At 45.9% G+C, this 61734-nt stretch overlaps 2 protein-coding genes and 1 pseudogene across 3 annotated transcripts in view; all 3 read left to right on the top strand.

The window, feature by feature from the left end:
- LOC308164351 (structural maintenance of chromosomes protein 1B-like) overlaps positions 1–17154 on the top strand; it is a 34924-nt pseudogene extending 17770 nt beyond the window's left edge. The window contains exons 12-25 of the transcript in view: positions 1062–1196; positions 1747–1863; positions 3514–3620; positions 3943–4084; positions 5199–5338; positions 7180–7333; positions 8068–8223; positions 8572–8631; positions 10450–10603; positions 11241–11395; positions 12448–12599; positions 15315–15384; positions 16561–16671; positions 17059–17154. The product of the transcript in view is annotated as a structural maintenance of chromosomes protein 1B-like (transcript). The remainder of the gene's footprint in view (positions 1–1061; positions 1197–1746; positions 1864–3513; positions 3621–3942; positions 4085–5198; positions 5339–7179; positions 7334–8067; positions 8224–8571; positions 8632–10449; positions 10604–11240; positions 11396–12447; positions 12600–15314; positions 15385–16560; positions 16672–17058) is intronic.
- Positions 17155–24407: 7253 nt separating this feature from the next.
- LOC308164352 (tudor domain-containing protein 7B-like) lies at positions 24408–38032 on the top strand (the record flags this gene model as incomplete). The annotated part of the gene is made up of 14 exons (XM_080538462.1): positions 24408–24612; positions 25723–25909; positions 27430–27610; positions 29198–29562; positions 29924–30116; positions 30797–30908; positions 31028–31227; positions 31726–31860; positions 31951–32034; positions 32225–32362; positions 32600–32707; positions 34606–35135; positions 36447–36607; positions 37815–38032. 14 exons carry the CDS (start codon positions 24408–24410, stop codon positions 38030–38032), a joined length of 2817 nt encoding a protein of 938 aa, XP_080394588.1.
- A 4370-nt stretch (positions 38033–42402) lies between these two features.
- Positions 42403–53621, top strand: LOC308164538 (tropomodulin-1-like; the record flags this gene model as incomplete). Its single annotated transcript, XM_080538607.1, has 9 exons — positions 42403–42513; positions 43959–44115; positions 47175–47291; positions 50002–50091; positions 50725–50855; positions 51167–51274; positions 51504–51647; positions 52471–52615; positions 53518–53621. 9 exons carry the CDS (start codon positions 42403–42405, stop codon positions 53619–53621), a joined length of 1107 nt encoding a protein of 368 aa, XP_080394733.1.
- Between the last annotated feature and the right edge of the window lie 8113 nt (positions 53622–61734).

The following is a 61734-nucleotide window of genomic DNA, read 5'->3' on the forward strand; positions in this document are numbered from 1 at the left end:
TGCACCACCTGCACACACAAACGCTGCTGCACCACCTACACACACACGCTGCACCACCACCTACACACACACACGCTGCACCACCACCACCTACACACACACACACGCTGCACCACCACCTACACACACACACACGCTGCACCACCACCACCTACACACACACACACGCTGCACCACCTACACACACACACGCTGCACCACCACCTACACACACACACACGCTGCACCACCACCACCTACACACACACACACGCTGCACCACCTACACACACACGCTGCACCACCACCACCTACACACACACACACCACCACCACCTACACACACACGCTGCACCACCACCACCTACACACACACGCTGCACCACCACCTACACACACACGCTGCACCACCACCACCTACACACACACGCTGCACCACCACCTACACACACACGCTGCACCACCACCACCTACACACACACGCTGCACCACCACCACCTACACACACACGCTGCACCACCACCTACACACACACGCTGCACCACCTACACACACACGCTGCACCACCACCTACACACACACGCTGCACCACCTACACACACACGCTGCACCACCACCACCTACACACACACACACTGCACCACCACCTACACACACACGCTGCACCACCACCTACACACACACACGCTGCTCCACCACCTACACACACACACGCTGCACCACCACCACCTACACACACACACGCTGCACCACCACCTACACACACACACGCTGCACCACCACCTACACACACACACTGCACCACCACCTACACACACACGCGCACACACACACACACACACACACACACACACACATATTAACACTAGAACGGCTGTGAGTAAATGTTTTTAAATATCTTTGCACTCGATCAAATTTCAGGACCCCTCCTTTCATGACTTGTCCTAGATATGTGCGTTCTACCACCCAGTATCCTTACCTTTTCTAAATCACATCAGGATAAGCTAGTATGAAGCTATTTTGCAGTTTTTCGGTGTAGGAGGCAGGCTGATTTATGAGGTATGACCCTGGTCATGTGACAGGGTCTGATGAAGCTGAGGCGTAAGGAGGCGGAGCTTAAGCAGGTGCAGGTGCAGGCCCTGGGGGTCCAGACCAGGCTGAAGTACTCCCTGTCAGACCTGGACCGGCTCTGCAAGAAGGACGTCTTCTGCCAACCGGTAACCCCTGACCCCTGTGATGTCATACTGACCCCCTGTGATGTCATACTGACCCCCTGTGATGTCATACTGACCCCCTGTGATGTCATACCGATCCCCTGTGATGTCATACCGACCCCTGTGATGTCATACTGACCCCCTGTGATGTCATACCGACCCCTGTGATGTCATACTGACCCCCTGTGATGTCATACCGACCTCCTGTGATGTCATACTGACCCCTGTGATGTCATACTGTATATAGAGAGAGGAAGGGGGTGGGAGGGAGGGAGAGAGAGAGAGAGAGACAGAGAGACAGAGAGAGAGAGACAGAGAGAGAGAGAGAGAGAGAGAGAGACAGAGAGAGAGAGAGAGAGAGAGAGAGAGACAGAGAGAGAGAGACAGAGAGAGAGAGAGAGAGAGAGAGAGAGAGAGAGAGAGAGAGAGAGAAAAGACAGAGAAAGAGAGAGAGTTACAGACCAAGAGCAGGTGACAGCGTTGTAAGACTCTGTTTGGTCCCTGATACAGGAGGTCTCCAGACTGCAGTAACAGTGTTTGGTCCCTGATACAGGAGGTCTCCAGACTGCAGAGTGAGCTGGCCAACCTGGCGTCTGACGTCCAGATGCAGAAGGACAACGTGGAGCTGAAGGACGTCGACATACGGACCGTCAAAGCCAAGCTGGACCAGGTCAGTGCTGTTATCACAGCTTAGGTTTAGTTAGGGGGGTTAGGGGTAGTTAGGGGTAGTTAGGGGTAGTTAGGGGTAGTAAGGGGTAGTTAGGCGAGTTAGGGGTAGTTAGGGGAGTTAGGGGTAGTTAGGGGAGTTAGGGGAGTTAGGGGTAGTTAGGGGTAGTTAGGGGTAATTAGGGGAGTTAGGGGAGTTAGGGGGAGTTAGGGGAGTTAGGGGGAGTTAGGGGTAGTTAGGGGAGTTAGGGGAGTTAGGGGTAGTTAGGGGAGTTAGGGGTAGTTAGGGGAGTTAGGGGTAGTTAGGGGAGTTGGGGGAGTTAGGGGTAGTTAGGGGGAGTTAGGGGGAGTTAGGGGGAGTTAGGGGAGTTAGGGGTAGTTAGGGGGAGTTAGGGGGAGTTAGGGGTAGTTAGGGGGAGTTAGGGGAGTTAGGGGAGTTAGGGGAATTAGGGGGAGTTAGGGGTAGTTAGGGGAGTTAGGGGAGTTAGGGGAGTTAGGGGTAGTTAGGGGAGTTAGGGGTAGTTAGGGGAGTTAGGGGGAGTTAGGGGTAGTTAGGGGAGTTAGGGGTAGTTAGGGGTAGTTAGGGGAGTTAGGGGTAGTTAGGGGAGTTAGGGGAGTTAGGGGGAGTTAGGGGTAGTTAGGGGAGTTAGGGGTAGTTAGGGGTAGTTAGGGGAGTTAGGGGGAGTTAGGGGTAGTTAGGGGAGTTAGGGGTAGTTAGGGGTAGCCTGGCTGGACCAGGTCAGTGCTGTTATCACAGCTTAGGTTTAGTTAGGGGAGTTAGGGGTAGTTAGGGGTAGTAGGTATGGGTAGTTAGGGGTAGTTAGGAGTAGATCGGCTCTAAAATGAGTAAACAGAAATCAATCTAGTATCATTTGGGTATAATAGATGCGAGAGGTTTCGTGCTTCGTACGTTTAACAGTTTTAACCGTTGTGGGGTATGGTCTCTCATATCGTTAGCCTCATAGCATAGTTGTCATATTTTGGCCAAATGGAGATATCTGAGTAACTCTACTCTCCTAACACTGCTGATTCACTGTGCATTATTGCCTCTATGACATCAGCCTATCAGAATGCTTGTTACATTCCAAAATCACTATCTGCCCAAGTCATCTCTTTGACACAGGCATGTTTGACACTACATACAAAGATGGCTCGGCTGACCACAAGTGAAGCATGACTTAGGCTATTATGCTACGAGGCTAACGCTATGTGTGTGTGCAGTTGGAGGACTTGGTGTTCTCAGACTGGTGTGCTGCTGGTCTCTCTAACGTGTCTCTCTCAGCTGGAGGACTTGGTGTTCTCAGACTGGTGTGCTGCTGGTCTCTCTAACGTGTCTCTCTCTCAGCTGGAGGACCTGGTGTTCTCAGACTGGTGTGCTGTTGGTCTCTCTAACGTGTCTTTCTCAGCTGGAGGACCTGGTGTTCTCAGACTGGTGTGCTGCTGGTCTCTCTAACGTGTCTCTCTCTCAGCTGGAGGACTTGGTGTTCTCAGACTGGTGTGCTGCTGGTCTCTCTAACGTGTCTCTCTCAGCTGGAGGACCTGGTGTTCGCAGGCTGGTGTGCTGCTGGTCTCTCTAACGTGTCTCTCTCAGCTGGAGGACTTGGTGTTCTCAGACTGGTGTGCTGTTGGTCTCTCTAACGTGTCTCTCTCTCAGCTGGAGGACCTGGTGTTCGCAGGCTGGTGTGCAGAGGTGGGCGTGGCCAACGTCAGGCAGTACGAGCAGGAGCACCTGGGAGACCAGCAGGAGACGGACAGGAGGAGGTAATACCACTCTGTTACCATGACGACCACGCCACCCTGTTACCGCGACAACTACATCACTCTGTTACCTGTTACCGTGACAACTACACCACTCTGTTACCATGACGACTACACTACAGATGCTTTAGAAGAGTCTCAACTCAACTACACTACAGATGCTTTGCAGGGATGCAAACAACTCGCTTTTCTGCGCTTTTTTGCTTTTTTCACGTCAATTTGGGTGACTTTCCCTCAACTACACCACTCCCCTCTCTCTCTCCCCTCTCCCCTCTCTCTCTCCCCTCTCTCTCTCCCCTCTCCCCTCTCTCTTTCCCCCCCCCAGGCTGGAGTTTGAGAGCCAGTCCACGCGTCTGGGAGCCCAGCTGGAGTACGAGCAGGGTCAGCTGGAGCAGCTGAGGAAGAAGCAGAGGAAGCTGGAGGACACCTTCACCACGGAGGAGCAGAAGATGGAGGAGCAGAAGAAGGTGAAACCACACCCCTCCCTCCCTCCCTCCTTTCTTTCTTTCTCACTTTCCCTCCCCTCTGCTCTGTCTGCGGCTCGTCAGAAGGTTCCAGATATGTGACACGGTCTGGTCAATAACGCCAACAAACAAACAAACAGTTCTGTTCAGTGTCAACACCACAATAAAACATGCTAGCTAATGTTTGCTAGCTAGCGCGGCTAATCACAAACAACACAAACACTAAAACAATCAAACACCAGAAAACAATTAGCTAAAAACAGGGTATCCGCGGTGTCTTGAAAAGTATTAAAAGTTGATAAATCAATTTTGGGAAAATCAAGACCCTTAGTATTAAAAAGTCTTATCACGATTTTATGAGGTCTTGAATTGTTTTGGTATTTTTCTGAATTAGACTCTGTCCAAAGAGTTTGAGTCCTACAAACTTTTAGTGAACTTATTTGTTTTATTAAAAAACAAAGATGAACCGGAAATTCTGTTGTATGATCGTGGTCTAGTCTATTGCAAACTAAAACTGTTAAGTTAAAGGTGTCACTGATGTAAACGGTTACAGCTCCAAGTGGCGGTGAGGTCTGGAAAAATATTGACACGGTCTTTAAAAAGTCTTAGAAAGGTATTGAAATTAACCTCAAGATTCCTGTATATACCCTGTCCTGTGAATTGAATATGATGTCTGGGAAAACCAATTTTTATAGGCACTTGTTTTGTGCTTTGATTCATTACTGAACAAGTCAATCTTGTAATGTAATGTAAGCACAATACGTTACACCCCACCCATTGCGCCCCCGCCCCCCCAAAAAACCCAGTCTAAAGCCCAGTATGTCTGTTCTCTCTCTCTCTCTCTCTCTCTCTCTCTCTCTCTCTCTCTCTCTCTCTCTCTCTCTCTCTCTCTCTCTCTGTCTCTATCTCTCTCTTTCTCTCTCTGTCTCTCTCTCTCTCTCTTTCTCTCTCTCTCTCTCTCTCTCTCTCTCTCTCCCTCTCTTTCTCTCTCTCTGTCTCTCTGTCTCTCTCTCCCTCTCTTTCTCTCTCTGTCTCTCTCTCTCCCTCTCTTTCTCTCTCTGTCTCTCTCTGTCTCTCTCTCTCTCTCTCTCTGTGTCTCTCTGTCTCTCAGGAGGAGGAGAGGTTGCTGGTGGTGGTGGAGGAGAGCCAGTCCAAAGCCCTGGAGCTGAAGAACTGTCTGCTGGGTAAGAAGGTCCAGCTGGCCGACTCCAAGGCTGAGCTGGACCAGAAGACCAAGAGCCTCCAGGGCAGCTCCAGGTAACCAGTCTGTTTTTTATTTTTTTTACATGTGCTTAAGCTACAGATTGTAAGCTTTCAAATGATGTGTCATACATTGAAATCGGAGAAAAATGTAACAGGACAGGCGTATTTGAACGCTGCTAACAGCTAGCGGCTAACAGCTAGCGGCTAACAAAGCACATCGCTACGAAGGTCTAAACTGTATTGTCAATTCATATACTGTATATCGCTATTCCCCCTAACGCTTTTCTGTTTGGAATGTGGATCCCTCTCTCACCCCCCCTCCCCTGCCTCCCTCTCTCACCCCCCCTCCCTGCCTCCTTCTCTCATCCCCCCCCCCTCCCTGCCTCCCTCTCTCACCTCCCCCTCCCTGCCTCCCTCTCTCACCTCCCCCTCCCTGCCTCCCTCTCTCACCCCCCCCTCCCTGCCTCCCTCTCTCACCCCCCCCTCCCTGCCTCCCTCTCTCACCTCCCCCTCCCTGCCTCCCTCTCTCACCTCCCCCTCCCTGCCTCCCTCTCTCACCCCCCCCTCCCTGCCTCCTTCTCTCATCCCCCCCCTCCCTGCCTCCCTCTCTCACCTCCCCCTCCCTGCCTCCCTCTCTCACCCCCCCTCCCTGCCTCCCTCTCTCACCCCTCCCCTCCCTGCCTCCCTCTCTCACCTCCCCTCCCCTGCCTCCCTCTCTCACCCTCCCTCCCCTGCCTCCCTCTCTCATCCCCCCCCCCTCCCTGCCTCCCTCTCTCACCTCCCCCTCCCTGCCTCCCTCTCTCACCCCCCCCCCTCCCTGCCTCCCTCTCTCACCCCCCCTCCCTGCCTCCCTCTCTCATCCCCCCCCCCCTCCCTGCCTCCCTCTCTCATCCCCCCCCCCTCCCTGCCTTCCTCTCTCACCCCCCCCCTCCCTGCCTCCCTCTCTCACCCCCCCTCCCCTGCCTCCCTCTCTCACCCCCCCTCCCCTGCCTCCCTCTCTCATCCCCCCCCCCTCCCTGCCTCCCTCTCTCACACCCCCTCCCCTGCCTCCCTCTCTCACCCCCCCTCCCCTGCCTCCCTCTCTCATCCCCCCCCCCACCCTGCCTCCCTCTCTCATCCTCCCTGCCTCCCTCTCTCACCCCCCCCCCTCCCTGCCTCCCTCTCTCATCCCCCCCCCTCCCTGCCTCCCTCTCTCACCCCCCCTCCCCTGCCTCCCTCTCTCATCCCCCCCTCCCTGCCTCCCTCTCTCATCCCCCCCCCCTCCCTGCCTCCCTCTCTCACCCCCCCCTCCCCTGCCTCCCTCTCTCACCCCTCCTCCCCTGCCTCCCTCTCTCACCCCCCCTCCCTGCCTCCCTCTCTCATCCCCCCTCCCCTGCCTCCCTCTCTCATCCCCCCCTCCCTGCCTCCCTCTCTCATCCCCCCCCCCTCCCTGCCTTCCTCTCTCACCCCCCCCCTCCCTGCCTCCCTCTCTCACCCCCCCTCCCCTGCCTCCCTCTCTCACCCCCCCTCCCCTGCCTCCCTCTCTCATCCCCCCCCCTCCCTGCCTCCCTCTCTCACACCCCCTCCCCTGCCTCCCTCTCTCACCCCCCCTCCCCTGCCTCCCTCTCTCATCCCCCCCCCTCCCTGCCTCCCTCTCTCATCCTCCCTGCCTCCCTCTCTCACCCCCCCTCCCCTGCCTCCCTCTCTCACCCCCCCCCCTCCCTGCCTCCCTCTCTCATCCCCCCCCCTCCCTGCCTCCCTCTCTCACCCCCCCTCCCCTGCCTCCCTCTCTCATCCCCCCCTCCCTGCCTCCCTCTCTCATCCCCCCCCCCTCCCTGCCTCCCTCTCTCACCCCCCCCCTCCCCTGCCTCCCTCTCTCATCTCCCTGCCTCCCCCTCTCCCCCCCCCCCCCCCAGGGCGCTGGTGAAGCTGCAGAGGGAGGTGATCACCGTGGAGACGGCCTTGGAGCAGAAGCGCCTGGCCAAACACAACCTGCTGCTGGCCTGTAAGATCCAGGGCCTCAACATCACCCTGCTGTCTGGACACCTGGACGACATCAGCCAGGTGCAGGTAAGATCCAGGGCCTGGAGGTCACGCTGCTGGCAGGGAACAGGGACCAGATCTCTGAGATGCAGGTAGGACAGAGAGACCAGATCTCTGAGATGCAGGTAGGACAGAGAGACCAGATCTCTGAGATGCAGGTAGGACAGAGAGACCAGATCTCTGAGATGCAGGTAGGACAGAGAGACCAGATCTCTGAGATGCAGGTAGGACAGAGAGACCAGATCTCTGAGATGCAGGTAGGACAGAGAGACCAGATCTCTGAGATGCAGGTAGGACAGAGAGATAGAGAGACAGAGAGACAGAGAGACAGAGACGAGACCGGTGGCCCAGCTGTATAAACAGTTAAAAACAAAGTTAAGACTGGTCTTGGGGCGGCTGGGGTTCAGGAGGTAGAGCCACTGTCTAATGATCGCAAGGTTGGCAGATCGGTGGTTCGAGCCCCGGCTGGCCACATGTCGAAGTGTCCTTGGGCAAGACACTGAACCATAAATTGCTCCCAGTGAGCGGGCCGGCCGGCGCCTTGCATGGTAGCTTGCTGCCATTGGTGTGTGAATGTGTGTGTGAACGGGTGAATGAGAGGCCGTTGTAAAGCGCTTTGGAATAAGGCGCTATATAAGTCAGTCCATTAGATGTCTAGGTATTCCATACAGTGGGGGGAATAAGTATTTACCATTTAGCATTAACAACAAGCTGTCACCACCTGACCCCTGACCTCGATGATGCTGTGGTTGTGTCTGCAGCTGGACTCCACCATGGACGTGTACGAGAGAGAGGCACGCATGGTCATCGACTACTCTGGCCTGCCAGAGGAACTGAAGGTAGGGGGAGGTGGAGGTGGTGGGTTACTGTTAACACGCATGGTCATCGACTACTCTGGCCTGCCAGAGGAACTGAAGGTAGGGGGAGGGGAAGGTAGTGGGTTACTGTTAACACGCATGGTCATCGACTACTCTGGCCTGCCAGAGGAACTGAAGGTAGGGGGAGGTGAAGGTAGTGGGTTACTGTTAACACGCATGGTCATCGACTACTCTGGCCTGCCAGAGGAACTGAAGGTAGGGGGAGGTGGAGGTGGTGGGTTACTGTTAAGCAGGTAGAGAAGAAGGTAGGGGGAGGTGGCTAAGACACACCTCTTCTCCCTGGCCTTTGACCTGAGGTGAGCCTGCCTCCCGACAACTGCACTTTTCTGCACTTTTATTTCTGCACCTGTTGTTATTCTGTACTTGACTTGTGTCACGTGTGTTCAGGGTCTAGCAGGAGGGGAGGTGGAGGGCCAGCTGGAGAGGCTGGCAGCAGAGGCGTTCTGTGTGTTATAACAGTGTTGTGTAGTGTGTTATAACAGTGTTATAACAGTGTTGTAGTGTGTTATAACAGTGTTGTGTAGTGTGTTATAACAGTGTTGTGTGTGTTATAACAGTGTTGTAGTGTGTTATAACAGTGTTGTGTAGTGTGTTATAACAGTGTTGTGTGTGTTATAGTAGTGTGTTATAACAGTGTTATGTGTTCAGGGTCTAGCAGGAGGGGAGGTGGAGGGCCAGCTGGAGAGGCTGGCAGCAGAGGCGTCCTGTGTGTTATAACAGTGTTGTAGTGTGTTATAACAGTGTAGTAGTGTGTTATAACAGTGTTATGTGTGTTATAACAGTGTTGTGTGTCTTATAACAGTGTTGTGTAGTGAGTTATAACAGTGTTGTGTAGTGTGTTATAACAGTGTTGTGTAGTGTGTTATAACAGTGTTGTAGTGTGTTATAACAGTGTTATAACAGTGTTGTGTAGTGTGTTATAACAGTGTTGTAGTGTGTTATAACAGTGTTGTGTAGTGTGTTATAACAGTGTTCTAACAGTGTTGTGTGTGTTATAACAGTGTTGTGTAGTGTGTTATAACAGTGTTGTAGTGTGTTATAACAGTGTTGTGTAGTGTGTTATAACAGTGTTGTGTAGTGTGTTATAAGTGTTGTGTAGTGTGTTATAACAGTGTGTAGTGTGTTATAACAGTGTTGTAGTGTGTTATAAGTGTTGTGTAGTGTGTTATAACAGTGTTGTAGTGTGTTATAACAGTGTTATAACAGTGTTGTGTGTCATAACAGTGTTGTGTGTCTTATAACAGTGTTGTAGTGTGTTATAACAGTGTTGTAGTGTGTTATAAGTGTTGTGTAGTGTGTTATAACAGTGTTGTAGTGTGTTATAACAGTGTTATAACAGTGTTGTAGTGTGTTATAACAGTGTTATAACAGTGTTGTGTGTCATAACAGTGTTGTGTGTCTTATAACAGTGTTGTAGTGTGTTATAACAGTGTTGTGTAGTGTGTTATAACAGTGTTGTAGTGTGTTATAACAGTGTTGTGTAGTGTGTTATAACAGTGTTGTAGTGTGTTATAACAGTGTTGTGTAGTGTGTTATAACAGTGTTGTAGTGTGTTATAACAGTGTAGTAGTGTGTTATAACAGTGTTGTGTGTGTTATAACAGTGTTATAACAGTGTTGTAGTGTGTTATAACAGTGTAGTAGTGTGTTATAACAGTGGTGTGTGTGTTATAACAGTGTAGTAGTGTGTTATAACAGTGTTATGTGTTCAGGGTCTAGCAGGGGAGGAGGTGGAGGGCCAGTTGGAGAGGCTGGCAGCGGAGGCGTCCTGTGTGTTATAACAGTGTTGTGTAGTGTGTTATAACAGTGTTGTAGTGTGTTATAACATTGTTGTGTAGTGTGTTATAACAGTGTTGTGTAGTGTGTTATAACAGTTTTGTGTAGTGTGTTATAACAGTGTTGTAGTGTGTTATAACAGTGTTGTAGTGTGTTATAACAGTGTAGTAGTGTGTTATAACAGTGTTGTGGGTGTTATAACAGTGTTGTAGTGTGTTATAACAGTGTTATAACAGTGTTGTAGTGTGTTATAACGGTGTTATAACAGTGTAGTAGTGTGTTATAACAGTGTTGTGTGTGTTATAACAGTGTTGTAGTGTGTTATAACAGTGTTGTGTGTGTTATAACAGTGTTATAACAGTGTTGTAGTGTGTTATAACAGTGTTGTAGTGTGTTATAACAGTGTTGTAGTGTGTTATAACAGTGTTATAACAGTGTTGTAGTGTGTTATAACAGTGTTGTGTGTGTTATAACAGTGTTATGTGTTCAGGGTCTAGCAGGGGAGGAGGTGGAGGGCCAGCTGAAGAGTCTGGCAGCGGAGGCGTCCTGTGTGGACCTGGCTCTGCAGCGCTCCACGGTGCCCAACCTCAAAGCCCTGGACAGGATGAGGGAGGTCAGGGACCGCTTCCAGCTGGTGACGGACGGTACGGCTACTCTGGATGAAGCAGAGAGACGCCTGTTCACAAATTAAATGAGCATTTCTCTCCACGAGTATGCATACAGTGGAGAAAATAAGTATTTCACCCCCTGCTGATTTTGTGAGTTTAACCCCTTACAAAGAAATTAACAGTCTATCATTTACCAACTAACGTCTGACTGCTGTGCTTGCCGACAAGGGTTTCTCCACCAAGTACTGAGTCATGTTTTGCTAGGGGGTGAAATACTCATTTTACTCAATAAAACACTTTTTTTTCCCTTCAAAATTCATATTACGTGATTTTCTGGGAATTCTTTTGATATTCTGTCTCACTGTTGAAATAAACCTAACATTAAAATGATAGACTGTTCATTAACTTTGTAAGGGGGTAAACTCACAAAATCAGCAGGGGGTGAAATACTTATTTTCCCCACTGTATGTACTCGAACACTTCCTTCTGCACACGTCAAACCGGTGTGTTTTTTGTAGTGTTAAGCCCTATTTGGAGGACAGGATTAGTATTACCTAGGGACCTCTGGTAATTTCTAATAATTACGGAGACGGTCGTCTGTGGTCTAAATCCCGTGCCATGTCCGTAAAACTTCACAGTTTTGACCATGTCTCCCCTCTGTCCTGTGCTGCAGCGTTCGATGCCAGCACCAAGGCCACCCAGCAGCGCCACCAGGAGTTTGAGGAGGTCAAGGCCCAGCGCTTCCGCCTCTTCAGCCAGTGCTTCGAGCACGTGTCCACGGCCATCGACCAGATCTACAAGCAGCTGTGCAGGAACACCAGCGCCCAGGTGAATGAATGAATGAATGAATGGACTTTATTGTCATTGCTACAGTACAGGTACCCAACAACGAAATGAGACCAGGTACACCTCTCACACTACAAACAGCTGTGTAGAACACCAGCGCCCAGGTGAGACCAGGTACACCACTCACACCTCACACAGCCGGGGCGGCTGTGTCTCAGGAGGTAGAGGCTGTGTCTCAGGAGGTAGAGGCTGTGTCTCAGGAGGTAGAGGCTGTGTCTCAGGAGGTAGAGGCTGTGTCTCAGGAGGTAGAGGCTGTGTCTCAGGAGGTAGAGGCTGTGTCTCAGGAGGTAGAGGCTATGTCTCAGGAGGTAGAGGCTGTGTCTCAGGAGGTAGAGGCTGTGTCTCAGGAGGTAGAGGCTGTGTCTCAGGAGGTAGAGGCTGTGTCTCAGGAGGTAGAGGCTGTGCCTCAGGAGGTAGAGGCTGTGTCTCAGGAGGTAGAGGCTGTGTCTCAGGAGGTAGAGGTTGTGTCTCAGGAGGTAGAGGCTGTGTCTCAGGAGGTAGAGGCTGTGTCTCAGGAGGTAGAGGTGTCTGTGTCTCAGGAGGTAGAGGCTGTGTCGCAGGAGGTAGAGGCTGTGTCTCAGGAGGTAGAGGCTGTGTCTCAGGAGGTAGAGGCTGTGTCTCAGGAGGTAGAGGCTGTGTCTCAGGAGGTAGAGGCTGTGTCTCAGGAGGTAGAGGTGTCTGTGTCTCAGGAGGTAGAGGCTGTGTCTCAGGAGGTAGAGGCTGTGTCTCAGGAGGTAGAGCCGCCGTCTAATGATCGCAAGGTTGGCAGATCGGTGGTTCGAGCCCCGGCTGGCCACATGTCGAAGTGTCCTTGGGCAAGACACTGAACCCTAAATTGCTCCCAGTGAGCGGGGCCGGCGCCTTGCATGGCAGCTTGCCGCCATTGGTGTGTGAATGTGTGTGTGAATGGGTGAATGAGAGGCCGTTGTAAAGAGCTTTGGAATAAGGCGCTATATAAATCAGTCTGTAGAAGTCAGTCTATATAAGTCAGTCTGTTTACCATTCTTGGTCCTGGTTCTCTCTACTACCCTCAGGCCATCCTGAGTGCTGAGAACCAGGAGGAGCCTTACCTGGACGGCATCAACTACCACTGCGTGGCTCCGGGGAAGAGGTTCATGGCCATGGACAACCTGTCTGGAGGGGAGAAGGCCATCGCTGCCCTGGCTCTGGTCTTCGCCATCCACAGGTTTGTTTGTTTGTTAGTTTGTTTATTAGGATCCCCGTTAGCTAACGCCACGACATTAGCTAGTCTTCCTGGGGTCTGACACAACAATCACATTTGGACAATTGTCAACATTCTATACATACAGACAATTGTCAACATTCTATACATACAGACAATTGTCAACATTCTATACATACAGACAATTGTCAACATTCTATACATACAGACATCATAATAACAAAAGAAAGGAATAAAATAACAGGTAACATCAGGAAGGCAGACATTCACAGGTAACATGGGAGGCAGACACAACACCCATATGTATGTGTTGTGTATGTTGATGGCTTGTCTGTCAGGTGTGTCATGTGGAAAAGGACCACAGCGGAAATAAGTCTCTGACTCTGTGTTTTATCGTCATTAGTTATGGGTTAGGGTTAGGGTTACGCTGTGATTTGATGTTTGTGTCTCTTTTTAACTTAAATAAATCTAATCAAATCAAACCCAAGACAAAATTGTCATTGTTGTATATATGTTACAGTACATGTGGGAAAACGGTTTATGCCGGCATTTTCCGGCACATGCTAGCATAAACCGTCGACATGGTACATGCTAGCATGTCCCGGGAAATGCCACCATAAACCGTTTTCCCACATGTACCGTAACATATATATGTGACAAGTTGACAACTGACAATGAAAAGGGCTACCTGTAGGCGAAATCATTTTTCTGTTTTTTACATGTGCTTAAACTACAGACTGTAAGCTTTCAAATGATGCATCATACATTGAAATCGGAAACAAATTGAAGACGACATGAGTATTTGAAAGTTGCTACACCTGAAATCACTAAGCACAGAAAATGCCATTCAAAGATAATGTTTTTTCTCACCTTCACAGCCAGGTAATAATAATAATAATACATTTTATTTATATGGCGCCTTTCACGGCACTCAAGGTCGCCGTACAACAAATCTAAAAACAGCCACAAAATTCAAAACACAAAAAACATAGAAATATACAGTATAAAACATAGCCAGCAGCAGAGCAGCACGGGAAAAGCAAATCAACAGGGATACGCCTGCGTAAACAGGTGGGTTTTGAGGTGAGTTTTAAATGAGATGATAGAGTCAATGTTCCTGATGTCGGGGGGGAGGGAGTTCCAGAGGCGAGGGGCGGAGCGGCTGAAGGCTCTAAACCCCAAGGTAATGGGCGGTAACAATGTCTGGTTAACCCCACCCCCAACCACTCAGCTGTCAATATCTGTCAGTGTTACTCACTGGGTCAGACAGCTATAGCTAACATTATTACCTAGCAAGGTATTACCTAAGCTAATTAGCCAGCTTATCATTATGGAGGCTTTATGGTTGTTGTAACTATTATTCTTTTAATGAAAAGTCTTGAATCAGAATCAGAATTTATTTTACAGTACACAATAATACAAATCTTTGGCTGTGGTTCTTCAACATTAGCTTTGCAGCAAGGTACATAATCACAACAATACCATCACAATAATCACAAGTAAATAAGTAAAGTAAGTAATGGTAAGTAATAAAGTGATAAGTGATGGTAGTCGCACTACAGCAGAATTAAAGTGCAATCAATAGTGTAACATGCTGTGCAAAGTTCAACAAGATGAAAATGAAAGTGTTCAGGTATTTCTCAAGTAGTCAGGTAGTGTGCAATTCCTGTGTCCTAATGTTTTCAACATTAGCATTGCAGCAAGGTACATAATCACAATAATAAGTAAATGAGTAAAGTAAGTAATGATAAGTAATACAGTTTTCTGAGGTGCTGTGGCGTCTGGTGGGCATGTGGTGTCTTTTGCCTCATCTGAACAGAATTCTCTGATCAAAAAGATACTTCTGTCTTCTGAAACAGACAAACATAAACACAGTTAGCTAGCTGTACACGGTATCAACAACACAACTTATAAGAACAGCATAATGCTATGCGATTGTTTTAGAAAGTCTTACGCAATACCACACAACTTACTAGCTAATGCTAGCTAGCTAACACGGCTAGCCCAACCCAAGTAACAAAAGAAAACAGTTAACTAACTGTACACAGTAGCAACAACACAACTTATAAGAACAGCATAATGTGCTACTATGCGATTGTTTTAGAAAGTCTTTAAAAGGCAATACGACGACACATAACGTACTAGCTAATGTTCGCTAGCTAACGCGGCTAGCCCAACAAACAAACAAAGGACTGTAGGCTACTTACTTGTGGTATGTTGATCCCGTGAAATCCGTATGTTGTCCTAGTAAAGTTTCATTTATTGGGGACTTTCTTTGTGCCGTCAGTCATTACTGAATAATTGATGAGCTAAGCAGTGTTCATCTATGAACAAACTCAGAACACATTCTCATTGTAAACATTAAAACACGGCTTCCTTTGTCCCTCCCCCTTGAGCTCAACAGCCAATCACACCCAAGTGAAAGCGTATGTTATTTCATGACAAACAAGCCTATTTTGTTGCTAGATTACACTTATTTAATGAACGTAAAACTGTTCGGAAAAATAACGAGTGGGTACTTCACATCTTCAAGTTGAATGTTAGCTGAAAAAACGAAAATCTGAGTTTTAGGTCAGAAATACTTTGAAGACGAATTTGACGTATTTCTGTTTTCCGAGAGGTGTCTGTTTACATCGTCAGTCGACACATATTTTGTCTGTCTGCCTTCAAGTTTGTTGTTGTTGTTGCTAATGACTTCTCTAATGACTTTCCTCTCAGCTTCCGTCCTGCTCCTTTCTTTGTTCTGGACGAGATTGATGCTTCTCTGGACAACACCAACATCGGCAAGGCAAGACATGTTGATTATAACTAGGGTTAAGGCTTAGTGTTAGGGGTTAGGGTTAAGGCTTAGTGTTAGGGGTTAGGGTTAGGGTTAAGGCTTAGTGTTAGGGGTTAGGGTTAAGGCTTAGTGTTAGGGGTTAGGGGTTAGGGGTTAAGGCTTAGTGTTAGGGGTTAGGGGTTAGTGTTAGGGGTTAGGGTTAGGGTTAAGGCTTAGTGTTATGGGTTAGGGGTTAAGGCTTAGTGTTAGTGGTTAGTGGTTAGGGTTAAAGCTTAGTGTTAGGGGTTAGTGTTAGGGGTTAGGGTTAGGGTTAAGGCTTAGTGTTAGGGGTTAGGGTTAAAGCTTAATGTTAGGGGTTAGGGGTTAGGGTTAGGGGCTAGGGTTAAGGCTTAGTGTTAGGGTTAGGGTTAGGGGTTAGGGTTAAGGCTTAGTGTTAGGGGTTAGTGTTAGGGGTTAGGGTTAAGGCTTAGTGTTAGGGGTTAGGGTTAAGGCTTAGTGTTAGGGTTAGGGTTAAGGCTTAGTGTTAGGGGTTAGGGTTTAGGGTTAAGGCTTAGTGTTAGGGTTAGGGTTAAGGCTTAGTGTTAGGGTTAGGGTTAAGGCTTAGTGTTAGGGGTTAGGGTTAAGGCTTAGTGTTAGGGGTTAGGGTTAAGGCTTCGTGTTAGGGGTTAGGGTTAGGGTTTAGGGTTAAGGGTTAGGGTTTAGGGTTAGGGGTTAGGGGTTAGGGGTTAGAGGTTAGGGTTAAGGCTTAGTGTTAGAGGTTAGGGGTTAGGGTTAGGGTTAGGGATGCACCGAAATGAAAGTTCTTGGCCGAAGCCCAAAACATAAATTAAGGAAACACTTGGCTGAATACTGACTACTGAATGCGTATCGGCAGTTTTTAATTTCTTTAGGCAATTTTTTTTAATGCTTGTATGAGGTTGTTCGATCATGTCCATGCTGTTAAAAAAAATAATCATTGGGTCATCTGGCATTCAGTGTTTTATTCTCATAATCTATAATGTCATGCGTGGAACAGTGGTGATTGATTCATGATGATGAGGAGGATGGTAGTGTAGTGATGATGAGGAGGGTAGTGTAGTGATGATGAGGAGGGTAGTGTAGTGATGATGAGGAGGGTAGTGTAGTGATGATGAGGATGGTAGTACAGTGTTCATAACGTCCCTGGGGCTTCCCCCGTCTCTGCAGGTGATGTCCTTCTTCAGGGATCTGTCCAGGGAGAACCTCCAGATCATCGTCATCTCCCTGAAGAAGGAGTTCTACTCCAGGTCCGACGCTCTGCTGGGGGTTTACTCTGAGGTACCGGTCCACTACGCCCATCCAGTGGGTCACTCTCTCTATAAGCCTTCTCTTTACACTTCCTTATGTTAGTGGCTCTTGTGGTGCTGGGAGTTTAGACAGCTGTTTGTTTCCAAAGTGAAGACATCATAAAGTGTATGATGATAACTTCATCTGTTAATCTACCTATCCCTTCAATAAGTCATGTATGTTGTTGTTGTTTGTCACATGTCTGTCTGTATTTTGTCATAATTATACTCTTTATTATTTTGACACTCTGTTGTTATGATTGTGATATTATGTTGGGACGCTGTCTAAAACAAGATGACACATCTCAAGGGGTTTATCCTAATAAAGACATTTAAATGTAAATGTTTTATCTCTATTCTCCCTCTCTTTCTCGCTCAGTTTAACCACTGCATGTCCAGCCGCATGCTGACCTTTGACCTGACTCCCTACCCTCTGAATGAAGACAACGAACAGGAGGGAGAGAAGGCCATGTGACAGAGGGAGGAAGAGAAAGAGAGAAGAGGGAGGAAGAGAAGGAGAGGAGGCCATGTGACAGAGGGAGGAAGAGAAAGAGAGAAGAGAGATCCGAGTTGAGTTGTTGATGTTCCATGTTCATATCCGCTGTGGCCTGGGGAGGTCAGTGGGTCATTATACAACGGATAGATCCCGTCCAGTGTCTCTATTGGTCAGTTAATTTTAATGTTAATTAAAGTTTTATTAAAATGTTGTCTTGTCTTTCTTTTGTGAAATATTGATAGATAAATACCTTCTTTTATCTATTTTGTGGTTTCTTTTTATTTTACTACTTGATCTTTTGTAAAGTGTCTTTGAGTGTCTATTGGCTGCCCTTCCAATGGTCTAAACATGACCATGTGCCCCATAGTTGAAAACATCACGCTAACGTGATCTACTGGGATGTTCTCACACAACCATCTCTAGTATTTACAGAGAATGGTCAGAAAAAGACAAACATATCCAGTTACGTCAGTTCTCTGGGCGGACATGGTGGTGGTGGTGTAATGGTGTGGTGGTGTAATGGTGGTGGTGGTGTAATGGTGTGGGGAATATTTTCTTGGCACAAATCTGCAGCAATTGTGTGATGCTAGAATGTCAATATGGACCAAAATCTCAGAGGAATGTTTCCAGCACCTTGTTGAATCTATGCCACGAAGAATGAAGGCAAACGAGGGGGTCCAACCCGGTAATAGCAAGGTGTACCGGTGCAAGTGGCTGGTGAGTGTATGTTAGTGCAAATAACTAATTTGACTACTATTGATTTGATAATGATGTATCATTTATATAAAAAGCCTTAATGTTGAGCCCTGGTATAAGTGTTCTCCAGTGACTTTTGTCCGCTATAAGGTGGTGGTAAGTTCAGGTTTGTGGTGTCGCAGCAAAAAAAGTGCCAGATTTTCCAGCGCGCCGTGCACGCATTTCATTACCCGTCTGGGCTAAGCCCCGGAACTCCTACAATCCTAAATCCGCCCCTGGTCTACACACCAACATTTAAGACCGCATATATGGCCACATACACATCGACACAGTTTTCACAGCGCCTTTATTGAAGATATCACAGATGACGGTGGGCTTATTGTATTTTGCCCCAAATTCCTGACTTGTGAATCAGTACAGCCTCCATACCACGACCTGACCAGCAGATGTCATTATGGAGCTGCTGTATCGAATGCATCGATTGATCGACACTTTTTCCGACACAATTGTGTTGAATGTGTCAATGCGTCGAAAGCTTCGTTTCCCCCACCACTACTTGATGCTGTTCCCCCAGCGTACCACCGCGTACAGCTGACTGGTAGAACATGCTCAGCATGAGTCCTGCATATGCCTGCAACCTTCCTGGTACAGAGTTTCCTCAGCTCTCTCTTCACCTGAGCCACACTGATGAAAACACTGGAGCGGGGGACGGTTGGGAGGTCGTTGGCTGTGGCAGGGGGGGGCAGAAGGATGGGGGTGCTGAAGAGTTGTGAAGTGAGGAAATGGTGGGGCTGGAGGAGGAGGGGAATGGAGGGAAGGTGTGAATGGAGTCAGTGGGGCTGGAGAGGGAGAGGGTACTGGATTGGACAAATGTGGTAGGTGAGAGGTCCAGAATGGGTCCAGACAGGGCAGGGGGAGGGGGCTGGTCCAGTAGCCGAGCAGGGCTGGAGGAGCTCGGGGGAGGAGAAGGAGAAGGATGATGGAGTGGAGAGTAGTTGGTGGAGCTGGGGGGGAACAAGAAGCTTTAGAGTCAAAACAGAAGTTTGGATTGTTTCAGTGAATGTGAAAACCCTTCTGTGGGGAACATGGCGCGTTCTGGCCTGCAGAGGGAGCCAGACTGCCGTTGGAGGGGAATAATGGGCTGATTACGGACAGGTGTCAGTGATCAGACTCGTTGTCCCACTGGTCTATTTAACCTGTGTGTGTTTGTTCCCTCGGGAGATGAGTAGGGCAGGAAGTACCTGCCGCGGGGAGACACTGTGAGACAGAGAGAGAGAGAGAGAGAGCCGCGGCGAGGACGCACGAGATCCCGAAAGGGGGTGAGGTGCGGGGAGCCGGGCGGACGGAGCGGGTCCCGAAAGGGAGGAGCAGCGGGGCGAGAGCGAGGGCTCTGCCAGGAGCGGGCGGACGGAGCGGGTCCCGAAAGGGAGGAGCAGCGGGGCGAGAGCGTGGGCTCTGCCGGGAGCGAACGAGTCCTGAGAGGGGGCGGGTCGCGGAGCGGGTCCCGAAAGGGAGAGACAGCGGGAGCGGGTCCCAAAAGGGAGAACAGCGGGTGCGGGTCCCGGAAGGGAGAAGCAGCGGGGGGGAAAAGACTCGCTCAGCACGTCAGTGACGGTGCTGAGCTGTGCTGAACTAAATAAAAGCATATTCTGCAACTGTTCCTCTGTGTCGACCTCCCTCTGTGCCTAGAGACTGCTACACCTTCATAAAACAAGGTCCCATACATCCTCCTTCGCCTGAACGAGGCCACACTTTTAGGCCTTTGTCACTAGAGGAAGTGACGCGCTGCGCCTTCCTGTTTGCATCTTGTCTGCTGGTCGGAGGAGGAGGAGGCTGACTGGAAAATGGCTGACGGTGTGGATCACATCGACATCTACGCCGATGTAGAAGAGGAGTTTAACCAGGTACGCACACTAATAGCGTCGCCTATCCCGCCCTTATAAATGTCATATTTGTGTTTAGTTGCTTTCCATCAACATTTTAAATGCATATTGCAGAGCAACATTTTGCCATCTCTGCCGCCTCTGCCTTGTGTTCGGGGACGCAGCCTTTTCACTGCGGGGAATTTACAATGGCGCAAAGGCGGGTTAGGTCGATATTTGGAGCAACATCAGCCAATGTTTGTTTGTGTACGTGTTGTTCCATACGAGAGATGGTTCTTTATCAGGACTATGAGAACATGGTGACTTGTGGAATTAGGGAAAGTGCTTTTCCCTGCACGCCAATGTTTAGTTAGCTGCCATGGGCCCTGCCATGGGCCCTGTCCTTAATGTTGAGGACGTGGTACCTGTTCCCACATTTCTCTACCAGCTGCTGGAGGTCCTGACTCCCTGCTTGGACAAACTCCTCTATGCTCTGCTCTTTCAGACCGCCAGCATGGGTGAATAGAATGACAGTGTGTCCCCAACAACCCTCCCCAAACATGTCCTCCATTCTCTCCAGCGCCCCTCTCTCCTCCCCCTTAGAGGGCTCCACTGGTAGGACCAGGAGGAAGGCGTGGGGTCCCGGGGCAGGCAGACGGAGACAGAGCCGATTGAGGTCTCTCCTCTCTCTACAACAAGACACAGCAACCATTTCACTGTTAGAATGTTTAGAACACTACGGAACTGTTGGGAGCATGGCGCGTTCTGGCCTGCAGGTAGAGCCAGACTGTGTTTGTTCCCTTGAGACACACACACACACACACACACACACACACACACACTCACACACACACACACACACACACACACACACACACACACACTACTAACTAACTAAAGTACATTTACTTAAATGAGTACTAACCCCTAGAACAACATTGGGCTCACCTGGTACATTGTAATACATTTCTATAGATGATATTGATCTCATATAATCCACAAACTCTCGACTGTCGTCATGACCAGCCAGTTCCCTCCCCCCACCTCTCTCTCTCTCTCTCTCTCTCTCTCTCTCTCTCTCTCTCTCTCTCTCTCTCTCTCTCTCTCTCTCTCTCTCTCTCTCTCTCTCTCTCTCTCATACAGGTCACCGAAATTCAAACTCACTGAGTTTGAATAACAATGACATTGGCTTCACATGTATTCTAGAGAAGCTATTTTGCATCTGTATGCTGTAGTCGTTGCACCCTATGGTTGCACCCCCCCCCCCCACACACACCGTTTTGTAAGCCCACACACATGATAAATAAATTAGACTTGGATGAATTTAGTGGTATTTTAACAAAGGTAAACAGTTGACTGATGTATGTTGAAAATGGAGAGAGATTTTAGTTGTATGGGAGTATGTTATTACAATTTAACTTATACAATTGGTGGGCTGAATTTTGTCTCCCTTCTATTGAGACATATTTAGATTGTGTCAAAGGTTATGTGAAAAAAAAGCAATCATAATTGTTTTCTTTTGCCTAAATAAAGTTGTCCATTTACTTCCGGCGCCCTGAGGGGCAAAAAATCATATCCGCCATCCGTTGGCCATACATTGACACACATTTAGAATTTAAAATGTTGCTCAATATTACAATAGAGCAGGCCAGGCCGAATATGGCTGACCCCTTGCCTAGAGCAAGAACAAGAATTCTAACAATTGACTGTGAAGTTGATTGCATGGCAGAAAAATAAATTATTATTAATTATTATTATCTGGGTTGATCATGTTCAACCCAGATTTGACTCAACAATTAAGGGAATGAACTCGTTCTCATGCTATTCAACAAACATGTGGAATGCCCTACCCAAAGGAGTAAAGGAGTGTAAAACTCTACTCACTTTCAAAACTTCGAAAATGGCCCCCTGTCAAAGTCTTAACTTAACCCCCCCCCCTTCCAAACCATGCCAGTGAGCCCACATGTAGCCCACGTGGGAACCACATGGGCTGGCCCACTTCCAACCCATGACAGTTAGCCCACATGTAGACCACGTGGGAACCACATGGGCTTGCCCACTTCCATCCCATGCCCAGTTAGCCCATATGCAGACCATGTGGGACCCTCATAATTTGCCCAGTTCCAGCCCATGCCCACTTGGTACCCAAGTAGCCCGCATTGAACCCATATGGGTCCCACGTGGGCGTGCTGGCTGGGATAGAGCTTTAGGCTCAAACCCATCTGATCCATATTCTAGAGGTGTTGCCGGGTAGAGTGGGTACCAGAGATGAATTGAAATTAAAATATGTGAACAAAATATTTCTTTACAGTCCAGTTTATACAAATATAATAGGCATGTGTAAAATGAAATGTAATTGCACCAATCGGCATTTCAAAAGATTACAAGCAATACAAAGATCATTTACTTTTTCAAAAGTGTGGCTAAAAAGGAGAAGCTAGATAGAAATAGGCAAGGCAAGGCAAGTGTATTTGTATAGCGCATTTCATACAACAGGGCCAATTCAAAGTGCTTTACATACATTATTAAAAATACAGCAAGAGGAGGATAGTAAGAAAATAAAAATAACAAATGAAGATCATTAATCGGCAACGACACTATATAATTGTTTGCCTGACTTGCCATCGGATTTGGGCTCCTAATAGCTAAAAAGCAATACTGTTTTCTTATTTTATCGTATTAAAGTAGCAAAGATCACACATTTGCATTGACCGCCAGTCAAACTGCGAACTCGTCTACCACCCAGGAAGACATGACGGGAGTACCAGGACGCGTTGCTCTGATTAATCTGTTATAAGGAAAATAAAAGCGAAAGTAGCCGCTCCTTAATGACAGTGAACTGACGGTGAGCGGACATCAAGGTGTCGACCACTCTGTGTGTGGTGAGATGGATCCATCTGAGGTGAGAATGTCGTTTGTAAAATAAATACAAATACCGCTACTTGTTGTCAGTGGCAGAAATCACCTGTTTATTTAAAGAAAGCAGAGATGTTTTGTTTGAAAGTAGCCGACTGAGCAACACGGAAGTCCAAGCGGGATATGTTTAGAAATGGATCATTCTTTCAATAAGTTTAATATGAGACAAGCACATCTGTTTTGACCTGTATTTTATGTTTGTGAAGGTGCACGTCTGTGAATAGAATCATTTGGTCAGCAATAGAAAAAGAAAAGCATCCGTAAATAGTTAGATGTTAATAATGGTTCGATATTCATTAATGTAAGTGATTAACTGGGGAAGTTTCATAGTGATAGCTATTAGTTAATTTCTTTACCCTATTCACCTGCCTTAATTTCTTTACCCTATTCACCGGCCTCTGGCAAAAAAAAACGGGATTTTTGGGAGGGACCTGGAGGCTAAATTTTTCATAAAAGGTCCCTAGAAGTCAAATAAATCATCAAAACATGTTAGCGAGAGAGTGGTCACGGAATTTTGGTTTTGGACCCTACTACTAAGTGCGGTTAGACGCATACAGTCTGTGCCTTGTTGTGACCCCGAAATCCCATTAAACTTTCTGGACACGTTTTTGTATCCCCGATAACGAATAGCATGTTGATGATAACGTAGGCTGGAGTAAAATCACAAATACATTTTAGGCTGTCTTGAGGAAAATGTTTATTGTTGTTTTGATACTTTCTGTTAGTCAGGGTATATACAGGAACCTTGAGGTTAATTTCAATACCTTCCTAAGACTTTTTAAAGACCTAGAAATTCACGAACTTTTACTAAAAGTTTTTAGGACTCAAACTATAATTCAGAAAATTACCTACAAAATTCAAGACCTCATAAAATCCTGATAAGACTTTTTAATACTTATTAAGGGTCTTGATTTTCCCAAAATGTATTTATCAACTTGTAATACTTTTCAAGACACCGCGGATACCCTGACATTGAGAGGTGTGGTGTCTCGCGCATCAACGTCGCGATTGAGGTGACGTCGTGTCGACCACATGTCCAACGAACTTCAGTCGACGAGGCCTCAGAGTCATTTTGATTAAAAGAAAACTCCTTTTCCAAACAGTGCCAGCAGTCTTGGAGTCAGGTAATCACCTAAAGTAGACGACTATTTATCCATTTTTAGTACTAGACTCTGAAATGGACGATGCCTCGTCGTGATTGAGAAGCATTTTTTCCAAACAGTGGCTTCCACCATTGATTGCCAATTAGCAAGACGGCTTGGTGTCAGGTGATTCACGTTGTACTTTTATGATAAATTACTGTTCATCACTCGATATACATTTAACCAAAGTAGTTTGCGTTATATCAACCGAAAAAAGTATAATCCTGGATCGAAATATTAGGCTAAAAGAGCAAGCTAGCTAGGCTCTATCATTGAGTTATCCTCAGCTGTGAAGTTAGCTAGCTATCAAGCATGTGGAACAACATTGATGTTTTGAGCAAGTTATCAACTGTGGGCTAATAACCGTAGCTAGCTACAGGCTTTGAGTCTAGGACAAAATAGAAATCTTGGTTCCCAGACTAGTACAGGTATGGCAAGGTTGGACAGCACTGGCGTCCTATGGCGATCTGGAGACTGGAGTCGCCAACGTTGAGGCCTTTACTTGAGATCACGTTTTGTAACGGAATAGTCAATGGTGAAGGTAAAGAACAATGTGTTATGATTCCAACATGATGTTTTGTTGTTGTTGTTGTTGTTGTTGTTGTTGTTCAGCAGGATGGCTGATACTGATGTGATGAAGTTGATCCGGGCTGTCCTCCAGTCGGATAAAGATGGGGTGTCCATCGCACGCCTGCAGACGGACTACAGGTCTCTGACGGGAGAGTTCATCCCCCTCAACCGGCTGGGCTACCCCTCCACGGAGGCCTATCTCAGGAGCATCCCCACGGTGGTGCGGGTGGAGATTCGCAATGGAAGGGTGGGTACAGTAGCTAGCCACGACCACTTCATCTGTACATTACATTTATATTGACCTTTGGATGTTGTGTACAACATATAGGCTACTACACGTATAAAGATATAATCCTATTCACAGATAGTTCAGAAGTTCCATAGCCGCTGCTCATTAATTTGCTACTCAGTCACTTAACGCAGAATTGTATTATTATTGGTAACTTGATTAAATCTTTGGCCTCTGTAAAATCATCGCATGCAATACTGACATGCAATAATAGTTTTACGGTGTGGGTTTTTTTCTTCATGCCTTTTGTGATCTTCATACTACCGTAACTTGTTCTAGCTCATGTGTTTTGCGGGCGTCCTGGAAGAGACTTCACACATTGCTCAACTGGTAGCCCGACAGAGGACCTCCAAGAGGCCCGGCCGGTCACAGATTGTGAACTGCCCGATCAGGGTTAAACCCTCCTCATTCCTGTTTAACGGTAGGTAAAAAAATAAATAAAAATGGACTGACATATATAGCGTCTTATTCCAAAGCGCTTTACAATGGCCTCTCATTCACACACCAATGGCGGCAAGCTACCATGTAAGGCGCCGGCCCGCTCATTGGGAGCAATTTGGGGTTCAATGTCTTGCTCAAGGACACTTCGACATGTGGCCAGCTGGGGCTCAAACCGCCGATCTGCCAACCTTGTGATCATTAGACGGCAGCTCTACCTCCTGCGCCACAGCCTCCCCTATTCTTGTCACCGCCGTCCAATGAGAGATGGAGAAATGCCTCATTTGAGGACAATAGTTAACAATATGTTTCTGGCAGACATTTTGCTACTGCTGAACTATGGACATGGATGGTTGGAACAGAACTTAGTAACTGGGCTCTTGCAGGTCAGACAGTGAACTAGAAAACAAGACGGGCTGGCCTAGTTCAGCCAGTATTCCTCTGAGAACATCGGCTTTCTACAGGAAGCTAAGAATACAACTCCTTAAAAAGCCCTCTCTCCCTCTCGCTCGCTTGCTCTCTGTACAATATTTTGGTGTGTGAACAAAACCTGACGGGGGGAGGGGGGGGGGTAGTATGAAGCTTCTCAAACCCTGAAGGCTGTTGTCTCTCCTCCTTCCCACTTGTCTTCCAGAAAAGCCCCGGACATCGTCGTTCCGTCAACCAACGCACTGTGGGCTGTCTGGCAGGCTCATGACCCAGACATCTATGGGGAGACGCCCGCACATGAATAGAGGCTACGGAGGTCTTGGGTTCAACCCTGATGCCCAGCACAGAGGACCCATCATTCAGATGAAGAAACCACCTGTGCAGTGTGAGAGGTGAGGCGACTCAAGGACACACACAGACACACACACACACACACAGGCTCCCAGATTCTGGATTCAGTATTCACATTTTATTAGGATGTGAGGCTTTTGTCACTAAAATTGGAAGCAGCAAAGATGTGTCTGTGTGTGTGAGAGCCGAGAGGAGAGCAGCGGAGAGAGGAGAAAAAGGTTAATATTCCCCACTTTCTCTCAGTCATCGTTGCTTAAGTAACCTGCCCACCCTATTCCGTTCAGACATGGTACTCCGGACTGATGTGAGCATTAAGTACCTACTGTGACATCATGAGTGACCAGGCTGCTTTATTTCAAACAAGCTTTATTTCAAACAGTTTCAAGTTTATTGTGACATAAACCTGGCACATTACACAAGTGTAAGAGGGTAACATTCTTAGGCTTCGGTTCATGACTTGTGATTGCAGCACAAGACAATAAGACAATAGGCATAATTCAAGATAAGAAGAAAAATGACAATAGTACAGAACATAATTGACAAATAACATTATTTACAATAAGTGACTGTGAGCTTAATCTTAGGTAGTCCATATGCATGGGATGTGCTTGTGGAGGATAGTCAATAGCAGTGCTCGATCGCCTTGGTGCAGTTGCCATTTGGAGCTCCAATTAACCCCAATAAACACTTTTAGCACCTTCTGATGACCGCTTGTAGATGCACTGTCTGAAGTTTTTGCTGAAAAATGAAGTCACAAGTCTGTAAACAGATATTCTGCTCCACCAAAAGAGTCTCCTACGTAAAAATTCTAATTTCTACTGGGTTTTTTGCATTAAAATAGCTATAGAGGCATGCATATAGGCAACATTGCATAACTATTGATAGGAGTGTTGACATTTTTTCTTTCCAGAAATAATTTATTCGAGGTCTCTTTGGAAAGTCCTAATTCACTGTTTAATTGTCATACACAGAAAAACTGGGTGGTAATTTAAGGGTTAATGAACATGTTATTGGGGACAATTTCATCATACATACACAATATTATCGCCGTATTGCAAACATATAAATGTGAATTTTAGTCAGTGTGTATGGATGCAAACGCACACACTCACACACACATTTGTTTTTGTAATCTTCTGTGTCAGAAATAGGTTTCAAATTAGATACCTACTGTAGTTCACAAAACATTTAGTCTATTTGATGATACAAAGCAAGTTGCTCATGTTGATGGTGGCACACTTCATATTGATGGTGACACAATCTCTCTGTCTTTAGTCCAGACAAGAGGTTGCCGCTACCTTCCGGGCCATCAGGTGACCATCAGGATAAACCTGCTGGTGAGTGCGACCCCATTGTCCACGCACCCCTTTATATAGGCCTGTCCCAACACTTTTTAGATTAATCATTTCTTTCTCCCCACTTTAAGTCAATCACTAATGTAGACTACCCACAGTTATGGGTGAGGTAATCACTAATCTAGTCTCTTCCCACACAACGTGGAGTAAACTATTACTAGACTAGTAAAGCGTTTTTGCTGCTGTTTTCCAGCTCCCTCCCCAAGGCCAAAGAACATCTACGACTACGACCAAGAATTGGTTCAGAGTCGCCTCATAGAGGTCCTGACCAAGTATTCTTGTGGTCTCTGGCAGTCCAAACTGCCCACTGTGTACCGGGAAATGTTCTGCCAGGAACTACACGGCCAGGCCATCATAGACATGGAGAACTGGACGCACATTTGCTCAGTGAGTATGACTGCAACAATTACAATATTGATTACTTCCTTACTCCTCTTCATCCCCTTTGGGACATAAGGCTTCAATGAGCTCTCTCCGTTGCATTCGGTCCTTGGCAGCATCCTGCGCCTTTCCCTATGACAGGTTAATCTGTTCCAGCTCTTGTGTTTGCACAGTTGTGTCACAGTTCTGCGCCAGGTGAACTGAGACTGCCAAAGGCCCCTGGCCTGAGCTAGATTACTCTTCCATCAACTGGTGGATTGATGATTCACTTGCTTAGTCAAATGTATTGATTGTAAGTCGCTTTTGGAATAAGGCGTCTGCTAAATGCCTAAAATGTAGGTGGTTTTGGGCCTCCCAGGTTCAGTGTTGCTTAGAGGAGTGAAAGTTATGTTTCAAACACACTTTCTTGCAGGCCAAAGTGCATTTGGTGGACACTAGTATCGCTTTGTAGTATTGAAACATTTCTCTGCCGACCTCTACCTCAGCAGTGCGTGTGCTTTTCATTTCAGCGCCCATGTTAACGGGTTAGAGCAGCCATACAGCGCGCAAGGTGCACGTCTCACGCTGGCTGCCGCGACACGCCATCTAGAGATTTTGATTCTCACCATTATTTTCTGCATGCAATGCATGCAAAGGCAAACCTCAATCGACAAAGATAGGGCTGGTAGTAGCAGCTCTGCTGTTAAAGCTGCACTGCCAGTACGGAAGCCGCAAGCATGAGAGCCGCAGCAGTTCCGCCATGCACACACGCTGCTGAAGTAGAGGTCGGAGGTGCGGTTCGAGCTGTGATGCCAAGTATGAGTATTTGAGGCTGGTAAATACCCAGATACCAGTTAGAACTCCATTGTTCACCCAGATATAGAAATGTCATTACAGTAAATCATAAATCACAGTTAGGTTGTGTTAATGAGATCTTGTGTCTCTGCTGTAGACAATCACTAACTAAGGTGACACTTTGGCCCACGTTTCCTCTCCTTACCTCTATGCTTAAAGTAAGTACAGTACAGTACAGTAGATCATATAAAGGACCCAGCAGTTAAATCAAAACTAGTTTTGAATAGAACAGTCTGTGTTAAGACACACTCCACCTGTGAAGAAGTTGCCAAATTCATGTGAAGTTTTCAGATCATGATTTGAGTTGTATGAGAAATGTGCAGTTGGTGTGAGTTATGAGTAGAATGACACCGCTTCCCCTAACTTATAACTGATGCTGTGACTGTATGTAAGTGGAGGAGGTGTTGGAGATGTCTGTATTTTTCTATCTTTTAACTGTGCTGGAAATGCTTGGATGTGTGCCACTGTCTGTTGTGTGTGCTCTTTTGTTTTAACATGTAACCTGATTTCTTTTCAGCCCCCCCTCCCCCTAAGAGGCTTTTGTCTTTTGCCAGGCCGCCAATGTAAATGCCTACAATGCCTGCCTGGTTAAATAAAAAATAAAATTAAATTGTGTTCCAGATTGAATGGGTCAGCAGCACTAAACGAGACGACCGACTGGTTTTCCCCCTTCTGTCCAAAGCCCCCAGCATCACCCCTCCAGCGAAATCAGCCACTGTCGGCACAACGTCACAAACCCCTCCTACCCCCCCCTCCCAGACGGCTGCAACAGTCCCACCGGACATTTGCCTCAAACTCAAAGAGCTCCTGTCCAAGAACATCCATGGCCTGTGGGCCCACGCCCTCCCCAAGCTCTTCCAGGAAACCTTCAAGACTCCTTTCCCCGAACTAGACAACCTGTCGCTGCTGCTGGACGCGTGCACCGTGGAGTACCCCTTTCTTGACAACAAGAAGAAGGCCATTCTCTACGCCCTCCCCACGGAGGACAAGAGCAGAGCCCAGCAGGTCCCCCGTGCCACCAACCCCCCGTCGGCCAGCCCCCTGGTGCCCCCGCTGGTTAAGCCCAAGGAGCAGTACTCCTCTGTGCTGGTGGTGGAAGCCAGCACCAAAGATGTCATCATCAGGTAGATGCCAAAGTTCATATTGTGAGGAGGAGCGAAAAATTAAATATGGATCAGGCAAATACATTCAGGTGAACTGAGACTGGTGATGTGTATAAAGTATTTATGACTCTGAAGGTCAGAGTCATTGAGCTTCTCACAGTGGTAGCCAAACATTCTGAAGAGATGGTTCACTTTTTTTTGTACATTTGCCTTTCTATAATATATCTGTTGCCGTCGATCTAGATGGTTTTTGAGTGCATGTTTCCGTGAAGTTATTCTTCCTGCGCGGCAAAACGTCATTCGGGGGTTTTGTAAATGTGACCCCAAAGAGAAGAGTTCCTTCAAAACTGCGCCAACCTTGTGTATGTACCATGATCCTCAGGTACATAGGCAAGGAATATTCTGACGTCCAGGAGGCGATGGAAGACACCATGCAGATACTCTACAGCCGACTCGGCGCACAGAAGCCCTTACTCAACCCTGCCGTGGGGGAACTGGTTGCCGTGAGGTTCGAAGGTGGAGAGGAGGTCATCCGAGCCCAAGTCGGTGAGGTCACGAGTGACGGTCAGGTCAAGGTAAAGTCTTTCATACCCTATTTATGCCAACATCAGTTGGGTGAACATAAGAACCCCAGTCATATTATTATAATGATAATATCATCATCAGTCATATTATACACACAGTTTAGTTTTTTTTTCGGGCTTGATTTGGACGTCTGTTGTGGGGTCCTCTGTGGCTCGGTTGGTAGAGAATGGTGCTAACAACACATAGGTTTAGGGTTTGATTCCCGCTGGGACAATATAAACAGGAAAATGAAATGTATGCACTCGCTGCAATATAAGTTGCTTTGGATAAAAGCGTCAGCTAAATGGCATGTAGTAATAATAATAATATCATATTAAACGCATTGTAAGAAAAGATCCGTCCCTTTAGTGTTGAGACAGCGTGGTTGTCCATAGACCACTGGTTTGTTTAGCTGCGTTGACAGTTTAAACAGGTATAGACAGTTTACTCATTCTCCTGGGTGCTTTTCAAGCACCCGAGTCTTGAGTGAGGATTTGACCCATAGCAAGCCTCCAGGAAATCAAATGAAAATATTTTAATTGTCATCAGTGTTGTATGATTTCGTAAGCATTGCTTATCATGTATGTATGTATACGTATGTACTTGAGATAAACGTTGCAAAACATTTAAATAAAGGTCCACTGCAAATCCAAGCCCCCATTTCTGACCAGGCGTAATCTTGCCCCTGCAGGTGTACTATGTGGACCATGGATTCTCAGAAGTCGTTAGCAAAAGCAGGCTCCTCCACCTGCACAAGGACTTCTTCCAGTTGCCATTCCAAGCTGCCAACTGCAGCCTAGCAGGTAACTTACAAACCTCAGTTTCTGACGCGTGGACCTTCGGAGCGTATCGATGAAGCAATCATCCTCTTCTATTGCTCTGTTCTCCTGAGTGATGTCTGTCTGTGGTGTTCTCTCTGCAGGCCTGGAGAGCTTTATGACAGAGCCTGCTGTGCTGGCGGCTCTGGGGTCCCTGGCGGTTGGTAAGATCCTCCTGCTGGAGACTCTGGGGAAGGACGGGGCACTGGTGGTGCTGTACAACACGTTGCACGATGTTGATGTCAATGTCAACGCTGCCTGTCTCCTCGCCCTCCAGGATCAGTCCATGGCAAGCCCTCTGCAGGTTGGTAGCATGTCATCATCCGGGGACTTGCTTTCTACAGCAGGTTAGGTCGTAAACCAAGGAGCTTCAGTTAATAAGTAAAAACTTAAGTGCCGGGGGGGGGGGGCGCAGACAACTTTCCGAATAATTTCAATAATTTCCAAAAATGTATTTGAATAAATAACAATAATTTCCAACCCTAGGTTGGACTTCCTTCGCTCCTAGAATCTCAGTCGAGAGATTTGAAATTCTGGTTTTCAAGATCTCAAGCTAATGCAAATATTTTTTACAAGCCTACAGCATTTTCATTCATCGGTTTACTTTCATAAACGCCAATGGAATAACCAAGGGTACCTGCTGAGCATTGTGATGTTACATTAACATTTTTAAGCAAAAAATAGGGACTACAATACATCTTTAAGAATCGATGGTAATACATTTACACATTCAAAAATGGTTTCACAAATTACTGATTGTGGTGAATCGTGTAATGTGGAGCTTTTGTGTTTTCTCTTGTAGGTCAACAGCATGTACATGAAAGTGTGTGTGACCAACATATGCACTGATCAGACCATCTTCTGCCAGCTGCCCTCACGAGGGCAGGTGAAGCTGAATGACATTTTGAAGAAGATTGAAGCCTTCTTCATATCCCAGGTAGATGAAGACTGGTACAGTACACTAGCATACCATTTGTGTTTTATTGTAAGTAGCTTATATTGAAGTTGGACCGTTGCTGTGGGACAGGTCACGTCAGAGTCGTTGGTGTCGAAGCCGTTTTGTGGAATGTGCTGCCTCGCCCGCCACAATGGGAAATGGTCCAGAGTGGAGGTACTGTAAGAGTCCCTTTTTCAGAATTAAAATGTATTGAATTATTCAGCAAGATTGGACATTTTTCAATGATTTCTATGATAATACAACACTGTTCTCTTGCCCAGATATGTTCATGGAGGTATGTAGTGTCTCCACCGAATGCCACGCATGCTCAAAAACTATGTTGTGTCCCATTCTCCTGTGTCAGATCACCTACCTCCACTGTGGTGGCAGAGTTCTGGATATTCGGTTCGTTGACCTGGGAACCCCTGCCTCTGTGGAGGTCATCGAGCTAAGGGAGATCCCCACACCTTTCTTACATGAGCTCATGGTCATCCCACACCAGGTGAGACAGCCACACACCAGACGCCGAAGCGACACCCACAGACTTCAACTCTTATTTTGAAATGCTAATTCTTTTTTCCCCAAGAAATGTGGTTACCTTCTCAGTTGGGCATCGTAGAAGTGTGCTCTTGTGTCTATAATGTGTGTCTAAGCGTGTTTGAGTGTCTAGAAAAGCTATAAGTCTAATGCAGTGGTTCCCAGACCAGTGTTAATATTATTATTATTATTATTATTATAGGCGATCAAGTGCTGTCTGGAGGGTATGTCAGTGGGGAGAGCCTGGCCTCCTAAAGCTCTCCTCTGGCTGAGAGCTGCTGTCCACAACTCCACGGACTGTAGCATAAAGGTAATTCACACAGTTGTATCTTTACATACAGGGTTCCCACGGGTCCTTGAAATCCTTGAATGTTTGTGAATTTGAGGAAAAAAATCACGGTCTTAAAAGTTTTTGAGAATAGACATGGGTCATTGAAAGTGCTTGAATTCCCCTCTCTCTCTCTCTCTAAAAAAAATAATATATATATATATTCAAAAATGTTTTACTTAGCTTAGTCTCTGTATTGCTTAACTTTACACATATTTCACATACTGTTTTGCTATGCTGTGGTAGAGAAGGCAAGAGACCATCTAGTATTCACACATTCAATCTCTTTTTAATTGTTGTCTGTGAGCGCATAATTCCTATTACTCATCTAGATCTGTCTCAAACTATGCCGTGTTGGGTCCTTGAATTTGAGGGAATTGAGTCTTGAAAGTCCTTGAAAGGTGCTTGAATTTGATGTTTCAGAAGGTGTGGGAACCCTGACATATTACACATACATATTAAGGCTGCCACGATTAGTCGACTAGTCACGACGACGTCGACTACCAAAATCGTCGCCGACATATTTGGTAATCGCCGTAGTCGCATGTTTTTTTGGAGCTGAAATAAGCGTTTTTTTTTTTTTTTTTTTGCCTAGCACCAGGGGAGCCCCCCCTCCCAAATTTCGTTGTTTGGTACCTGTACTATATCAATGACAATAAAGACCATTCATTTCATTCGATAAGCATTCGTTTTTCTTCCCTGAAGCTGCCACTGGCTAGCGTCTCCCAGTGTCTTTGATGTACATGCGCAGTGTCGGTCATCCGGGGCACACGTGACTTCCCCGGAAAAACAAACAGAGAAATGTCTTCCTGTCCTCGTACCTCTAAAGTGTGGGAGCATTTCAACCACAACGTTGAAAAAAAGAATGTAAAATGTAAAATTTGCAAAGCTGAACTCGCTTATCATGGCAGCACGTCTATGATGCGCGAGCATCTAAAAAGGAAGCACGTTGTGGCAGATGACGAGGAAGACGATGGCTCGTCTCGGTAAGCTAGTTAGCTTGTTATTGGCTAACGATATCGTTACGTTAAAAGCCTTCTTACATTATTTTACGTTGTCATCAAAGCGATACTTATCAAATAGCTAAAAATGTTGTCTTAACGTTACAGTGCTAAGAAGGCGCGTTCTACTATGAGATGAGTGAAGCAAAGCAAAACTTTTGTACTCTGTACAAGTATTTATTTTTGTTTTTGTATTCTTTTGGTTGCCTAGTGCCTAGCCTACCTCATTTTACTCAGCAGTTTGCACCCTCTACTACTCTTTACATTACATTACATGCAAGTGATGCCAGAAATAAATCTGCAAAGTTCATTAAAATATCTATTTTTGAGTGAACAATCATTTTAATTGTCTTTATTTTTAGTTCGCACATGCCTACAACAACAACTAACAACTTCAAGCTAAATTTAGAAGCTGATTTAGAAGATGATAGCTAAATAAGAGCGATTGAGTAATTGTGCGATAAGCTGTAATTTATGATCCGATTAGTCGACTATGAAAATAATCGTTTGTGGCAGCCCTAATACATATATATATATATATATATATATATATATATATATATATATATATATACACACACACTTAATAGTGTAACAAGTGTGGAGAATGATAGCCAAACACATGTATTATCTTTCTATATCTATCTATTTTTGGACAAACACAGATATTGTTGAAAAGTGTATGTACTCAGATGCACAGTTCGTTTAAGATGAAGTTCTTGCTCTGCTAGGAAGAAAGTTACAGTGGTGTTACTGGTGTAACTAATTTCAATCCTTATAGTGGAGCTATATCCTATATCTATACTTTTTATGACGGGCTAATTTTGGATCAGATTTTTGTTTTTTCAACCCTTCTTCTCCCTTCTTTCTGCACTTCAGATCTCCAAGCTGGATGAAGCCAAGCTGGTTCACATCTACATGTTCACCTCTAATGGCACTCCATTAGAGGTGAAGACCAGCATCAACCACCAGATGGCGCACTCTGATCTGTGGAAGTGGCCCAGCCAGAGGAACCCTAACCCTCTGAGCTCTGGTGGCGGTGACTGTGACCTCACCAAGATGGTGATGGTGGAGCTGTCCCTGACCAGCCCTGTGCCGCACCCAACCCCAGCCCAGGGATCAGAGGGGTTGACGGTGGACGAAGTCGCCCCCAGGGGGGTCACTTCGGCCAGGGGACAGTCGCTGCGGCTGCCCCCTCTCCTGGAGCTTCCTCCGACGGACCAGAACCTGGATATCTATGTGTCTGTGGCCTGTCACCCGGGCCACTTTGTGTTTCTGGCCTGGCAGGATCTGCATAAGCTGGAGGTTCTGTTGGGAGAGATGATCCTCTACTACAACAAGACAGAGGAGGGGACCAGAGTAGAGGATGTGAGGAAAGGAGAGATCTACGCCGCCAAAATGGAGAAAGAGTGAGTACATCAGGGGAGGCTGATGGAGGTAGAAATCAGAGGCCAGACTCATTGTAGGCTAATGCATGGAATTAGAAAAACAACAACAACAACAACAAAGAAAGCCGTATGGTTTGTTTATAGATTACATCAATTGTGTTTTGGGGATTTTCCTTAATACGCTAAAACGCAGAATAAACTCAGGAAACATCATAGCTCTTTCGCATTCCTTTTTAACGACGATGCCGTTGGCGATCAAAGAGTGTTACTCCGTCATTACTAAATGTATAGTTTAATTCGCCTTGAAACGTTAACATAGTGGTGCTGGCAAGTTTACAGCATGGCACAGTGCCACTCTCGCCTGCTTCGGTCCTCCACACAGCCTGACCTGGAGGCCATGACTAGGGCTGGGTATCGCCACTGATTTCCCAAAACGATTCGATTCCGATTCACAGCTCCGGATTCGATTCGATTCACGATTCGATTCGATTCGATTCGATTCCGATTCGATCTAGTTACAATATACATTTTTTGCTTGAATATGAAAGAGATTCTCCGAACTAATGCTATAAATGGTTCAAGGAACCCTATAACATGTAGCATTGTTAAACATATCAATGAATTGACTCCAAAGCAGTTACATGAATGTACTTTTTATTTACATATGACTTTGCTTTTGTCCAGCTCATCTCTATCGTCACATTTTAAAAATCCAAAATGCACCCAGACATCTGACTTTAAGCCTGGTGGTGACTTGAGTGTCCCTGCCATCGCCATGTTTTTAGATTTTAGTGTTGAGACCTCACGTTGCGTGAGATATGATACATTATTGTAGCGCGAGATCTGGCCACGAGATCTCGTTGCGGGTTGAAGCTGCAAGCAAAAAAAAAAAAAAAATCGATCTCGGGATTTATGAATCGATATATCGCTCATTTAATGAAGATCGATTCAGAATCGGGAAATCGATTTTTTGAACCCAGCCCTAGCCATGACCACATCTGCAGTTGGGCATGCGGTTCAACTCCCAGAGGCATTTGACGTCTTCGATTTTTGACCCTTCAAAAATATCAGCTGGTTTTAGAAACTGTTGCCTTGCACTATATGTTTAGTCTCTGACAAACAGGTCCAGGGGGGTATTCCATCAACGTCGCTAAAGGAAGGAGGCTTATTTTGATGCATCTCATGAAAAAATAAGCCTGGATTATCCTTTAGCAACGTTGATGGAATACCCCCCTGGTTTATGTTATACCTTCTGATAAGTTATGGGCAACAAAACAATGACGTTTATTTTGGGAGATTTTCTGACGCTCTCCCTTCCCCCTCCTTTCCCAGCTGGCACCGGGTGGTGGTGAAGGGGCTGCTGCCTAACGGCCTGGTGTCTGTGTACAAGCTGGATTACGGAAAACATGAGCTAGTCAGGTGCACCCAGCTGCAGCCTCTGATTGAGGAGTTTAGACAGCTACCCTTCCAAGGCATCACTGCACAGTTGGCTGGTGAGTGGACGCTGAGATATGATGGCCCTGATTCATCACATCATCATCATCATCATCATCATCATCATCATCAAAGAAATGAGCTGAGCGTATGATTGATCACATTGACTGTTTTACGTAATTATGGCAGATAAGTCACATTGCTTAACTTAACACATATTTCACAATATATTGTTTTGCTGTGCTGTGGTAGAGAAGGCAACAGACCATCTAGTGTTCACACATTCAAGCCTCTCTTTTTAATTGTTGTCCGTATAGTTCCTATTATATAAATTCTCATCTAGATCTGTCTCAAACTATGCCGTGTTGGGGGTCCTTGAATTTGAGGTAATTGAGTCTTGAAAGTCCTTGAAAAGTGCTTGAATTTGATGTTTCAGAAGGTGTGGGAAGTCCCTGCTGAGAGTAAATTGATGAATTGATTGCCGGTTGATAAATAAGACCGGTCTTTGGCATTCCCCTGTTTTCCCCTCCTTTATCTGCACTGAGCTTACTAGACCCCCCCCCATCCCCCACAGCAATGTGCTTTCATCAGCCAGGTCTATCAGATCAGTGTGTGGATCAGCCAGGTCTGTCAGATCAGTGTGTGGATCAGCCAGGTCTATCAGCCAGGTCTATCAGCCAGGTCTATCAGATCAGTGTGTGGATCAGCCAGGTCAGCCAGGTCTATCAGCCAGGTCTGTCAGATCAGTGTGTGGATCAGCCAGGTCAGCCAGGTCTATCAGCCAGGTCTGTCAGATCAGTGTGTGGATCAGCCAGGTCAGCCAGGTCTATCAGCCAGGTCTATCAGATCAGTGTGTGGATCAGCCAGGTCAGCCAGGTCTATCAGCCAGGTCTGTCAGATCAGTGTGTGGATCAGCCAGGTCAGCCAGGTCTATCAGCCAGGTCTATCAGATCAGTGTGTGGATCAGCCAGGTCAGCCAGGTCTATCAGCCAGGTCTATCAGATCAGTGTGTGGATCAGCCAGGTCAGCCAGGTCTATCAGCCAGGTCTATCAGATCAGTGTGTGGATCAGCCAGGTCAGCCAGGTCTATCAGCCAGGTCTGTCAGATCAGTGTGTGGATGAGGAGACAGGAAGCACTTTTAGACTCGTGGGATGCAACAACACCAGTGTTGAGGCAGTGGTCTGGACACCTCAATCTAATTTCAGGAAATGTAACAGTGTCAGATGATCAGATCAGGCTCATCTGATTGGCCTCTTCCTCCCCAGGTGTCGAGCAGAGGCAGTGGTCGGAGGCGGCCTCCATCGTGTTCAGGAGCCACGTGGAGAAGAAGGGCCTGGTGGCTCAGATGGAGTCGGTCCAGGACGCAGCCCTGCCCTGGGACAGGAAGGTGTCCATCTTTGTGGTGGACACGGCAACAGACACGGACGTCTGGCTGCACCACATCATGGCTGAGTTCCCCCAGGAGCTCAGTACCGCTGCCTAGGACTCTCTGGTCTGTGTGTGTGTGTGTTTTAAAAATAATAATAATCTTATTCCAGAGCTGGGTGTATTGTTCTGTTTTCAATCCCTATTTTCAGTTATTTAGCACCAGCTTTTGTTCTTCGCACATTAAGCCATTTATCTCTTTGTTAATTTAATTTGTGGCTGTGTTATTGTTTTAGTGTGTTACTTTATTTGTTTCCTTTTTTCTGATCCTTTAGATCTTTAAATGCCTGAGCTTTTGCTGTGCACTTGTTTTTCTTTTTGCATGATCTCCCACTACTTAAAAAATAAAATGCCGAAATTGAGTGAATGTGGAGTTATACAAAGTTTTGTGCTTGGAAGGCATTATCATATTTTCTCATTCTAAATGATTGTTATGAGTAGGATAACAAATACATTCCATGCTTTGCTTGTTCATTTTATTAATGTTCCCTGCTTTCGAAATGTCTTCCATAATTATATTTATTTTCGTAAGATAATAGAGTAGCCTAAAAGAGTATTACTTATTTAGTATTAGCGTTGGGAGAATTTATTGGGCGACGGATCCGAGTGTTATTTGGAAGAGAGAAATATACAGCACAGTTAGCATTTGTTTAGAAAAGTTCTATACAAATGAAGGTATTATTGTTATTTATTGTTCTATGCGCGCTTGCCTCGGACCGAAGCAATGACATCACTGGAGTGGCAGGCCAGCGAGGGGGTGTACCGAAAGTTGACTTAGCCTTTGAGGGAGTGTTACACACAGTACGCCAACCACGGAAAGAGAAGTTGAAAGGAAAGTTGAGTATTTAATTTCAGCGAGAGAGTTGTCAACATTATAGGATATCCGCGCGTGCCATGAATGTTTTTGTTTGTTAGTTGCGAGCGTTATTTTCCCTTGGATGAAGCGACCCCATAGTGTGACTCGACCGGTCCGAGAAGGAACCATATCTGGTCAAAGTATTCGTCTGTCACAACGCGGGACCCGTTTGCTATAAATAGATTTGGGGTAAGCAGTGGAAGAGGTACGTGGATATTGAGATCTCCTCTTGCAATAGCGGACTTCATCTTGACGACGTGAGTCTGTGCGGTCTTAACACACACATACATACATGATAACATTTGAAAGATTTGGTCATCTAAGACCCTGACCCTCACCGATGCTTTCAATGTGTCACCCAAACTACTGAAACTTCTAAAACATTGATTGTTTTGCCAATAGCAATTCATGCTTTTAATGATTAAAAGCACAATTACTGGTATATGTTTATGCATTTGGTCTGTCAAGTACCGTATTTTCCGCACTATAAGGCGCACTTAAAAGCCTTTAATTTTCAAAAAAAACGACAGTGCGCCTTATAACCCGGAGCGCCTTATATATGGATCAATTTGTGAATTGGTTGATCCATACTGGTTGTACACGGCGCTCAAGGCGCTCTGTCAAAATGTTTCAGTACGACTGGTAAACTACAAAGCCGCACCGCTTGCAGCATTACGGTATTCAGTAAACACCGGTGTTGTGCTTACTCACAGTCCCACACCACTTGTGTGTATAAAGACCCCAAGTAAAGAAGACTAAACAGAGTTTCCGAGGGAACAAAGCGAGATGGCCACAGTTAGACACAGTTAGAGGACAAACTCCAACAGTGGGTTGTTGAACAGAGAGCCGCAAGTAGAAGCGTCTCTACAGTCACTATTCGAATGAAGGCAACAGCGCGAGCACGGGACATGAACATCGATGAATTTCGAGGCGGTCCTTGTTGGTGCTTTCAACTTGAAGTTTTAAAGTACCCACTCGATATAATAAACAATAGTTTAACGATCACTAAACACTTGTGTATTGGATTCATTATTCTCGTTTGCCGGAGGCTACCGGTAAGGGAGGGTTGATTTGTAAACATACTTTCGTTTTAGCTCGTGTTCAAAAGCAAGAACTGTGTGTTCATCTAGTTATGTGTAGTTATGTGTTTTTAGCATGTCGATGTTCTCCCAGCATGTTGTCATGTTATTAAAATACAGTTTAGACCTTCGTAGCGATGTGTTTTGTTAGCAGCGTTCGTAGCTGTGGCTGCATTCAGAGTCACAAAACTGAAAAATGACGTTGCACATTTCACCAGGAGCTGTCACATATTGGTTGTTGGTTATAATTGTATAGCCTATTGGTTGTTTTCTGGTGTTGTTTTATTGTTTTGCTCTGTTTGTAGTCTACTTGATGTATTTTTATCAGCTGTTAAATCACCACAGCGGTTAATCCACTAATAGAGATAATACCAGATTGAAAATGCTTGTAGCTAACTACTCTATATCTCGTGGTCGCAGCTATTGCGAATTGCTATTCACGCGAGTCAGCTGTGAATCACCGCAGGTCCTTGACGCTTGTTGCAAAAATGGATGACGAACGGCTGATACTTGAGGTGGAAAAATATATATTTTTGACAGTGGAGCAGGTAGAACGTTGATGGTGACAACGCTCAGGTGGAGCATGGACAACGGGAAGTTGACACAACACCGATGGAGAGGTGACGCGACGCAGTAGGTGGAGCTTGGGTGTAACGCAACCCCAGTCAAACGTTTGACTGCAGTATTTTCTATTCTATGCGCTTTATAATCCGGTGCGCCTTATAATCCGGTGCGCCTTATAATCCGGTGCGCCCTGTATATGAAAACAGTTCTAAAATAGGCCATTCATTGAAGGTGCGCCTTATAATCCGGTGCGCCTTATAGTGCGGAAAATACGGTACTTGGCTGCTGCCACTCCACAGCAAAGTGCCCATTGTTTTAGACCCCTGGCCTAATGTCACAGTAACTTTGCAGTTCAATACTAATAACGTTGTTGCTCCAATAGAATAGCCTACATCTACCTCTTAGGAGAACAACTGTTCTATTGAACTGTCTGCTTAACTTCAACTTCAGTGCAGACAGCCCCCCCCCCCCCCCCCACACACACACACACACCATACCCCAGTCCTCACATAACGCCTGCCTTTAGTTTTGCCTTTAGTTGATTGATTAACGTGTTGAAACGTTAGTTAAAAATGCATGACTCTTAAACAGATTCGTGTTTGAAATCAATCAGCAACACACGTATGTATAGGGTCAAACTATAGAATACTGATAGGCCTATGCCTTACGATTTGTTGCATGAGAGTAGTAATAAAGTCCACTTTATTTTTTTGAAAAACTTTTCATACATCATGTTCCTTTCAAAGTGCTAATAATACTAATAGTAGTAGGCCTACAGTAGTTGTAGGGGACGGGTAAACCCACGGAGCTATGATGACTGAAGGCAGGGTCCACATTACATCCACTGTGTTGCATTGGTATAGCCTGATAAAGCCTATAGCCTATAAATAACGCCTCCCTCTCTTAGTGCCCTGGGAGTGACAGGGGAGCTGTTTCTATCAGCTGTCCCCCCATTGGGGTTTAGAAGGCAGGGAAGGCTTTGCAGTTTGACCCACAGACCTTCAACTCCTCTCTCTCCACCGTGATGCAAGCGGGTCGGTGGGGGTCTGGTCGGGCGGGGGGGGTGGGGGGGTGGATGGACATCTATCACCTCAAGGCAGTGATTTGGCCGACTTTTGGTGTTAGGTCACCGTGCAAGGGTTGGGCCTACTCCAAGGCCTGTGTTAACGCCACGTACAAATATTCCCCAAATACCCCCCAAGCAACACCTATTAGTGTGAATCTGGCTCAAGGGTCCACTTTTAATGTGTTAAACAAATGCTCATCTCCCAATGCTACTCTCGCCAGGTGAAGTCGTTTAGTTTGCAGGTGATTAGTGAACAGTGATACTCAGTTCTAATGTGTCCTCCTGGGTTTGGGTCAGGTCATGCTGTTCTAACCTAGATTATTACAGGGGGGGGGGGGGGTCCGGAGCTGTGTTGATCAACTGTGTCTCCTTGCTTTTTTTTTTGTGATCAACTTTTTTTATTTTTAAACAACTCGACAACAAGACAGGTACATTATAGACAATAACGACACATACAACACGGCACAGTACAATAAAACAAGAACCGAAAATAAACCACAACAAAATTAAAATGACGACCTCCCACCCCCCCCACCCGGGATCCAGGCTATTCGCTACATCAAGTGGAGCTTTTGAGGCTCAACGAAATTGAGTTCCACATCTCCAGTATTGGCTGTTTTGCCCCGTGCATCCGGGCTGTTGATAGCTCTAAGTAGACTATGTCTAGGTAAGTTAGGACCCAGACTCTCCGAGAAAGTGTATGGGGAGGCTTCCAATGTGTGGCAATTAACTTTCTCCTTGCTTTTGTTGTTGATGCCTACAGACTTCCTCCCAGGGTCTGTCTGTCTGGGCACTGCGTTGTCGTTCTGTCTGTTTTGTCGGGGGGAGGTCGGAGGTCGCTGTGATCGGGTTGTGCCGCTGCCATGTCCTTAAAGAAGGATTACCGGGATGTGGATGAGGACGAGCTACTGAGGAAGCTCTCTGAGGAAGAGCTGCAGAGGCTGGAGGACGAACTGCAAGAGTTAGACCCTGACGTAAGTTATGGTTTTTATCTTTTTATGACCTTCAGGTGGAGTTGCTGGAAAAAGGTTGTGGTTGAGGTTGGGGCCAGGCCAGGATGCACTAAATCACTGTGTCGCGATTGAATATCCAAGTGTGGATATTTCTGAAAAGAGATCCACAGCCTCTGAGAGAGAAACAGCCAATTTCTATGAGTAGGCTAGATCCCAGCCAGAATGAATCCCACCTCCCTGCAACCCTTCCCCACGTCATTGCTGTAAACATGATTTGTCAGCTTGGTAAAATCAAAGAACGGGCTGAATATGTCAATTTTAAAAAGACCCTGACATAGGTGTAGCCTATTCCATTTTCTGAGGTTGACTGAAACCGGGATACGAGCTCAGCAGATATTTATGGCTTTATGTAGCTACTTGGGGCTGTGTTTGTATCCATGATTGTTCATCATCTGTAGAGGTGTTGACAGAGCCAGTAATAGGGTCAGGATTAATGGCCAACAGCTCATAAATGCTGGAAGCTTGCTATGCCAAGAGAGCTAGCAAGGCTGTGTGTGTGTGTGTGTGTGTGTGTGTGTGTGTGTGTGTGTGTGTGTGTGTGTGTGTGTGTGTGTGTGTGTGTGTGTGTGCGTGCGTGCGTGCGTGCGTGCGTGCGTGCGTGCGTGCACTTGTGAGTTGCTGTCGTGTGTGCATTAGTGCGTGGGTAGTATCAGTGTGTATGTGAAAGAACCCACGTTTTCAAGTATTTCTTGCCTTTCAGAAGTCATAACATAAGCATTGTTATTTAGCCATGTTTAGGAGTCAAACTAATGTCTAGCTATGACTACTGTATTGCATGTTAGCACCCCTGCATTTGTAGGTGCTGAGAGCCAAGATAAGGTATCAGTCTATATGGACCTGTTTCTGCACTAAGAATAGCTACAGTATAATGCTTAACAGGTCTGGGAACTGTCTTTGTTCCATACTTGGATAGTGATAGTAAAAGCCCTGCAATTGATATTTACCGCATAAAGATACCACCATATCTGGCTATGCGGTACCCACCATATCTGGCTAAGTGGATCTCTATTTCAGGCTCTCTTTTAACTGTTTAATTAGGTTTGACCTTCCTGGGAGATATGCTAATTAGTATTTATGTCTGTGCTTTTGAGACATCAACACTGTCTACGAGGATAAGTAGTTCCTAGGGGGCCTGCTGTAAAACCAAAAGGCAATGTTGATCAGAAAAAGGCTTTTTGCACGCCTGAAGTAGTCTGATTGCTGCATAGTAATATAGAAGTTAAACCACCAACTGCCGAAGAATTCCGGAACACTCACCACCTAGAATGCCAATTGTTTTATGTGGTGTTTGCCAAGCAACAATACTGGCTACACAATTAAGCATCATCATTTATGCATAATCTTGGGTGAATAAAGCCACTCTTGGCACTCAATTTGGGTGACTTTATTCACTTTTGTCCTCTTAGAATGCCTTGTTACCTGCCGGCATGAGGCAGAAGGACCAGACCAAGAAGGCTCCCACAGGGAGCTTCGAGAGAGACAACCTGCTGGCCCACCTGGAGAAGCAGGCCAATGAGCATCCGGACCAGGAGGACCTTGTGCCCTTCACCGGGGAGAAGAGAGGTAGGAGGCCCATCCAGACACTCCCCAGAGAAGGATGTTAAATGTACATCACAGAAAGCTAGCATCCACGCTCCGTGCATTGTTGTTTTTTTCTCTCACATTTTTCTTCAGTTAAAGTGTAATGGAAGAGGGTTTTGTGCTCAAAACGACAAGAAGAGAGGTGCTGCCTTAAATAGTCCAGCACCTAAGAGAGGTGCTGCCTTAATATAAAAAAAGGTCACGTTTCCGTCCCCGGCGACCTTCATCAAACAAGCTTGTCCGTGAAATTAGCATGCATAAGAAAAAGGAAGGTGGTGGCGGAACCTCCTGTGCCGAGAGGGGTGTGGTCTGAAGACGGAAGGGCCTAACCACCTGACCAATCTCTGGCACAGAGGCCTGCATTTGTCCTTGTGTCAGGACATATGCCACTACCAACCTGACTGAGCCTGCCTATCCGTCAGGGCCTATGGCCAACTGGCCCGTTCCGTTCCCAGGTCCAGACCAGGTGAGGGGGAGCCTGCTGGGGAGCAGTCTGTCTCTTCTACTGCGGTCCCTTGCTCTACCCTGTCCCCTGAGGTGTGCTCTTGTGTCTTGTCCCACACTTCCCCCCACACAGATTCAAAAGCAATGATGTAAGCATAAGGCTAGGTGGGAGTTTCTCCCCTCAACAGACCGTTCCTTTTGAAGGGAGCGTTTCATACCGTACCTTCACTCCAGGCGATACACTGTGACACTTTTTAAGACGTGTTCCTATTTATTTGACCTAGATTAGCAATTTAAATGTTTAGAATAATGGAAGTGGATGTGGTCCAATATGTCTGGCCCAAAATGTGACCACATCCACTTATTGGAAATTGTGGAAGTGGAAGCTGCTAAATTATGTGGAAAAATCTAGGTTTGTGGTTAAATACGGACATTTTGAGGAAAGGGTAGAGGATTGAGGATAGAGCACCAGTCGCTCTGGTCTGACAGCCGCCACTGAGCTGGCTGGCGCAGGGACAACCAGGCTGCCAGAGGCTGGGTCAGGTGAGCTGACCTGAACACGGAATGACCAACTGTCTCCATGGCTTCAGCTGCTGTCACACCCAGAGAGCTCACAGTTTCTGATCCAGGACCAGACCTCTGACACCGCATTGTAGGTTTACACACACACACACATACGCCCACACACACACACTCACACTCACACTCACACACACACTCACACACACACACACACACACACACACGCCCACACACACACACTCACACACACACACACACACACACACACACACACACACACACACACACACACACATACGCCCACACACACACATACACACACACACCAGGGTTTCCGTTAGAAAAATTTGCCGCCGGACATCGTGTCCGGGAAGATTTCGATTTACCGGACAAACGTGAATTATTCCGGTCATCATTAAAATATAATTACATTTTTTTTTTTCAAAATCATATTTTTTTTTCTTAAAATCTAATATAGCTGTTTGTCGCGGTGATTACTGTTGTGTAGCGGCCTATATATGCCATTTAATGTCTATTTCTCATCCGATACGATTAGATGCGAGCTATATAATATATAATAATATAACATGATTCGCATGCGCGCTATGCCATTATGTCCAGCGCTGAACGGGCGCCTCACTGGGAACTGAACAGACAGCATCGATCAATGAACGGACTCCACATTACGTTAACTGAAGTTTGTTCAATTGTTTGGGATTAATGTGAGTTTTCTATTTTCTCTTTCCAGTTTTACCCTTTTTTTTATTTTTATCAATAAAACAACGTCATTTCTATAACCAGGGGGGTGTTCCATCGACGTCGCTGGAGGAAAGTCTGGGCTTGTTTTGACAAGTCTCGCGAGATCTATCAAGATATGCCTGGATCTTTTTAAGAGTCTCGCGGGACTTGGCGAAGTAGGCCTAGGTTTTCCTTTGGCGACGTTGATGGAACACCCCCCAGGTCTCGCTGGTTGGGAAGGCATTTCGTTTAGCTGCCTGTCAAATCATACTTAGGGGATAGCCCTGTAAGCTCATACGGGTCTGTATGTCGTCCTGAAGACCGGCTGTTAGATCATATCGCTGAAGTTTGTCTCCATCTTAGTGTAAATGTTGTCCGTTTCGTTTGTTATCCTTGTTATTGTGCGATAAAGTTAAGGCTTTCCGCTTCGGGCCACCATTTTCAGCTGGGCACCGGACACACACACACTCGTGCACGCGCGGCACTGCCCGAGAGAGAAGGACCCGCCCCCTTTGGTTAGCCTATAGGCTGGCTGGAGGGGGCGGGTCCTTCTCTCTCGGGCAGTGTTGTGTGTGTGTGTGTTTGGTGCTCAGCTGAGAATGGTGGCCCGAAGCCAATTTGAATACAAAATGTGAACTTTAGCGAATTGTATTCAAATTGTGCTTAGAGGGAATTATTTTCACCGGACATTTTGTCCGACGAGTTTTCAATTTGTCGGACTTCATCAAATTTTACCGGACAAAGTCCGGGAATTACCGGTTAACGGAAACCCTGACACACACACACACACACATACGCCAACACACACACACACATACACTCACACAAACATACATACACACACGTGCACACACACGCACACACACAGATGTCCCCCTCCAAGTGTCCATTCATAGCCGCTAATCCTGAGTCGTTAGCCGGTGTAGAGCATGATGCAGGGGGGCCAGATGCCAGGGATTGCTGGGAGTAACAGTAGCCCCCCTCGGTCCTGTGAGAACAGATTTTTAGAGCCCCCGTGAGTCAGGATTGCATGACGCAATGTGTATTAACTACGTCGTTTCCATGGTCAGTTGTTGAATACCAAATGGGAAAGAAGTAGTGACTAGAACACCATGGGCCGGTTTCGGCCTAGAGGCTAGAGAGGCCCGGCTAGCGATCAGAAGGTCGCTGGTTCGTTCCCCGCCCCCAGGAGGGAGCTCTATGTGCCCTTGAGCAAGGCACTTAACCCCTAATTGCTCCAGGGGTGCCGACTATGGCTGACTGTGTGCCTAGAGCAAAAAAGACCAAATTCCAACAATGGATTGTATGGCAAATAAAAACATTCTTCATTCTTCCAGGGAAGGCCTTCGTGCCTAAGAAGGTGGTAGACCCCATCATGGAGAACGTGACTCTGGAGCCGGAGCTGGAGGAAGCCCTGGCCAATGCTAGTGATGCTGAACTCTGTGACATCGCAGGTAGGGAGAAAGATAGGAGAAAGACACACCCATACAGTACACTGAGTACAATATGTACTTATTTTTTCTCTCCCTCCCTCCCTCCCTCAACTTTCTCCTCTCTCATTCTCTCTCATGCAGGAACACTGACACACACACACACACACACACACACACACACACACACACACACACACAATCATTTACAGACACTCCTACATTCTGTACATTTGTGAAAGACATTGAATTTGTATTGTGAATTGAACATACTGTTTTGTATACATTTCTCTGCATTGAGCTAAGGAAGTAGACATACTGTTGGTGAATACCTTACATATAATGTAACGTGTGATTGGACTTTCACTGTATGGTATGCACATTTGAGTTCTACCAGTGTCTAATCTGTTATTTAATCTAAACACAATGTTCTGTGTCAATTAATCTTCTCTGTAGACACTGAGGATCCTTAATGACCGCATAACCTTTTTGGTAACAAGACCTACAGTGGCTTTGTGTCGATTTCTGTCCTACTTCCTGTCACCATTTCCTCACGGTTAATGCTAAGTGGGATACTTGGGACGGCCTGACTCTGACCTCACTCCATTGAAGTGGAGATTTTAAACTGGTTAGGTCAGGGTTATGGGTTAGGGTAAAGGTGAGGATTGACCTAAGGATCCCACTTAGCATCTACCATTTCCTCTTTGCATGAAGAAATGCTATATTCATCCTAAAAAAACCACCACCACAGTCTCTCCATCAGTAATCCTCTGCTCTCATTTCACTCTGCTGTCTCCTCTAGCGCTCCACCCCTCCTCTCCCTGTGTCCCTCATCCTGACATCCTCTTCCTCCATCTTCACCCTCTCCTCGTCTTCATCATACCCTCCATTAGTGTCTCCTCCTGCTGGACATGACGGTTGCGCTCTCTAGGACAATAGACGGGGTATCTGGATGCCTGCCCATGCATATCCTGCCATAGCATTTTCTTCATGTTGTTGTCTGTCGCCATTTTATTTGGATACTGCCCTCTAGTTCATCTGCATCTTCTAGATAATGAACTGCAAGTCTGTTGCTATGCAACAATTTACTAAGGTTAGGGTTAGGTTGCGGGTTCAGTTTAAAGGTCAGGGTCAGGGTTAGGGTTAGAACTTAGGTTAGTGTAAGCGTTAGGGTCATGTTTAGCGGACAGTTGAAGAGTTTGTTGATAGTTAAGTTACAACATCTAGGGCTGGTTTCACAGACAAGGCTTAGGCCTAATCCTAGACTATAAAGCATCTTCAATGGAGATTTTCCATTGCAAGTGTGATTTAGTCCAGGATTAGGCTTAAGCCTTGTCTGTGAAACCGGCCCAGAGTAAACTATCTGCGGGGGACTGTCCAAATAAAGTGATTTGATGTGAGTTTGATGCGGGTTGGGCAGGTAAGCTTGCACCTCCCACGCTGACCCCATAGAAAAACAGAATAAAATCAACATTCCATGGCGAGTGAGCCGGCCGCCATCTTTGGTGTACCATTCTTGAGTAAGGCACTTAACCCTAAGTTACTCCAGGGAGACTGCCCCTGTAATCTCTAATTGTAAGTCACTTTGGATAAAAGCGTCTGCTAAATGGTTAAAATGTAAATCGTCGTGTTTAGTTTAGTTTGCCCACTCCTGAGTCACAGTAAATGGTGCCTGGCAGTTTGCTTGCTTGGAGTGATTCAGCCCTCTCAGATACTTCATTGGTTTGCAATTAATAATAGCGCCAGATGAGTCACTGGCTCCATGGACTACTAAAAATGGACAGCCTGTTCTCTGTTGTTTGTGTCTGTAAAAACAACCTGTTCTCATACACTCTGTCACCTTGACAGATGAAAAGATGTGCTGGCTGTTTTTTTTGGGAAGTGCTTTCTTTCTGCTGTTTTTCTGCTTTCTTCTTGGCTCCCTGTTTTGACTCTGTTCGTTTGTGCTTGCCTCAGAGCTGGTGCTGTACCAAATAAATCTGAACCCACTGGCTGGACGAGTGCGCGGAAGATAAAACAACCCCAGAAATATGCATAGTCTATACACACAGTCAAGGTATTTCTCCAGCAGGAGAAAGGCTGGTGGAGGTAGCAATCGGAGGACCGTTTCATTGTAAGGCATGGAATGGAATGACCGATGGTATTAAACACTGATTCCATTCCATGCATCACAATGAGCCTGTCCTCCAGACTCTTTATACCGTCTTCATAGGGCGTACACGCTCTGGGAAACAATGTCTGTATCGAGTGACATTTGTAACAATGACAATTGCTACTTGAACAATGCCCTTCGTCGTGATCTGCATTGCGACGGTTGTTTTTGGTGTGTGTCGTGCTGTGATGTGAATTGCTTTGTGTGAAATGTACTGGATGTCTGGGCTGATGTTTTTTTTGCGTGGGATGTTTTTGAGTTTGAACCTGCTCTGAAGGCCCACTTACTGTGTCTCTGCTCTGGTGACTCGGTCAAGTAAACATAATCCCAACTGAAGGAAGGGTTGGCATCCACCCACTACCTTCCCTTGGATCTATTCCCCTCTGGTCACGTCATTTGACCCACTCTCTCTCTCTCTCCCCCTCTCTCTCTCTCTTCCCCCCGCCCCCCCCCTCTCTCTCTCTCTCTCTCTCTCTCCCCCCCCCCCTCTCTCTCTCCCCTCCCCCCACTATCTCGCTCTCTCATACTTTATTTTTTCTCTCCTTTCTTCCTATCACTCCATCTCCTCTCCTTCACCACCAGCCATTTTGGGCATGCACACTCTGATGAGTAACCAGCAGTACTACGAAGCCCTGGCCAGCAGCAACATTGTCAACAAACAAGGTTTAAACAGTAAGTGGGATAGCTCCTGGGAACTGCCCTAATGTGATTCGTCTGTTTATCCTATGTTATACTTACAGTAAACCTTTATTGTAAACTTGCAAGTGGCAAGACAAATGGTGTTAGTTGAACATAGAGTTAAATGGGCCAAAGCTGTAATGCATGCTTCAGAACAAATAGCTCCAATTGAGAACTGTTCTCAAGTTTGGTTATCGCCTAATAATTCTTGCAAATTCATATTTAATCTCAGTCTTTGATCTGAACTATTTGTTATTCTGTTACCTTTACTTGACATGCTGTCTCTATGTTGTTATGGAGTTCCTTAAAGGAGATGTTTTGCTTTTTAGAGAAGGCAGCTTACTTGCCCCATAAAAGTGATTCAGTTAGATCTAAGGCGAGCGTGGCTGTTGACTACATGCTGAGATTCCAAAATAGCACACGTACATGCACTCAAAAACAGTCTGGATTGTTCTACAGCACTTGCAAAGAATTGAAAAAACAATGAGCCATCCCTTTGAAAATGAAATGACGTTTTTGATAGATTTTTCTAATGAGTTTTCTACATAGTATAGAATGAATAGATTTAGTATATATGAACCAAACAAGAGTGTGATTTTCACTCATAGTATGCCATGCCCGTTGCAGGTGTTATCCAGTGCGCCCAGTATAAGCCCGTCCCTGACGAACAGCCCAACGCTACTGATGTTGAGGAAACGCTGCAGAGGATGAAGAGGAACGACCCTGACCTTCTGGAGGTCAACCTCAATAACATCAGGGTAATTCTGACCATTGATGTACATATGCATGATTTATGATATAACACAGTACAGTAATACTATCAACAGGATATGGTTGATAAGCCAGGGGTCGGGGTCAATGCCATCAGTGTAATGGAAATTCCAAGGCGAGATCGGTCCATCACCCGTTTAACTACCCAATGTTAGACGTGTAGGTCTGTATAGCAGGCACAGCCCTGCTCCACCCTGATGGAGGCCTTACAGCTGAAAACAGCAGTGCCAATAATAGTTCTCTACGAACGACGTCTTTTCTTTGACAAAAGTATTTTCTTGTCACTTTTGTTTTCTAGAATATTCCAGTGCCTGTCCTGAAGGCCTACGCAGACGTCTTGAAAGAGAACACGGCCGTAGAGCGTCTGAGTATTGTAGGAACCAGGAGTAACGACCCCATAGCCTTTGTGAGTGACTTAACTGTACACGGCTGGTGATTCATATATTTCATTGGAGACTTTACAGAAGTTCAAACACCACCACCACCCGCGGCATCGAATTGCTAGCTTTTCGGTGGCGCATATTTTTTTAACATACCTGACACCAAAGCAAATTCCTGGAAACCATTGTTTGCCGTGGCAATAATGTGTCCGGTATATTTTCATTCAGTGTCCCCCGTGGGTCTGTTTGTGGTAGGCCCTGGCTGATATGCTGAAGGTCAACACCACTCTGAAGAGTCTGAACGTGGAGTCTAACTTCATCACAGGGACAGGCATCCTATCTCTGATAGGGGCCCTGCAGTCCAACACAACTCTGCAAGAACTCAAGATCGACAACCAGGTAGGGACTAGTTGGTCTGTCTGTCTGTCTGTCTGTCTGTCTGCCTGTCGGGAACTTTAGAGTGCCTAAGCAGAAGCCTTGAAAGACAATCTGTCTGTCTGTCTGTCTGTCTGTCTGTCTGTCTCTTTTTATTTATGTATTTATTATCACTCAATCTATGAATGTGTCTGCCACCTTATCAGATGCCCTATACTGGCTAGCAGACACAACTTATAGAGAAATATTCAGTTTACAGTATGTGATGGTGATAATAAATATCTCTCTCTGGACGGATTACGGTACTTTCAACAAGTTTGAAAAGCGTTTGCACTAGTGTGGAGTTATTTTCAGAAGGATAGATTATTGTATTAAAAATAAAAGAAGCTAAATGTTATATTAGAGACTTAATATGGTCATTAGGCCTTACTGTACATCTAACAAGTGAAATATGTCCTAACATAGTAGGATGAATATCACTACTCCATGCTTCATATTTGTTTATGTGTCATACATATTTGGCCCCACTTTGTTCAGAGAGTTCAGGTATTTGGGTAGTTAGATTTAGCTTGATCGTGTTTTCAAAGGGTGCTTCAGGTTTAGGGTAAGGGTTAAATGAATTAGAGGAACAGTTTGTCTTCATAGTTAGTTAAACAATCTACCAACTATCTCTAGGGCACTATCCAAATATATCTACCTGAATAGTTTGTCTTGATAGCTGATAGATTGTTTAACTAACTATCTCTAGGGGACTATCCAAGTCAGATGTTCCTGAGAATCTTCATACGTCGTCATTATGCTGCATCGTAACGCGTGTGATTCGTCGTTCCCCCCCGTCTCCAAACAGAGCCAGCCGTTGGGGAACAAGGTGGAGATGGAGATTGCCAGTATGTTGGAGAAGAACAGGTCGTTGCTCAAGTTTGGCTACCACCTCACCCAGCAGGGCCCGCGCCTGTGGGGCTCCAACGCCATGATGAACAACAATGACCTGGGTGAGATCTTTGTTCCAGTCATGCTACAGTACCACTCATTCACTAATGCAACCATCCTAATAATAATAGTAATAATAATAATACTAATAATAATACTAATAATAATAATACACTGAATTCATATTGAGCTTTTCTAAGACCCAAAGATGCTTATCTTTTCACACAAGTCCCACAATCACTCACTCTGTCTTTCTTAGTAGACATCTCACAATTTTATGACATCCTTTTCCTCCATCCATCCTTTTCCATTCTCACATTTGTACGATCCTCAAAAACCCTCACTCACTCACACCTCAGACCTTTGAATATTATATTATAGATTTTGTTTTTAAATATAAACTTTCCAAGAAATGAAAAAAGCATTGCACTCATGGAACTGAGCCTCTCCGTCTGTTTGAGTCGATTGTAATCTAACTTAGTGCACCATCAGAGCATCATAATTTTACTGTAACTCAATAAGGCAAGGGGGCAGAGCCAATTCCAGGGAACATAAGTTCCTGGCTGTTTCGATCTCGTCTCTCTGGAAGATGACATCATCAAAGCTGAACTGGTGTTCCTGTGATCCGGAACAGCTGAGCTGAGGCACTACCAGTGACTAATTTAAAGCTGTTTATAAAAGGAGCATCACAGGACATGCCTGTGTTCTTGTACCAATGTTGCTCCATACATCAATACTATTATTACACTGTGTGTCTGTATGATTTTACGACTCTTCTTGAGAAGATATGCATGAGCTGCTCTTGTAAATTATTATGATTAGTGTTTCTTTTAGAATGTGAAAAGCACACTCATTGTATACAGTTGTATTTAATGTCGGTCATCGTGTGTACATGCTTGCGCGTGTGTGTGTGTGTGTACATGGGTGGGCATGCATTTATCTGTATACCACTGTTTTGTTACAGCTCGGATTGTTCGATCTGACTCAGATGGTTCCTTTACCCTCACTCTGTCCGTGCCAGAGTTGGAGAGGGCGTTTGGTAAAAAGTTCAAGAGCAAGTCCAAGTAAAGACAGCCATTTTATGAATAGTCTTTCCTCTACAGCAGTCTCTTGCTTCAGCAGTCTCTTGCCTACCCATTACTACCTGCGTCTTCCTCTCCTTTTCTCCACCCCCCCTCCTTCCTCTCTCTCTCCAGCAGTGACCTTCTTTAGTAGCTCTTAAGATCTTAAGTAGGCCTTCATTGTCAGGGGCTTGCTTCTGGCTTTTACAATTTCAGTGACATGGGAGAAGGTTTGAAGGTGACTTTGACTGGCTATTTTCTTCAAAACTCTATCAGGCAAACGGTACAGGACACAACTGCTTTGCTCGACTATATGTTTCTCTTCAAGCACTTCTGCTTACTTGTTGGTTCTACAAAATGGTTAAGACAAGACACTAAGATGTCTAAGACAAATATATTGAAATGTTTTCATTGCTCCTCTAATTTCTGTGTGCTTACTCTGCCTCCCTCCCTCCCTATCTTTCTCTCTCCCTCTCTCTGTCTCTGTCTCTCACTTCCTTACCACAGTAAGAAAGAGAAGGCTTGAAGGTGGGCCCATCTTCCCCAAGTGTCGGTCAAACGTGTAGCCTCCCCTGCCGGAGTTGCCCGCCTCACCCCGCCCCGCCCTGCCCTGCCCCTCCACATCCAACCAAACTCCCACAATAAACCCCTGTTTCAACCCCAACTCTACAGAGATGGGCCCTGGTCAAATACATTTTAAAGTGCATCCTTCCTTCCTTCCTACCTACCTTTCTCTTTTACTTGGAGTAAATATCTCTCACAGACTAATTTGTTTGACAAACAAACTCATCTGACTTGACAGGATCTATAAAAACTCTGTTTTTCATCCAATTATATAGATCAGTGATTTCTTCAAGTGTTGGAGGATGGAAGGAAGGATGTATTTCAGAAGTATTGGAACAGAGCAATGGTTATATTTGAAGAGGCGGGGGGGGGGGGGACTCTGGTGAATGCTGTCTCACCTGAGGCATGTACTTATCTACTATTGTAAATGTTTTCTTTCACAGTTTTTCTACAGATACTGGTTAGATGACAGATCAGTTATGACAGTTGGTCATTGTGAGACTAATCCACCATAAAGAATATATTTATTTGTTTTTACTGGAGATGATGTTTTGTGGTTGTAGAACTTAAATGGTGTACACCCATTCTGTAAAATGCTGCACCACCACCTGTGATGTCTTCCTGACTGTGGGTGTGTTCGTAAATACGCTCTGAGAGCGCCGGAGCACACCGTTCGGTAAATAAATGATTTCAGTTGAAACCAGAGCACTCAGAGCAAATTTCCAGAGCGTATTTACAAACGCACCATTTAGGACATTACACACTGCATATTTCAGCATTTTGCAACCACTTAACGTAAGTCATTTGTGTGAGGTTCATAAAGGTTTGTAGTCAGCTCACACCGTTTGTATGCAATGTCATTTGGAGGTAGAAGCTATGTTCAGAGGTGTAGGTAGAGATAATATATTTAGGGGTGTTATTTATTAATGATTACCCCTAATAAGGTTTGAACTGTCAGAGTTTTGTTCTGGTTGTTGCTTTTTTCAGTTGAACTGTAAACGATGGTCTTGAATGTGCCAGCTACCCAAGTGTTCTTGAAGTGCAATGTCATTTTGTAGTCAAAAAAGATCACCATTAAGGTTCCATATGAAATAAACATAGAACGTATAAATCACAGTCTTCACGTGAAAACTGCTATAGTTGTGGAGATGATACATATGAGGTGAATAATCTGTGAATCCCCCCCTTTAAGTCAAATCACCCTGATCTCTTTCAAAACTGTAAATCCCATATCATCAACAGAACTGGGGGAGGAAAAAAAAAACAATTTTGGTCTGTGAACAAGTTTTATTTATTCTTAAGCAGAACATACAAGATGGTCCTTTATTGCTGATATAGCATTCCATTCTGGTTACCATGACATTCTCACAACCGACCAAGGAGTACAACTGAATTATCAAGCATAATAATGTCCTCTTAAACTGTATTTATTTATTTATATATATTTGTTTTTTGCTGATTAAGCAAATTATTGAACAAACTATCCGCAATCCAGGGGGGAAAACTGATGTTCCCTCTCTTCACATGATGGAAAATCTAGCCCTCCAGTCAATACTGTTTTTAATCATTTTTTTCCATTTTTTTTCCATAGCAAATCCTGATAGCGTTATTGAATTCCAGTTAAATGTCGAAGCTTAAAGCTGAGTTTCAGCAGTACTGCTGTGTGGTCATCCTCATCAAAAACTGTAAATGAAATTCCTGCATACATGTTATTACCATTATCATACCATGATAATATAACCACATTCAAAATCAGAGTTATTGCCATATATTTTTGCGTGACTAAGAGGAAAAAATTGATATTGTACATATTCACAAAAGATTTGACTAGACAAATGGCATGCACGACATAAGAAGGTACACAGAGTTGATATAAAATTTGTTCAGACCGACGTAATGATTATGGGGTGAAGTGGGGCACGACACATAGGTGTACATATACGTGCGTGTGCAAAAAGTTGTTATAAGACAACCAAACATAGCCTATGAAACGATTCTTCAAATGTCCTTTAAAGATAAAATATGGCTTATAGAGTTATTCTCAGATATTGTTTTGACAGACACACAGTAATGATTATTTCGTTGATCATTTGCACCTCAGGCTATTTACAAATAAAACTGGCTGCGTTCGTAGATTCGCTCGAGAGAGCGCCGGAGCGCACACTGGGTTCGACGTCATAAAGGGACCAAGTCATTTGACTGGACAAGAGGCATTCCATGAGTGCTGATCAGATTTCCAAAGCGAATTTACGAACGCAGCCTCATACTGTATATTGGGTGTGTATCATAATATGATTTTGACTTCATGCATTTTGTTGTTATTGAGACCCACAATGCTGTGTGCTGAGAATCAATAACAATTCAGAATCTCTTTGTACAGAGTGGCCATGCGTCGGGATTTCAACCTAAACAGAGAGCAAGGGACTCCTCAAACCCTCTCACATCATCCAGTGGCCTAGAGAGAAAGAAGGAACTTGAAATGGTATGTTGTCTCAATTACATACACATGTGTAGGATATGACAGTCCAATAGCACACGCACACACATCCCCCCCAACACACACACACACACACACACACACACACACACACACACACACACACACACACACACACACACACACACACACACACACACACACACACACACAGGCATAGAGAGTGAGGAGGAATGTGTACAACAGGCTGGTAGTCCATATGACCTGGAAACACTAATCAGAAATCAGAAAAGGAATAAAGAAAAACGTTCACAGACCACTCAAGGTGAGAATGTGTTTGTAAAGTTGTAACAATGGTATTATTCCTTGAACGTAACCAAGGAACATGCTATGTTTTCTGTGTGTGTGTGTTTTAAAGTTCCCAAATGAGTGACTGTTCATAATGAGATTTGATTTCAGTATAATAATAAAAACAGGCCACATATACAAGAGGACAGTAAACACACTTTTACAACTAAATGTAAAACATGTAAATGTAACAACTAAAAGGTGAATGGGTGCTACAGTACAACCAGCAGCATGATACAGATGAGCCCAAGCCATCTTGTGGTTTGTGGCAGCTATTGCATTGGGAGGTGAATGAGAGTTTAGCTGTAAACTGGTTTAGATCAGTTATTCCACACTTTTCCCTTGAATACTGTCACAGACTTGTCATGCATTTTGTTGTTATAGAGACCCACAATGCTGTGTGCTGAGAATCAATAACAATTCAGAATCTCTTTGTACAGAGTGGCCAGGCATCGGGATATCTCCCTGAATACCTAAAGAGAGCGAGGGACTCCTCAAACCCTCTCACATCATCCAGTGACATGGAGAGTGAGGAGGAACATGGAATGGTATGTTGCCCCCATTACATACACATGTGTAGGATATGACAGTCCAATAGCACATGCGCGCGCACACACACACACACACACACACACACACACACACACACACACACACACACACACACACACACACACAACCAGTGGCATAGAGAGTGAGAAGGAACTTAATATGGTATGTTGCCCCCATTACATACACATGTGTAGGTTGTGACAGTCCAAGTTATTTGTTTGTATTATTGTAACCAAGGAACATGCTATGTTTTCTGTGTGTCTGTGTGTGTGTGTGTCTGTGTGTGTGTGTGTGTGTGTGTGTTTTAAAGTTCCTAAATGAGTGACTGTTCATAATGAGATTTGATTTCAGCATAATTGTTATGTATTGAAGTGTGATTTTTGAGCTATGTGAACCACCGTAGTTGGAGTGATGAAAAGCGTATAGGTAACTAGTGTTGCCCGGGCAGGAATGCGGAAGTGATACTATGCCTGTATACCTGCGGTTTGGTCAGTAAAGCTACGGAGATATATCAAAGTGTTTCGCCGCCTCTGCCTCCATTCTTTATTGTGAATTCTAGATGTTATTGGCTATATACATAACAAAACAATTGGCGACGAGGATTGACGAACTTGTGCGGCGGTTTCGTTTCCCCCTGGATTACAAATTATCACCGGCGGGAGTCATGATCAGGGCGGTGTGCGTGCTGTGAAGTTCGGAAAAAGAGAAACTCACACACTGCGCATATTGGAGGAGAGTAAACAAGTAAGTGAAACGGACTTGCTTAAAGTGGGAAAATGCCGATGACGGGAGCATTTGGACAGTTTGATGACACTTTAGAGACTTGGAATGCTTACACTGAACGGTTTGAGTTTTTTGTTATTGCTAATGACATTAAAGATAACAAGGTGGTGGCAACCTTCCTTAGTATAATAGGAGCTAAAACGTTTGGCTTGCTAAGGGACTTACTCCAACCAAATAAGCCAGGTGCCTATTCTTACAAGGACATTGTGACAACGTTAAATGGACATTTTTGCCCAAAGCCTTTGGTGATTGCAGAGCGGTTCAGGTTCCACAAGAGGAATCAAGAGGAAGGTGAATCCATTACTCAATATGTAGCAGTACTGAGGAAATTGACTGAACATTGTCAGTTTGGCACATCACTGTGTGACACTCTGTGTGACAGACTTGTGTGTGGATTAAGGAGTGAGGCAATACAGAAGCGCCTGCTCACAGAGGAGCACCTCACATTTAAGACAGCTGTGGATATTGCAATATCAATGGAGCTAGCTGCCAGGGAAGCACTGCAGCTAGGGGCTGCCTCAAGAGTGCATGGTGTAGCAGCCACACATGATAGACAGAGAGGGGGTACCCTGGAATGTTATCGTTGTGGGAAACGTGATCACCTGTCATCAGAATGCTGGGCGAGGGAGCTCCTATGCCGTCACTGTGACAAGAGGGGACACATTGAGCGGGTTTGTAGAGCTAAGAGAGAGAAGTCAACAAAGGACACCTTTAAAGAGGGTAGTGTTGGTCTAGTGGATAGTGAGTTGGACTTGGGATCGGAAGGTTGTGAGTTCAAATCCCGCCTGAAGCCACACCACTACTAGTGTGCCCTTGGGTAAGGCACTTAGCCCTCAGTTACTCCAGGGGGAATGTCCCTGTAATTCATAATTGTAAGTCGCTTTGGATAAAAGCGTCTGCTAAATGGCAAAATTAATTAAATTAATTAAAGATAGGAAAAAGTCAGACAAGGCAAACACAGACCACTGGCGGTCAAAGAAGAAACTGCACAGTGTTAAGCAGCGACAGACAAGCAGCAGTGGAACAGACTCAGAAGAGGAGTTACCAATAAAGGTGTTAACTGTAAAAGGAGGCTCGGCAGCCTAAAGTGTCACCCCGTTATTGGAAGGACATCCCATTACGATGGAAATCGATACTGGAGCTGCTGTATCACTAATGTCAAAGACACTGTTCGAGAAAAAAACTGAACCATATGCCATTGACTCAGGCAAAGCTCATTCTAAAAACATACACAGGTGAAACCGTCTCCATGGTTGGGAGGGCTGAGGTCCTAGTTGAATTAAATGGACAAAAAGTCAGGCTTCCGATCTATGTGGTCAGAGGGGACTATCCAGCACTGATGGGCAGACCATGGCTGGAGGTGATGCGTCTGAACTGGAGAAAGGTGAATGCAGTATCAGAAGATACCACCGGCCTATCAGCAGTGTTAAAGCGACATGCAGCTGTGTTTAAAGACGAGCTGGGGAGCATGAAAGGCATCACAGTCAAGCTGCAGGTCAAACCTGATTCCAAACCACGCTTTATGAAAGCCAGGACTGTTCCCTATGCACTCAGGCCAAAGGTCGACGCTGATATACAGAGGCTGGTGAAGATTGGGGTCATTGAGCCAGTACCATACAGCGACTAGGCCACCCCCGTGGTCCCGGTAATTAAGAGAGATGGATCAGTTCGCCTGTGTGGTGACTTCAAGGTAACTGTTAACCCCGGTGCTGACTGTTGAACAATACCCTCTTCCAGTGATTGAGGACCTGTTTGCTGGGTTGGCTGGTGGTAAGAAATTCAGTAAAATCGATCTGAACCAGGCCTACCTACAGATGCATGTTGAAAAAGAGTCACAGGAGCTCCTCACCATCACCACCCACAAGGGTCTCTATAGATATCACCATCTGCCGTTTGGCATCACCTCTGCCCCGGCAGTGTTCCAGAGGGCCATGGATCAGGTCCTGAGTGGTCTCTCTGGTGTGCAATGCTATCTGGATGATATCTTGGTGACTGGAAAGGATGATGAAGAACATCTGCTGAACCTGGATAAAACTCTGGGAAGACTTGAAGAATATGGCTTACGTGTTCGCCAGGAAAAATGCGACTTCTTCAAGGCAGCAGTGGAATACCTGGGCCATGTCATCGATGCAGACGGGCTCCACACAGCGCCCTCTAAAGTGACCGCCATTTCAGAGGCTCCTGCTCCCGAGAATGTGAGCCAGTTGAGATCTTTCCTTGGGCTTCTAAACTATTATGGCAAGTTTATTCCACAGCTGGCTACGCGGCTAAAGCCGTTGCACGAACTACTGAGGGAGGGCAAAACATGGTCATGGTCAAAAGAATGTGACGCAGCGTTTAACATAGCCAAAGCAGCATTGACCGACAAGAGGGTGTTAACACACTTCGACCCGTCCTTGCCTCTCCAACTCGCATGTGACGCGTCGCCATATGGAGTGGGCGCCGTGGTGTCCCATATCACACCGACTGGAGAAGACAAACCCATCGCGTTTGCGTCATGTACGCTGAGCACAGCAGAAAGGAACTATCCACAGATAGAGAAAGAAGCATTAAGCATTATCTTTGGAATCAAAAAGTTCCACACTTACCTGTTCGGAAGGAGGTTCACCCTGCTGACCGACCATCGTCCTTTGACATCCATCTAGGGTCCGTATGCAGGGATACCGACCCTGGCAGCAAGCCGCATGCAGCGCTGGGCACTGCTCCTCAGTGCTCACAACTATGACATTAAGTACCGGAGGTCAGGGGCACACGCCAATGCGGATGCTTTGTCACGCCTTCCACTTCCTGATCACCCTAAGAGCAAGGAGCAAACCATTTTCTACTTTGACATGGTGGAGAGTGCCCCGGTGACTGCTCACCGGGTCAGGAAGGAAACAAAGGGGGACCCCATCCTCTCCAGGGTGTTTGACCGCGTTATGAGAGGGGATCTGTCACAGGTTCCTGACGCACCACCGGATCTTCAGCCTTACCTTTCGCGGGGGAAGGAGTTGACGGTGACGGCTGGATGCTTGCTCTGGGGCATGCGGGTCATAATCCCGACAAATCTGAGAGAACCAGTCCTGAGAGAGCTACACTCAGGCCATTGTGGCATCGTCAGGATGAAAGAGCTTGCACGCAGTTACTTCTGGTGGCCTGGGCTAGACTATGACATTGAATCTAAAGCCAGATCATGCCCATCATGTCAAGTCATCAGAAACACACCAAGCCTGGCTCCGCTGCATCCTTGGGACTGGCCAGCGTGTCCCTGGCAACGAGTTCATCTGGATTTTGCAGGACCAGTTGATGGAGCTACGCTGCTGGTGGCCGTGGACGCACACTCAAAGTGGCCTGAGGTGGCTGTCATGTCCACCATCACCTCGGGGAAGACCATTCAGATATTGAGGGAGATGTTTGGTCGATTTGGACTCCCTGAGCAGATCGTCACTGATAATGG

The sequence above is a fragment of the Nansenia antarctica genome (genome assembly GCF_963989245.1).
Source record: "Nansenia antarctica genome assembly, chromosome: 8".
Lineage (NCBI taxonomy): Eukaryota > Metazoa > Chordata > Actinopteri > Argentiniformes > Microstomatidae > Nansenia > Nansenia antarctica.